General features: G+C 39.3%; 3 protein-coding genes and 1 pseudogene across 3 annotated transcripts; 2 read left to right on the forward strand and 2 right to left on the reverse strand.

Annotated features, from left to right (window-relative positions):
* The first annotated feature begins 349 nt into the window (after positions 1-349).
* LOC119901398 lies at positions 350-1,721 on the forward strand (annotated as a pseudogene).
* Positions 1,722-4,982: 3,261 nt separating this feature from the next.
* On the forward strand, positions 4,983-13,000 carry mpnd (MPN domain containing). The gene is made up of 13 exons (XM_038716115.1): positions 4,983-5,194; positions 5,749-5,951; positions 6,150-6,371; positions 7,903-8,002; positions 8,250-8,328; positions 8,429-8,525; positions 8,610-8,682; positions 8,798-8,874; positions 9,700-9,868; positions 10,430-10,500; positions 10,653-10,742; positions 10,846-10,938; positions 11,975-13,000. Exons 1-13 carry the CDS (start codon positions 5,191-5,193, stop codon positions 12,059-12,061), a joined length of 1,365 nt encoding a protein of 454 aa, XP_038572043.1. The 5' UTR covers positions 4,983-5,190; the 3' UTR covers positions 12,062-13,000.
* Positions 13,001-14,027: 1,027 nt separating this feature from the next.
* Positions 14,028-30,218, reverse strand: sh3gl1b (SH3-domain GRB2-like 1b). The gene is made up of 9 exons (XM_038716116.1): positions 30,174-30,218; positions 24,435-24,503; positions 23,380-23,452; positions 23,154-23,297; positions 22,565-22,698; positions 22,210-22,368; positions 21,024-21,127; positions 20,790-20,923; positions 14,028-16,710 (listed from the first exon to the last, which is right to left on the reverse strand). The coding sequence occupies exons 1-9, from the start codon at positions 30,216-30,218 to the stop codon at positions 16,517-16,519; spliced, it is 1,056 nt and encodes a 351-aa protein (XP_038572044.1). The 3' UTR covers positions 14,028-16,516.
* A 4,323-nt stretch (positions 30,219-34,541) lies between these two features.
* On the reverse strand, positions 34,542-46,440 carry rorca (RAR-related orphan receptor C a). The gene is made up of 10 exons (XM_038716117.1): positions 46,088-46,440; positions 39,836-39,921; positions 39,537-39,678; positions 38,943-39,383; positions 38,679-38,800; positions 38,031-38,163; positions 36,842-36,949; positions 36,568-36,678; positions 35,501-35,613; positions 34,542-35,356 (listed from the first exon to the last, which is right to left on the reverse strand). Exons 1-10 carry the CDS (start codon positions 46,092-46,094, stop codon positions 35,195-35,197), a joined length of 1,425 nt encoding a protein of 474 aa, XP_038572045.1. The 5' UTR covers positions 46,095-46,440; the 3' UTR covers positions 34,542-35,194.
* Positions 46,441-63,375: the final 16,935 nt, after the last annotated feature.

Below are 63,375 nucleotides of genomic sequence, written 5' to 3' on the forward strand. Positions count from 1 at the left end.
CATCTTCCATGGAGAAATAATGGATAAAAATTCAGACGCCTGTTTCCCATTACAACAAATTCACTCACTGGGCCCTTTTTGATATCATCTACCAGAACCTACCAACAGGAATCTAAACCTCAAGTTTGATTTGGACCACAATGCAAGCCTCTCTCATCAGCTGGGGGAGCTGTTTGACAGTGGACGTGACTGTGACTTGAACATTACAGTGGTGGTGGACACCAACACCATTGAAACAATCTGTGCTCACAAGATCATCCTTTCTCTGAACTCAAACCTCCAAACCTCACAGCCAGACTTCAGCAGCCTCAGCATCAATGTCTCTTCTGACTGCAGTCAACACGCCAACAACTTTGTCAGGTAAAAGCAAACTTGTGACTTCAAACTGTACCACTGTACCAGCTGATTTTCACTTTCTGTCTATATTGTATGCACTGAGTTGGAAATAGTTGAACCTTGCTAATGAAGCTGCTGATTTTTCAGATACTTCTACACAAGAAAGATGAAAGTCACGCTATCTTCTGCCTACTGCATTCTTAACATGGCATCCAAGTGGGGTCTGACAGAGCTTCAGAATGAGGCTGCAAATATTTTCAGACTGTTTCTTCCAGAGGATCCCACTTTCCAGAGTCAGAACTCTTTCTATGAGTATGCAGTTTTTATAGGTGACGAGGCACTACAGGAAGTTTGCCTTCTCTACCTGGCGTGGAACTGTGAGGCGCTGATCCGTTCGCCAGCCTGGACAAATCTTCCATTTGAACTGGTCAAAGCTCTTCTTTCTTGCTCAGACCTTGTGGTACGTAATGAAACCGTCATCCTGAATGGACTGGAGAGATGGGCGGCAGCCCAAGGAACACAACTATTCCCGAGGTCCTTCTGAAGCTCGTCCATTTCCCAATGATACCGGCTGAGGACTTATACAGGCTTGATGGCTCACAGTACCAGGCCAGCAAGTTGCAGGGGTTTCAGTTTAACGCTCTGCCCTTCACAACATTGCTCAATGATCTGAGGGAAGAACAAAATAGCTACACGTCCAGGATTTACACTGGTATGCCATGGAGCTTTACCTTCAGCTACCACATCTTCAAAGCTTACAGAGATTTTGGGTTCTACACTCTTCGTGGCCAACGCATCAATAGTCTGACCTCTGATTTCCAAACACCTGTTCATAACACTGCCTATTTTGCTTTACACAACATGCGCTGGAAAACAAGAGTATATATCAGTGCAGAAGATTGCTCAAGTGGAAGTGTCACTTGCCCTTCTTTGCCAGCTGTTAGTTTGAAGATTGAGGAAAAGAAAAGTGAGTTACCCAGTGAGATGGAGGGACGTATTCGTTACAGCAATAGGCTTGTTGTGATGTGTGAAGGGAGGTATGTGTTCCACGTTGGTGAATTTAATTCTGTTGATGGTGAGAATCTTGTATTTGTCCCAAGCAGCGGAGAACAAGTCTATAAATGCCACTCAAACCTGTTCACCTACCAAGTGGTGGTACGTCCTCAGTACTCAACAGATTAGTTTTTGTTCCCTCAGGGAGTTTCAGCAAAGAGGAAATGGAGAAGGATGATTTCTGAACAGCAAATTATCTTTTATACAAGTGAAATAAACATGACCAATCACGCCCTGTATGTGAGACTGGCTACAGTTTCACAAATGGTATGGGCCAGTCTGTCCATGTTTAACAAATCTTATTCTACCAACTGGTGGTACACCAAAGGAGAATAAAGAAGCCACTGACTGTATTAAAGACATTTTGTAATACCTTTTAACAATAAACATAGCAATTCTGCTACACGACAGAACAGTTGTGTCAGAAAAATAAATTCAGATGTGGGCAGTATACCGATATTCTTATAGTTATTATACTACTACTGTAATGAATTGTGGTTTTCAGACAAACATTATGTCTATAATGCATTATAAACATACTTATAATGTGTAATACTGTGCTTATAGCTATGTATAATAATACGATAATATAAGGACAAATATTCAGAATGTTTATAAAGACCTATAAGGTAAAGTATCATAATACTTTGCTGTTCACTCACTGTAAGTATAGTGTGTACAGAAGAGTAGTAGATAGATAGATAGATAGATAGATAGATAGATAGATAGATTAAGCCATGGCACATGATAGTTGACAGACTGATATGTGCCCATAGTTTGTGTTGCAGCCTGTCTATGCAATAACAAATAACTGGATATAAGGTGTTAACTTGTGCACAAATGTCTCCAATTTGTTTTATCAGTGAGATAGCATTCTACGCGTCACTTCATTTTGAGTTCATTCCCATTTTTAACCAGGCAAATGTATAGGCTACTGATGGCGTCACATATGATTTGTGTAGAGAAAAACTTTTTTTGTTACTTGTTGCTTTCAGGGTGATTTGATGTCTGGCTTCCTGAAACTTATTTTACCTTTAAAGCAACGTTATGTAGTATTTGTATGTTAAAATGACAGCTTCAAAATTATTTTGATGGTACACTGACTTGTAATAGGGAGAAAACGGTGTCTCTGTCAAACTTTTCCAGGTGAGTTGCTGTGTTGTTTATAATAATTGGTCATCAACAGGAGACTGCCTAGCACATCACTACAGCTTTCAGGTATGAGCAAGTTAGCAGCTTAATGCTAATCAATGTTACCAAGCAACTGACTGTTTGTTTTTCACATGTGTACCACAGGTCTATCAGGTTAACCTCCATAGAGCAGCAACAGACACAAATACACCGGCGAACATAAAGGAGCAGAAGGGACTTTTGTGTAACAACAAAGCAAGCTTTATAATCAAACATTAGATATCCATTAGGAACACATGTGACATCATCAAAACACAAAATGTATTTTTTCACTATTGTTGTCAATACCAGTTTTGCCAGAATGCTAAGTGTATCTGTGAAGTCTCTTCTTTCATGGACATGAACGTCCTCACCACTTGGCATAGGCAAAGCCAGCGTATTGTGATCCTGTTCTCCCTGCTTTACCTTTGTGAGAAATCTAAAATGCCATTGCCAGTTCTGAGAGAGATGACTGGGTATCTTGGCTTTATAATCAAACATTAGATATCCATAAAGTACACTTTATGTCACTGACGTCATCAGAACAAACTTCAACAAAGAGGATATGGACAAACTATCTTTTTATATACTACTGCTGCGTTGTGTTAAAAATACAGTCAAACTGATAACATTATAGCCTTGGCCTGATACCCGAGAAGCAAACCAATAACTGTCCAAACATTTTGTTACTGGCTGAAAGACTGTTGAATATGTGCGGTATGAAATATAACTAACATGGATAGTGATACTGATGTTTGGGCTCACCCTCACTGGGGATGTAGACTGGACAGGTCAATCCAGCCATGTTGTTGGATGGTTTAATATAAATATGAATCATGTTTAATGTAATTATTGTTTGTAGCCTACAGTCATAAGGTTCACTACAGGTAAATAAATGTTTGACAGATATGGCTAATTGATCTTTCTCTGAAATGTACTGGAGTAGACGTATAAATTATCGCCAAATGGAAATAGGCTACTCAATAGAAAAAATAGGCCTGCATCAAAATTGGATGGTAGCCTACTTCAGTAAATGTGCATATAGGCCTACTTTGTTTCCAGTATTGCTGAACTGCAGATTCATCTGACCCCATTACAGAGATGCAACAGTACTGTAAAAGCCAGATTACACAGTTTTCACATTAGGAAATACACTTCCTTTACCCAACATGTACAGAATCCATCATTTCAACAATATCTATTATGCAATAAAGATGTCGTCATTGAAGATATCTTGGCCAATCATTGATGCAAAAAACATACTTTTATTGCAACGTATAGATTTGTCTTATCAAATGTAACTCTGAGCCTGTCCTCTCTGACAGATGCCCTGCCCTCTCTCTGCCTGTCCTCAATCTCTCTGATTGATTCTACTTCCTTGCTGTCTATTCTTTTCCATGTTCACACCCATTTTTACATATGGCTACCAACTGAGTTTACCATTACATGAAATTAGCGATACAATTATGGGTAGTAATCATGTTGTTTATTTTAAGGAGTTGTACAAACTGTAGGTTAGTTATTGCAGTGGTCCTTTGTGGCTCTGTTTATTAAAGCACTAAGCTACCAAAACTAAGGTTGCTGGTTTGAATCCCACTGAGGTCACATCTCATAGATAAAATCTCATAGGGTGGTTATTCTGACGTTTTTAATCTTTTAATTTTAGGAACAATGAGCAGTGACAGTAAATGGTATTAGATAGATAAGAAAATCTTACTGAAAGTTAGCGTGTACTTTGTATGAACATAATGTAGGCTATTTCATTGCAAAACATGTCTTTCTACATGTTGCACTCAGTCTACTCAGTCTAGTACTTAAAGTTGCGGGGGGAAACAATTTTTTTTTGATGATCTGTTCTTGTGTGAAAAGTAGGCCTACCACAGCGACAGAAAAAAAAACCCTTGTAAAACAAGCTGCTGGAGGTTTGCTGCCCTCCGCAGGCTGCTTCCCGGTGAATGTGCTTCTCTTCGGAGATAAAGAAGGAACATCTCGGTGTAGTGAAGAAAACCACATTAACATGGTGAAGTGCGGCACAAGCTCGTATTATAACACCACACTAATCACTGACCTTAGCTACTGTGTAGTGTTTGTCATATACAAAGACCCCATAATCTTCAGGATGTACTTTTAATCTCCCTAAATGCCAAATAGCGGTCGGTTCACGCGCACGGGGCGACACTTCATCTTTCCGGAGGAAGCGCAGATTTAGCGCTACATTGTTTACATCTTTAATAATATTTAAGTCAAATTTTCAACCCCAAACGATTGTTTTATCGTTTAAATGCCTATGTGGGATTTTTAGTGTTAATAGTCGTGTGAATAATGGCAGATACCCGGCATGGCACGTCAGACAAACCCGCTCAGAAAAGAACACAGGGAGAGTGACAAGGACGGGGAGAGGGAGAAAGAAAGGGGAGGGGAACTGACATTAAAGCAACACAACAAGGAAACTACACTGCAGAGCCACAGACGCCTTCATTTTATGTTTTTGAATAATAGCCGCAGCTAGTGTGGCGAAGGGTATCTGTGAAATCTGCCCGGAGCTCAAACCCACACAGCGGCAAGTGCCCTGAAAAGGAGCAGCGTTTGACCGAGCTGGATTTAGAGGCGCTCTCCGACGCTTTCAGAGATATGGGTGAGAATAATGAAAGAGGGGTTTAATTGTAATTCTGAGGGAAAGTAACAGAGGGGAACAGGCCTCTTCTAGCGGAGAGAGCCATGCCCTAATGGGAGATGGAAACAAAGGCCAACCGCATAGCTTAGCTGTAATTAATGAAATGCCAATTTAGATTATCATTTGGCTATTTTGCCCCCTTGAGATTCATTTCACCATGATAGGACTGCTATCATTTTAGCATGGTGCAGTTATGGACGATGCTGGCTGCCATTACAGTGGAGCTTTAATTACAAAGTTATTAAAATTAAAGTAATGGGACATTTGCATGGGGTTTGTTCCTGATGTAACTGTGATACAGATGTTTAACTGGTAGTCAGGTGCTTTGGCAAATTTTGAAGCCTCGGAGTAATATGACCTTTAACAAGAGGCTGCTGAATAATGAAAACATTAAAAAATAATGAACAAAATTATGTTTTTTTGTTTTTGACACTGACATTACACCCACATACATCACTCCAGCAGATGGAGCACATTAGGATCCATGATGTGTGAATGTGTGTGTGTGTCCTTAGGCTCAGAGCCACCCAGCTCTCCACAGGTGGTGGAGGATGGAGGAGAGGAGGATGAGGAGGAGCTGAGTGGAGGGGAGGAGGCAGACCTGCGGTCCAGCTCCGGGCGGGGCTCCCTGCTGACCCGGAGAGGCATCACCCTGAGAGTGCTGCTCAAGGACGGCCTTGTGGAGCCGGGGGATGGGGTGCTAGCCATCCACTACCTGGTAATAACATACAGTACATACAATGAGAATGTTTTTATTCATTTTTTATGCAAGTAAGTAAGCAAGTAAGTATGGCACTTATTATTCATGTCAAGCTAACCTGGCCATGATACACTGGCAATGAAATGCACTAAGTAGGAAACCCACATGTATGTCTTGCTTCTTGATTTAAAATGTCTCCCTTCTCCGCTCCATCAGGGTAAGAACTTTGTAGGAGACCTGTTGAATGATGGGAAAATCAGATGGGTGGAGACGGGCCAAATCTTCAACTCCCCCAGCGCCTGGGCAACGCACTGCAAACGTCTGGTCAACCCAGCCAAGAAGTCTGGCTGTGGCTGGGCATCTGTACGCTACCGGGGACAGAAGCTGGTCCAGTACAAAACCACCTGGCTGCACAAGTACCAACCCAGCGCAGACATGGTGAGAGGAGAACAGTGGAATTTGTACTTGTATAACTTTTTAGTCAGAATGTAACCTAAAATATAGCCTAAATATTTGAGGGAACACACAAGCTGTATCAAGTTAAATGTGTGTCGAGGTCAAACATCATGACCCACATTTTGACCTTTACAATGAAATGATCCCAAATGTGCTTCTAAACAGCTTATTTGTATATGATTTAATAGCATGAAAAATGAATTGTTTCAGGTCTACATACAGTTAGTTCATGGATCAGTATGGAGACTGGTCTGTGCATGACTCTTGACACGCAGAGAGAAGAAGGGAAATCTAAGATGGACCAAATTAAGGATTGTTAAAGGGGCATGACAAAATCAGTAAGAGGCAAAAAAAGAACAAGGCCCCATTCATCGTTCATATGTGGAAATGGAGTTATCCAGATTATAATGTTGACGATTTAACACGAGTCTGCATTTTTGAAGTTTATTAACAGTCAGCTGGATCATGACCAAGACGTTGTACTGAGAAGAACAAACATTAATTCATTAAAATGGCTCGCAACTGTTTTACACAATTATATTTTCAAAATGAAGAGTTACCTATACTTCTACACAATCAAGTACACATCAAAATAAGTGTACACTAAAGAAATAACTAAACCAAATGTTTGGTTTATGTTTGCAAATTCACTGGTAATCTCTAACTATGATGAAACAGTGGAAACATTGTGGAGCACACTGTAGAACAAAATTAATCTATCTTTAACAATGCAGGAACACACACAAAATGAGACATATGAATGAACGTGTTGCCCCGGTGCATGCTGGGAGGGTTCCCTACACACCTAGCTCATGTAACTGCAATCACACGATCAGCACTCAGCCAGTTACATGAATGCAGATCATTGTTTTTAACTAGCTACTTATTTTGCCTTTATTTCAAAATAAGTGTGCACTGTTATTAAAGATAACTTAATGGATAGCTGGATGAGAACTAACATGATGATTTGAGCCTGATGACAGTATGTTAGCCTGATTTAGCTATGCCACGTTGGCCTAAAGAGGAGAAAGAAACCCTGATTTTTAAAAAGTCAGATTATTGTCCCACTTCTTTTCTTTTGTATCATCACTGTTGAAAATCTCCATCTTATCTGGTCACTTCTGTTGATAAATAATTCCTGAAAACCTGGAACAAGAGAAAAAATTTGCAGGAGAGTTTCTAATACTGATCAACTTCAGGAATTTTCTCAAAATGAGTGTCTTGAATGGAAAATGTAACTGTATTTTAGAGAATACATGAAAGACATTGATTTATATAGGAAACATGAAATATTCTGGAAATATCCTCACTGCACTGGCAGATTTTGTTTCACTTGTTTTAAGACTTAATTTTTGCAGTGATGTTGTAACCCCTCCGTTTTATCCTTAGAGGCCCCCGGGTTGAGATCACTGCTGTATGGTACCTGTATGTCTAAATATACTGTTGTCCCATCTACATTACTGTATTTACATTATCCTATGTCATATATTGTGTGTATTTCTTGTGATGACAGAGCCTGGTGAGTGAGGAGGATGATGACGAGGATGAAGAGGAAGGGAAGACAGCTGTGCAGGCAGATGAGAAGAACAAGAACAACAAACCTGGATTACATGGTATAATATCTCTTTTTTCAACATTAGCTTTATTAGTTTTAGAACATTACAACCCTTGAGCTGACAAATATAACAATGTACAAAATAATGAAGAAAAGATGTCAGATCAGCACACCTCTCATTCTCACCACCACTCACCCCTCCTGACCCACCTCCCATCTATCTCTTCTCTTGTAACGTTGCATTGTTTTCGCAATTGTGTGGTTCCAACAAACTGGGAAACCAATGTTAACCTTAACTGTTGCAGACGTGATGGTTTCACGGAGAACCGACAGAGAGAGAATTCCTGTCAGATATTGCACCTTGGGCACCAGGGATGCTACCAGGTACTGACTTTTATTCAGAAAGATCAGTGTAGTTTTATGTGACGTACTCTTGTAGCATGGAGTGAATTTGAGTGTGACAGACACTAACTTGTATCCTCAGAGATCCACACACACTGGTGGAGCTGTCAGCTTTCTCAGCCATCAACAGATTCCAGCCTTTCAATGTAGCCGTGTCCAGTAACGTGCTGCTGCTAATGGTCAGTAACAATCACATCTAAAATAGGACAATTGAATATTAATGGACAGTTAAGACAAAGTTACCTGTTTTTTATTCTCATCAGGACTTCCACTGTCACCTGACTACCAGTGAGGTGGTGGGATACCTCGGAGGACGATGGGATACCAATACACAACGTGAGTGTGACCCTAGAGATAAGAAAGTAACTGCAAGAAATAAACGTTAGTAGAAGAGGAGAATGAGGCTGTCTTTAAACCCAGCCCTTTTCTCTCTGTGGCCGATACATTTCAGTGCTCACAGTCTTAAGGGCTTTCCCCTGTCGGACCAGGCTGGCAGACAGAGACTCTGCGTCTGCTGTTGAGGAGGAGGTAACACATGGACAGCTAATCAGTAGTCTGCACTGACAGCATGTGTGCCTTCAGAAAACATGAAGGCGAATGTAACCCGTTTTAAAAATTCACAAGTTCTTCCTGCGCCCCAGGACAGTTCAGCTGCCAGCACTTGTCAACATTCATCTCTCTTGCCAAAAGCCAGAAACCAAAGAACCCACTCTTGAATTATCATTACAGGGAAGTCAACACTGACTGCTTTGCTGAGTGTGTTAACCACCAAAATTTTGTTTAGCTTTTTTACACTTAAATTTCATTTAAATACTAGTTAATTTCTGGTAACAATCTTAGAATACAAACTCCACCAAGATCAACTTTTTTTAACAAAGCTCCAGTTTTACAAAACTGGCTCAAAATCACATGCACTGCCATAACTGTCCTGGGATAAATCTTAATGTGAAATCTTAAATAGTGTCCTTCCCCTTAGGTTCTGTAATATTAGCAAATTTATAGCAACACATAATTTACAATTAATTTTCAGCATGGAAAGTCGACCAGTTAACAGAATAGAAAATGCAATTTCAAACTTTGCAACTGGGACATCCATTTGAATACTTAACTATAGCGGCCAAAACTAAATTCAGCTGCAAGTTACAATTACAATATCACAAAAAGGGGTTTTCCAATTAGCAATTACAATTGTATATCCAGTTATTGCTGAGCTCCGCTGTGAACTGGCAACATCTATAATAATTACTGTGGTAGTACACATTTATTTACTTTCACTCAAGTCAAACAAAATTATTAATTTACATTAAAGTTTTTTTTTTCTAATCAGCACCTGTCATGTTGACTCTGCTCCAGATCTGTCAGAACCTGTTCATGCGCGGGCTGTCGTTGGTGGGCTGGTACCACAGTCACCCGCGAGGCCCAGCTCTGCCGTCACTGCAGGACATCGACTCCCAGATGGACCATCAGCTGAGGCTGCAGGGTTCAAACAATGGCTTCCAGCCCTGTCTGGGCATCATCTGTGGTAAGGGCCTTTATATACAGTGTGGGACTATAATGGTGTGATAGATTATTGATATGTACAGGGAAATTCTTTCAGTACCTCTTCCACAGGGAGCTGTGAAAACAGTTTGATAAAAGACACTTTATTTATGCCATGCAGGGAAATTAAATAGTATTGGTAAATAACAAAGCAGGAGATATAGTGGATCTATCTACAATACATTTATAGTCATTGTGCATCTACTGTAGTTCTGCAATCTCACTACCCAAAAACTGCAGTACAGTTATATAAGAATGGAAAAAGATAATGGGTTAAGTGTCAGCAGAAAGCAACAAATGCATGTGAGATCGTAAAATATAAATATTGCAGTGTTGTGTAGCAGCAGTAGACTGATCGTAATAGAAAACTTAAATGTTTAACAGCTGGATGCCCTCAAGAAGACAAAAATGAAGATAAAAGAAATGTTATTTTTACTGTGTTGTTGTTTTGCAAGAAAAAATAAGGTAAAAAACAGACAATAATGAAGGGTAAGAAGGGTCTTTTGTGGACCCCACTACACTTTTAACTTTTGTTCTCTTTCAGGACCATATTATCACGGCAATCAAGGTGTTGCGTCCACAATAACTCCATTCTGGGTTGTACCACCGCCTGAGGTGAGGACAGGAATAATTAATATAATTTAAACTACTCACCTTCTTATGTCATCGCTTTGTGACTTAGTTTAGTCTTTACTGACACTCCTAATTTAGAAAGACACTTGTGCTCATATTTCTGCTAAACGTATGCATCATCTACCTTCCTGCAGCAACGGCCCAATGACCATGGTATCCCCGTGGCTGTAGAGGTCACCTACGTACAGGACAACTTTCTCACTAGTGATGTTCTTAACGAGATGGTACTTATACTGCAGCTTCAGTCCTATGAAAATACTGCAAAAGAAATCTGTACTGTAAATACTGTAAATCCTTATTAAAAACTTCTGTTTATTTCCTCCACAGATGCTCCTGGTTGACTATTACAGGGCAGCTCCCGACCTCGTCCAGTTCAGCCAGTATTGGTGTCCTGATACGACCATGATGGACAAGATCAAGGTAGGATTTATTGACCAGTTGAAATCTTTATACCTGGGCAGATATTAGGTGACTGATGGTATTCTCATTTATTCAAATTCAAATTCAAATTAGCTTTATTGGCATGAATGTGTAATAACAATATTGCCAAAACAATACTATAATATATATATATATATATATATAATTTCACAGTAGTGGATGAAGTTTTCTGTTTCCTTTACTTAAGCAAAAGGTCTAATACCTCACTGTAAAACCTATTACAAGTAAAAGTACTACATTGAAGATGTTACTTAAGTAAAGGTATGTAAGTGTAATCAGTAACATGTACTTAAAGTATCATATTATATAGTTGTTATACTAGTATATATTATACTAATACTATATTATAACAATACATTATTATACCAATACATTATTATTACTTATGAATTAATGTAAAAGCAGGATTTTACTGTTGTAGTTGGTTGAGGTTGAACTATTTTGTATGACTGCAATTAATGACTTTTTTTATTATGGATTAATCTGCTGATTGTTTTCGCTATTAATCAGTTGTAAAAATTCTGAAAATTGTGAGAAACATTGTCACAATTGCCCAAAGTGACACCTTCACAATGTTTGTTTTGTCAGTCCAAACCTCAAAATGATTAAAGATACATTAAAATAATCAAAAGGAAAAGCAGCACATCTTGACATTTGTGAAGCTGGAACCCTGAAATGTTTTTACATTAAATGACTAGTTGCCAATTAAATTTATGTCAGTCAACTAATGTACTAGTTTTGTTTAGTACTTGTATAAACTGTTAAGTAGTTTAATTTATAACAAAACATCACATTTTTTAAACTGTTCATATGTTTTGTGTGTAAAAACCTTACTTTGTAAAGTAACTGAAGCTGTCAGAGGAATGCAGTGAAATAAAATTACAATATTTCCCTTTGAGATGTAGTGGAGTAGAAGAAGAAAGTGGCATGAAAAGAAAATGCTCAAGTAAAGTACAAATACCTTTATTTGCCAGCAGCTAACCTAACTTGGACAACCTTCTGTCTCCTTCCTCAGGGCTCTCTGAGTTGCCATGCTCCCAAAGACCAGGCCTACTCTCAGATCTTGGAGCATGTCTACAGCCAGCTGAGCAACATGCACTGAGTGGATCTGCCGTGCATGCGCGCATGCGGCTGCTCGCCATCTCAAGTCGTTCCATTTCAAACCCCCTTTTGTGTGGCGCTGACAGGACTGGAGTGACGGATGTACAACGTAGAAACCTGCTTGAAAAACATATCCTGTAGATGCCTTGAATTCTCTCATGCTTGAGTGATACTTAATTTTGACACAGCATTATTGTGAGTTCAGAAACACTTAAGTGACTGAAAGTGCTAAACCTATGATACTAGTAGCCCCAGGAGATGGTATTTATTTTTAAATGGCGAAAAGTGAGAAGTGTACAATTTGACACAGAAAACCAGACAGCACCGGATCAGGGAACACGAGACTAACGAGATGGACACTAAACAGAAGCATCTCGTGGACCAGAAATCAGGTTGCCTGACCGGCCTCTTTACCTTTTACACATGGACCTATGTGCCTATCTGTGCCAGTATCCTGTGGTATGAGCAGATAAGTACAATGTAGACTTTTAATGTGTTGTAATTGCCTTTATAACTAAACCAATGGAGCAAAGGTAAAAATGGGTAGTACAAAATATACTACATTAGCAAAGAATGCAAATGTGTCTTGGTTTGATCTAAACTGTACTCTGCAATAGGTTTCGTGAATGTTTGTGTTCCTCAAGTCAAATTGGACAGTTGCAGTGTGGTGCAAGTAATTCCACTGTGCCATGCCAACTTTTTTTTAATGAACGTGTGTGTGTGTGTGTGTGTGTGTGTGCCCTCTACTGTCTCCATGTAGGGTTATGTGAGACATGAGTCCTGTTGGTTAGGACAGATATTTGCTTCCTCTTTATCTGTACTGTATTTATTACTAACTGCGGATTGTGTGATGTACATGTATGAAGACAGAGCAATGCCTTACGCCTGCTGATGATCCACAGAGCATTAAAATATACACACTGGAATAATTTAAACATGACTTACTTCTTTGTTGACTTTCTTCTAAATCACTACAGGTCCACAATCACGCTAGCAGCTCTGTGAGATGCTCACAGTGACAAAGTTACCATGCTGATATTCAGCAGGTCTAATGTTAATGATGCGTGCAACATTTACTTGACAGGGGAAAGCCTCAGTTTTGTGTTAAGTGAATGTTATTACTTTAAAAGGTATTTGCTCACAAACCAAGGAAAGAGGAAATGTCAGGATCATCAATGTCATTAGGATTCATCTGGAGGCCATGAATGTCTGGACTAAATTTCACAGCTGTCCAGTTAATAGCGGTCAGGATATTTTAGTCTGGTCCAATGCGCTGGACCGACTAACAGACAGCAGGGCCCTACACTTACATTTAAGCTTTGTAGGTACTAGTGCCTAGAAATTAAAATGTTTAGGGTCACAGATAAATATTAATGGGCACAGATGTTTTCTTTTTAAGAAATAACATAAATCTATGGATTATTTTTAGGCTTTTGAAATTAGGGTTGAGGTTTGATAGCATTTTATACAATCTGAATCTGTTTATTTAATCGGAACCCTTTCAAACCTCTTATTGAACCTACTATGTTCAGTGTTCATTCATTTCAATTTTGAAATGTACTAAAGTTATAAATAACTAAAACTCAAAAGATCCGGAGGCATTGAATACCAGTACTATTTGCATTTGGTTGCTTTCAATAAAAAAATATTGGTAGTGGCCTTCAAAACTTGAAATATGGTACTTTATCGCTCGTCTTATCAGGTTCTTTTTCATTCATTGATGTGTGGTCTGGCTACTGAAACTCTGCTAATTAGCTCCACATAAAGTCAATAGTATCTCCCTGTAAACAAATCTAACATTGCTGAGATCAAAACACTAAGTGAAGTTAAAAAATAATGTATAACATTGACATAAGGACGTATTCAGATCTTTATGTAAAATGGCCCACAAGTCCTGTATTGAAAATGTCACTTTAGCAAAAGTTAAATTTTTTTTGTCACAAGACCAAACTATTGAGCAAACACAATAATAACACATTTTTCTTTATTATTTATTGTAAGAAGGGGGAGGTAGGGGACAAGACAGAAGCACGTACAAATACTTTGATAATAAAAGACAAAACATTATGGTTAAATTCTGTACTCATACCAAAAGTAAAAAGGCAACTTATATCTAAGACACATTCACGGGGTGTAATATAGGACTACATGCAAAGATTAATTTAAATGTTTAAAGGTCTTGTATATAAAAAATAATACTATAGGGAGCCAGAATGATTTAATGCTGTTTAAAGGAGCATTTAAGACTGATTAAACAAATATATAGCCCTTTAAAAAAAAGAAATCATTGGGACACTTATTTTAAAACATGGATTAAAATCTACAACAAAAAAACCCCCAACAGTTTCCACTGGTGATCTGCTGACAAACCTCACATTAGTCTAAACAACACATGTCCAGGAAACTGCCTGTAGTGTCAGAAATGTGCAGAAATGTGCACGCATGCATTTCGTCTCTACACAGGAAAGTGCCAATGGCTGGAAATAAAACCAAAAGTAGAAAAGAAATTCTTAACCATGTTCTTAAGTAGCTAGGTTAGGTTTTGGTTGCTGTGTTAGTTGCAGTACTTCCCCTCCTTTCTTTTCCAAAGGCACTAAAACTTATCTAGCAAGGACTTGTTTTGATAACAGTGTGATCCAGACAGCACCTCCTTTAGTCCTTTAACTTTGCCCTGAACTTGATACAAACATTGAAATGTAGTAAGATCAGAGATGTAAACATATTAGACAAGGACCAAACTCAGGAGGGGGGTGTTTGGAAGCATGGAGTGATGAACAGTCCCCCCCGGACTGATGGTAACTGTTTGGTAAAGATTAATGTTTGGTAATCCCAAATTAATCAAAATGGACAGCTTACACTTATTTTTTCCCTTGATGTTTTTCCCTTTCACTCCAGGTCTTTCCCTCAAACTGTACAGTGTGGACTGGAACTAAATCCAGAACAAGGAACCGGCCTTGTCTACACACATTAACTAAACAGGAACGACACCTGTCTACTGATGTACTAACAAATCAATTGAATCAGAGCCGTTGCAAACCATCAGAGTCACAGGGTCAGAATAAGTTGCAAAGCATCAATGACTTTCACATTCTCAAAGACAAAAGGGCCAGTTAGTGATAATTATGAAAGACTGAGTCGCTGCCTGCAGCGTCACCTAATCAGGCACTGCACGGAGTTAACGTGCGCCTGGAACAGGGGTCAAAGGACAGAATAAAAGGCGTAACATGCTAAGACAAACAAGCCCAAAACTAAATGAATATATGGCTGTTACAGAATAGTTATAGATATGTTTCTATTGCATTTTTCAAAGACTTTTTGGCTCTGTCTCCTCTATTGAACAGACTAGCAGACACCCACTAAACAAATAATAATTCTCCATCTCTAGACAACAAACACACGCCTGCCTTAAGTGACAAAAAGGTGCAACGTCTGCATTTAACTTTGGGTCTATGTGTAATGGTGGAGTAAGTCTGTCACACACACACGTCAATCTCTTTTGAAGACCAAGGTGCAATTACAACATTTTCACACATTCGGTAAAGCAGTTCTACTCTTAAAAACTACTGTGGTTGGTTGAGACTAACATAAAATCAAATACTGCGACAATACAAAGGAAACTACTTTATCCGGCCTGTTGTCTCCTGGAGCTATCATCAGTGCACAGCTAAGACCCAGATCTTTAAAAAGAGCATTACAAATGGGCCAAAACCTGAAAAACGGTTCTAATCACAAATCTGAGGCTAATTTCAGCCCACGGTTCTCATTAAAATCTTTTTAACAACTAGGTAAACTACATTTCTAGTCATGTGTAGATCTGTTTGAGTTTAGGTAAAAGTAATTCTCCATCTTGCCAGCAGATGGCATCAAGAGACGGGCTCCAGTTTGTTCGGTGCACAAAAAAAAGCTCTGAGTTTTGAAATGAGAATATGAGAATATTCAGTCAAGTTACACGTGATATTTACTTCAAGGCTCGAGTTGGCGTCTTCAGTCTGAAAAGTGACCGTTAACCAACCTGAGTTTTAAACAGACTGCTGTCACACAAAAAGGATGATATGAATGTGTCACAACAGCCACCATAATCATCAGATTTAATACGAATTGTCTTTTAACCATATAAGTAATTTGTGGTTTAAGAAAAATATTGCTCAGTTAATCCTCAAGAAATGTTTCTGACAGCGGGATAACGGATAATGACATTTTGTGTCCATCTTAGATCCTTTTACCTTTGGGTAGAACAGGTCGATATTCTGGTCTGGACTTTGAAATGTGACCGTCTTCTCCAAAACTCCAGATGACAAAAAGTCTGCGATGATGATGCTGGAGCTGAAGGTGAAAATGAATATTCTGCAGACCATCCCTGGGCTTCACTTTCCTTCCTCTTTACTAACTCTACTTGCTCTCTCCTCCTCTCCGTCAGTCTCCTCCTTGGCTGTCTTGCTCTCTTTATATATACACATTAGTGTGGCAACGGAACGAGGATCTCGACGTAGTTGAGAGGGAAGAATCCCGACTGGCCTTTTAGCATGCCCTCGTACCAGTTCTCGTCGATCTGATTGGTCAGGGTGATGATGTCGCCCTCATGGAAGCCCAGCTCTCCCTCGTTCTCTGGCTCAAAGTCGTACAGCGCCTTACAGCTTGGCTGGTCTGGGGCTGACAAAACCCAAACAAGGAGAGAATGAATGAGGAAGACAAGGAAAACTCAGAGTCCAAGATGCTGTCAGGCACAATGCAACAGCAGAGACAGTTTCAGGAAAAGGTTGTCACACAGCACACCTTAAACATGTAATCTACTGCACACTGTACTTCATACACACAGTTTATATACGTTAGTGTAACAATAGCATGTGGTGCAGTCACATCAACTTCAACACCGCATTGCAAACTAGCTCAAGAGCGCTGTCAAGTTGAATCTTTGACCAAATACCACAACATCCTATGACACCAGGTTTCAGTATGAAAGTCCTCCGCCATCTATCCCTCCCTCTGTGACCTCACGTAGATCAGCAGAGGAGAGTGGGGCTCCACACACAGACAAACTAGGCTTTTTTGTCTCCAAACAATTTTCTCATTGTATCTAGTTCACCCCACAGACTGCAGGGCAGGCTGGAGATGGGGAAAGCTCTGTTCACTCATTCTCTGTGTTTTACTCTATACTGTATCAATTTACAAGGGGCAGAAAAAAATACTGTCAACACTTAGCTGGATAGAACCAACACTAAGGCAACTTAATGACAATTATAGCATTTAACTATAAGGTAGGTTATATTATAAGAAATTTGTGGCAAGTTCTCTCTTTAAAATAAGTCTTACAAGCGTTTTGATAAACTGACAAACGGATAAATACTGATAATTAGTTTACAAGCTATTATGACCCACTTTCCCTTCACTGCTTGTGATACTGATTTAGTTTCTTAGAAGAGAATTGTTAATTCTTGGTAATGTCTTTTTCCTTAACCTGTTATGATAGCAAGGTCAAAACATAGATCAATAAATGAACATGAGCATATGTTGACAGTTGACTATAAACTCCATATTGTAAACCTGCAATGACAACACTTTTTTGGCCACTAAGGTCCAGTGGAAAACAACATTGACATATTATCACAGTTTGATAGATATGATAAACATAAGCAACATTAGCAATAAGGGGTGGGAATCAACAGAGGCCCCACGATACGATATTATCACGATATTTATGTTGCGATTCCATTTTATTGCGTTTTTAAATATATTGAGATATATTGCAATTTATTACCTTTTTCCAACTTCCAATTAGGTCCCTAAAGTCAAACTTTGTCAACATCTGTTTATCTAAAAAGATACATTTCTCTGTTTGTTCATATCACTTTTTCAGTCCTCTATATGGTCCTGTTAAGTTTTCTAGTGGACTAAAAAAGCAATAGATTTTATTATTCTAGCACCAAAAAGTTAAAACTCCCATCTGCTATTTATATAATAAAATATCGATACTTGGCGTCCGTGTATCGATACAGTAATGCCATGGCAAATATCACAAATACTATGCTGGATCGATTTTTTCCCTCACCCCTAGTTATTTATTCATCTAGATTTGTGTTTCCGGCCCCCTGATGAATGTTGACGCCTACATTCGCTCTCTTTTTGATCTCCACCAAAGTCCTGAGGGAAATATCTGTAGCTATCGTAGCTGCTAAACACTCCGTTATGTTTACCAACTGGTCTCTAACTGAGTCTGTCTGCTGTCTGATGCTGAGCAGGTGGTGTAGCTAAATAATGAGCTGAAACTGGCTATAAAGCTCCATATAGCAGGTGATGATTCACTGTAGGGTCATTACTCCTTTCACATTGTTATAACATTTGATACATTATTATAACTATATCATAGCATAAGTACAGTCATTTCAAGAAAAAGCAGTTTCTCTTCATTGTGAAAAATGTGCTAAATGCAGCAAGCTGCTCCGAAGTCAAATCAGTTCTACTCAGTGTGGTCCAACTCTTGGTCACAATTGATTGGGTTCATAATTATCAGTTTACACATGGACAAACAAAAACACAGATAATGTTCTGCCCACTATGCAATATGGTGGTGGGTAGGGCTGGGCAATAAAACAATAATGATAATTATCACAATATAATTTTCCTCAATAACAATTTAGTAAATGTTCAAAATATTGTCAATAAATATTTTGCTTAAATTTATTTGAATCACAAACAAATTAGCACTTAATTTTTCTATTGATATATTTCTTTTGTTGGGGAAAAGGGACTGAAAAAAGATTTACTAATCACATTTGTTAAAAAAAAGATTTTATCATAATAGTTTTAAATCCTCAGATTTGTTAAGTCTTCCACGGTTTGGCACCAAGTGTTTGTCACATTCTGACCATAAAGAAAAGTTTAACCACACAATTAACCATCTGGTTTCTTCAAAATTCACTCAGGAGCAAAAATCACATCTATAAACTTGAAATAATGATTTGACATTTCTCGTGATAATTATCGATATCAAATGATATGAAATGTTTTTATCATGATAACATTTTTAGCCCAGCCCTAGTGGTGGGACATAAAAAAACCCAAACGCAGAAATATGGTTAGAACAAATAGTAGTTAAACATTAGGTCATAAAAACTAAATGTGCTTCATTTTACCCAAATTGAGGCTTTGTGTTGAGCTAAAAAGATAAATATCGCTTCTTTCCAACAGCTTACAGGTTAATGCTACTTCTGAAATACAACTAACAATAATCATTAATAGCTAATTATAATTATAGCACCAGCCGCTTGTTTCCTGCATGTTAGTTAATACTCTTGCCATTGATCAAAGCATTGGCTTCAATGTAGTACTAAAAACAGCAGCGTATTTATAAATAGAGGATTATGTTAACAAATAAAGTCAACCGCAGGGCTGAGCCGGTGGTTGGATAGATGTTAAGATGTTAAGTATGTCAGGATACAGTATCTAGATAACAGGATGTGAGTACAAAAACCCACATACGTGCTGTTAAACATGCACCATAAACCACCAATTATGTACCGAACCTGTGAGAAGCAACTTATTTTCTGCCTGTACACTTCACACCAGAAGCCGTGCAAGCACACGGCACCATTTCAACAGCACCAACATTTAGGCGGAAAAAATGGCCCACGCTGTCTGTGACTCACACAATCCTGGTTTCTGAAAGGGCAATCTGGCCAAGTGAAAAGTTGGCTCTGATGATGTCACAGGGAAGAGGAACAAGGTCAGTTGGACAAAGGCGAGTCAGATAAGAAGAAGAACAAGAAGAAGAGCAATTATTCAGAAAGAAATCAGTTTAGGTTGATTATGTAAAGGTTGATTACACTTACACTTGGTGCTTACTTGCGTAATGCTAAACTTTACACAGAATCGTGCAGTTACTTATACTATATACACCTATCTTACTAACTCTTATTATTTGTTTTAACCATTTACTCTTCATGTGTCATTATGAGTAAAAGAGAACCACTATTTTCTCTTATTTTATTTCACTTTGTTTGGCTGATGTTGTGAACTGTCCATAATGTGATGTTTAAATATGTCTTTCTTTTGTGTGGAGTCCAGGAAGATTAGTTGTTACTACAGTAATAACTAATGAGGATCTTAAATAAAAGTTTAAAAAACAGGGCAGTGCAGGACCAACTCTCACTCACACCCCTCCAAAAAAAAGACATCTATTACTCTCATGGTTAACAACAAACATTCAGTATATGCCACCATTTAGAAAAAACTCAATCTTACTACAGAAAAAACAACAACACTCAATTTGTTTAAAATATTTCTGCTCAGTGGTGCTGATTGGTTGCAGGTCTTGAGCAATCACGCTGGCAATGCGGAGAGTTTTTTCCGTCAGATTTTTAAAGCAGTGTGTCCAGTGCAGGCACGCTACTATGGCTAAGTCTTCTGTGTGTGTAGAAACAGCTGGTTGTTTTGCTGTTGTTGGAACTCTGGTATGGCAGCTCTCTTTTCCACATATTGCTGCCCTTTACTGTGGCTTTGAGAGTAACGTAATGTTAAGGATAAATACAAAATAATGGGAAGAGAGGGTTTCTTTTTTTCTTTGTTTTGTCAAGACATCGTCTATTCCCTGGTGTAAACAGTAGTGTCAGCCACTTCATCAATCATGGTTAGTTCAAATGTTTTACATTCAAGTGTTTGTTGTAAAATTACAAAATACTGATGTCGGTCCCAACAAATGAATTTTAAAAATGTATGTATCAGCTGTTTCTTACGAGAGTTCCTTGAAGGTGGGAGGGCCATTGAGGATGAGTAGCCGCCATTTGAATGGTTGTCGTCTCCAAAGTCAAAGATAGGTTTGGGTTTAGGTGTGTATTCACGTCTTGGTCGAGCCTGAGCCTCATTCATCCTATTCAAAAAAAAAAAAAAAAAAGTAAGTTTTACATTTCTAAACCTCCACAGTAAATACAGAATGATAATGTATTGTGTGTGTGTTTCATTTACTGCACCTGTCTCGGAGTTTGTCAGAAAGCTCCTCCAGCACCTGCACAGCCTGTCTGTGGTACTGCAGCTGGGATTCCACCAGGGAGGAGAGCTGGCTCACCTGCTCTATCTGCACACACGCACGCACGCACACACACACACACACACACACACACACACACACACACACACACACACACACACACACACACAAAATAATCACTGTCACTTTGCTTAAATTGCTGTATTTGTTAACAGTTCTGAATAATAAATAACACAGTTAACATTTATCACACAGCGGGGATTAAACCTAGGTCTCTCACACCAAAGGCATTTGTCTTATCCACTGCCCCATCACCACCCCAACGCCCAGACCAAAGACCCAGTAACAGCATGCAGGCTGTACTGCAGATACAATAATTAATATATTTGTAGCATTCAACCCTTCTCTCAAGCTACTAAGCAGATCTACTATTAAACAACTATATCCAAAGTCAAAAATGATCTTTTACGCTTAAATTTACCTGTATTTAAATAGTCATAGGGAATGACATAAGAGAGGCTGGCACTAGAGGAATAACAGGAAATATGGAACAGACACGTCCCCGAGGTAGCACTGGCCATGTTCACACTCTCAGCCAGTCCTCGATTAAAACTAACCCCTCAACTGCTGTGCTGTTGTATAACAAAAAAAATACAAATCAATTTACTCCTACACGCACTCACATATAGGCTCTTTAGGCTGTTTAGTTGTCCCATGCCTCTTCACCCACAGGTGTACACACCTGCAGTTATGTACAGGGCAAACGGCAAAAAATTCTTAAACCCAAATAGTGATTACATGTTATAACTGGTCACCTGCGTCTCTTTAAGGAGATGTTTATCTCCAGTGTTATTGGACTACTGTGCTGAACAGGTGTGTTTTGTCACTCTTTACAGGTGTAACAATGTTTGTCCTGTGGGCGTTTGTACTGGTCAGCAGCCTTTCAATACAAAAGTGAAACTGATGAAATGTTTCATATATTACAGTGTAATTACCTTAGAATTGTAATTTTAGATTGTATATTTGAGGCATGTAAATGTTTGTTCTTCACTGTAGTATGACTAGCTTTCACCCATCAGAAGCTATGTTTATAGCTGTGGAAAGGGATAACAGAAGAACCCCTGATCAAGCTTATACTATACAGTGAACGGTCATAAATCAGTCCTCACATCGGTCTCCAGCAGGTTGTACATGCTTGTCTCGGCCACTTCCTTTGACTCATGAAACTTCTCTAGGGCCTGTCGAACCTCCTCATCAGGGATCTTGCCCTGACGCTTTTTCTTGTAATCGTAGTCCAGGCGACGGCCTTCAAGCTTCTTCAGGTGGTGCTGAGGTGGTAAGAGCCATGGTTAGTTTAGGAGTGGGCACAGAGGTGATCACTTTTCTTGCATTAAATTAAATTTGACTTGTTTAATGATGATTGGCTGGTTTGACTGGTATCTTCTAGTGTTGCACCATGGGAGAGATTAACCAATGAACTGAGATACAGTTATTCTCCTCTCATTAAACAGCATGTCAGTGTACCTGTATCTCTCTGAGGTCCTTGTCACAGAGCCCTTGCAATGGATCAATGAAGTTCTGTTTGACATCGATATCTAGGGAGTCTTTGACTTCCGCCAATCTCTTCATGGCCTCTCCAACATCTACTAGCGCTCCGCCTTAACCACACAGACAGAGATAAATAGCTCAGTGACATTAGTATACAGCATAGAACCGGAGTTATAGCACCACGAGACCACATTGATTGATTGATTTTTATTTAGAAGGGACCATGTGCAATTAATAACATAAATGTAAACATTTGATGCATTACACCAGAGTTAGCTTTAGGCTAATTTACATCTGCAGTCCCCACACCACATATAAAGAAACAGATAAAATCTAAGAAAACCACACACAGACACAAATAGACAGAAATACAATATTTAAAACAGTCAAAAAGCATTTCATAAACCTGTAAATAGTTTCGTACAGTCTGCCAGTCAGTATTTTAAGTATACCATGCATACACAAGCACAACCATGCACATTCAATAACCCAAAATAACTAATCTAAAACCACAAAACACACACACACACACACACACACAAACACGCTCACGCGCGCATCTTACCGAAGTTAGTCTCCTCTCCGAGTTCCCGTCCAAACTTTCCCATACACTCCCCTAGCAGCCCCTCGGCCTGAGGGTAGCCTGGGTTCTTCACCTGACCACGGATCTTAGACATGGTGTTCAACATGGACAGTTTGGCCCGTGATGCTGCGGAAGGGCATTGAAACTAATTTCATCAAAGAGCTCAAGCCGTTTAAATGAAACACATGAAGGAAGGCTTTCTTCTCACCTGGGTTGGGCTGGAGGTACTCTGATGTTTTGGAGATTACCTCCACTACTGCTTTACTCGTCACATCTACTTTCTACATAACACACCAAGCAGACAGACATCACATGTGTACAGCAGAGCTACCATGAGCACAGAACTAAAATTCAACAGTGACAAAGGAGGTATGATGTTTAACCTTTGTTAACCATTGTTTGACCTCGCTCGTTCAAAGGTTCGTGCACATAGTTAAAGTATTTTAAAAATACAATAAGTTATTGTCACTCCCATTACATTTGGGTACAGTACATGTATATTACCTCTTTATATTGGATTTATTCATATTGTTGAAAACTATGGCTGCAACTAAGGTTGGGCCGATGGCTGACAGACATCACAATGTTGAGCCGGCATTGTGATTGATTGTACCCCCCCCAAACTAAATATCTTTCACATTATATTGCCCCATGAAAGCAGGTTTTGATCCCCACGGACATTAATATTATTATAATTTTTAAATATACCTGCTTTGCACCTTTTTATTAATCAGCTATTCTGCTGATTATTTTCTGGATTAATAGATTGAATGATTGGTCAATAACATGTCAGAAAATAGTGAAACAAGTTTTCCCAGAGCCCAATGTGACAAATAGCTTGTTTTGCCTGCCCAACAGTCCAAAACCCAAAAATATTCAAATTACTATCACATTATAACAATTTTGGCATTGGTGCTTAAAAAAATAACTTTAAAATTACCAAGCAATTCAAATTCAATTATCAAAATGTTCCTGATCGATTCAGCTAAACGATTAACCGACTGATTGTTTTGGCTCTAAGGTAAACCTTTCACTACGCGACCTAATGGCCGTGAGTTTTTGATGTCTTTAGAGGTTTCATAAACTTTGAGGTCAGAACATTTTCTAAACCAACAGAGCATGATGTAATGCTTGAAATGAGGTGTAAACATAAGCAACGGAAACCGAAGAAACAGCAATATGTTTGTGTACTGTGTGTAAAACCAACCAGGCCTGAAGCCAAACATGTTGCTCTTTTAAGCCACAGGGAGATGCCTCTCTTACCCGTTCCAGGTCTCTGAAGTCATCATCTAGTTTAGTTCCTTCAGCACCTCCGACTTTCTCACTCACCATCTAGAGGGAGAGAGAGACAGAAAGAGAGGAGGAGAGAGGAGAAAGGGGGGAAGAAAGACAGAAAGAGGAGAATGAATTAATGCAGCTCATAAGGTTTTGATTTGAGTGGGGAACAAGCCCAAACTCATCTCTAATTTACACATTCACACGCCTGCTGTGTAGAAAATGCAATGGCAAATATTTCTTTTAAAAAAGAGCATGTGTGGAGCACAGCGTGTTTAGAATAACACACAGAGGTGAAGCAGAACCCTAGAAATCACAAAAAGAACAGCAAATAGTGTTAAGCAACCACCTTTGTTTACACATGAAAAAATGTAAAAATGCTGGATCAGCTAACCCCATTACTTTTACCTTAATGAAGACAATATGTTACAACTTGAGTAGACTATAACATGTTGACTGAACGCATATGTCTTCCCAAGTCCAATCTCTCAGCATGTTTTTAGGCCACATACAAAAGTCTAAGAAATGGAAAACAGTCCCCTTTCCTGTGCATGTACAGTACAAGTATTTTTGTCAAGGGTCAGTCCCAGAGAACTGACTTTGGAGTGAGTCTGCACTGCTGTGACTTCTAGATTCTTAAAACCTTGACTGCTGTGTGCCGATGAGCTACATGGTTCCCTATCTGAGTTTCTCCAAGTGGAATGGGCAGACAAAACAACTCCCATGACCACCAGTAAGATAATGAACATGGCACGCAACAGCAGTGTTTGGTTGCAGACTAGAGCTGTTCTGCAAAGACAAACGTGAACCACAAGGCCTGCTTTGTGTTTCTGCCACGATTCCAGTTAAAATGTTTCACAATCTTTTGTACTGTAGTAATAAAACTTGTTTCACACCAGGCAGGAATGAATCTGCCTTGCTCTAGCGTGCGTTTAAGTTTTGAAGGAAGTTGTAACAGCCCCTGTTGTTAATCTTTAATTATTTCGCTGTACTCTATTAACAGAGGGAGCATTTTACACCGTCTGGACAGTTAATGAAACACTGCAAGAGAGGCCTGGAAACAGGGAAACAACATTTAGGATCGCATTTGTACGATTTGAATTGTATTCTTCTATAGTAGATGTTCCTGAAGACTTTGAGGTAATGTTATTACTTTCCTAAAATAATAATATGCGTGTAAAATATACAACTGAACTTTTTCACTGTTTTAGACAACTATATATTTGTAGGACCTGGCCCATACTATAGAGGCATATATAATTTAACGCAACACTCCTGACACCTTTACAGATTGACCACAACGTCCTTTCAGGCGGTGTGCCACTCTCTGCTGGTTTGGACATATTCAATTGAGTCATTTCCTACATGAATCAAAATACTGTTGGAACTGTTTCGTGATTACTGGAATTACCAAGACATTTCTGGGTCTGAGGGAACTTCTTATTTAAAGAATATTATGATGAGTGAGTAATACAGTTCAATGTGACATCAGAGCTTTAACTATGCAGGATTAAAAATTAAAGTAGTGGTAGGTAACGTTGGATAAACTAGCCAGACACAGCTAGATTTTGAAAGTATCCCAAAAAAAAAAAACAAAAAAAAAACCCCTCCCTTCAGGCCTCCTGCCAAAGCTACTCCCCCAAACACATCTCCATGCGCAGTGACTACACGGGCAGAGTGCACGTAGGTAGGCCAGCCAATCATTACATTCAGTCCGAATGAAATGATTGGGACTGTTCTTGTTACAGTCCTGCGACAGCCACAGATACTGGACTGTCAGAGCATTTCATTTGTTTAGCGCTAACGGGATGTAAAAATTATTTCAACAAAGCTTCCAAGTTATACTGCTGAATCTCTGCAGTATGCAGAAAACACAGGACAGGGGGCCTTGGGGGATTCAGGTCACAAATAAAGATACAGCCTCAACTCTCAGCCTACTCAGCATTTGGTGCTCTACCTTGGAGGAAAGATTGCAGTCTGCAGTACTAAATCTTTGCTATCTTATTTTTATCTCTGCACCCTCGTCTGCCTTACAAGAATGACAACTTTTTGGACAGGCAAGAAGAATTTAATTCAAATCAATATTTTTGTCACTAAACTTGAGATGTTGGTCTTAAGTGAATTGTTTGAATAATTTGTCAGCCACTGAGTACTGTTGCAGTTCTTATGTCAGTGTAACATCACTGTTTACATGCACACAAGCTCAAAGTAATGGAGCTCAAAAACATCCACAAAAAGGTTATCATCGGGAAGTTTTGATATAAACACGCACAGGACTACAAAAAGGGATCAGTCTAGGTATCCTTTTTATCATAATGACTGGGTGTTTAAGCTACTGGTATTTTGTTAAATGTTGGTGCATTATAACAATGCCAAGCTTAAGATCTTGTTTGGCTTCAGATGACTTGACGATTGTGGGGCCCAGAAAGCTGACTTATACAGAGGCCAAAATGCCAAACATGTAGAAAGAGGTAAAGTGGCAGCCTAATGTAGATTCATATGGTTTCTTAACGTAGCATGGGGTGGTTATGGCGCAATGGATAAGATGCCTGTGCCTGTGAGAGACCTGGGTTCAATCCCCCACTGTGACCCATCCACCATTGTGTCCCTGAATAAGACACTTTACCCCTCGTTGCTCCAGAGGCGTGTGAACTCTGACATATATAGCAATTGTAAGTCGCTTTGGATAAAAGTGTCAGCTAAAATGTAATGTAAAATAAAAAACAGCAGCTGGTAAACATCACTTGGTGAGTTATTTCTCACACAACAAACCTGTCTATTTGCTGTAGCAACATGTTAAAGCCATCACATGTAATAAAAACATTTTAAGAGCAGAATTAAAAGAGAAAAAAGAAACGTTGTGTGGCTCAAAATATAAAAAGAGAGCTCTCCCACATTTGAAGAGGGATTTATGTTACTATAATCAGATATAAAAAGTGAAGGTGTGACAGCGATTTAGCAGTGTGATAGAGCATTCTCAATACACCAATAGAGTGTAGCGAGTGTTCAATCAGTATTTGACTCTTTTTAAAATCTCTTTTTTTATTCTTACTTGGATGCATCTTGGCATTTAAATAAGTGCAACTGTTTCCTGGTTGTTTCCAGTAAACAGTAAGCCTTAACTAACATTTTCGCCTTCATATGCACAGACCGAGTCAAGACCAAGACCAGTTCTCCACATTACATGACACACAATAAAATGTAGAACGAGATCATAGGTACATCTCAAACTAATCTGAAAGATCCACATTCCTATTAAAACACCCAAATGCAGTCGAGTCCGAGACAAGACCAAGACCATCAAAAAGTGGTCTTAAAACCGGTCTCGCGTACTACAACTTGTTCCACCAAAGCAGCCCCCTGAGCTGGGTAACGCAGGACTGATTTTGGTCTGAATCTCTGGAAACTTTGATACTTACAAAATATGTGTGTTGTGAAGAGGTTTATGCACTGGCTGGCAATGTTTTGTAAATTACTTCTTCCAATGAATTATATATTTGATGCTTCTTCAAGTTAATGTTAAAAATTTAAGAAGAAAGATAAAAAAGATCCCACTTGATATCACAATTTATACTATGGCCACTCTTCTTGAAACCGTTTGGCTGGCAGGAATTATTTTAACTGAACATTATAACCGGACACCTCTGCAGTGGTCTTTGCTGTTGTATGTAGTACTCTTCGTACAGACAGCAACCGTGAGGTTTTTATACAGAGCTTGGAGCCAGTTTTATTTATTTTTTTGAATTTGAAAAAATATCTAACAGTGATTATTTTGACTGATATTGCATTTGCAGTATGATTTGCAATATTGGAGGGAATGATCATTTTTACATCATTATTCTCATTTTCATTGAAAAACACTGATTATGGTGTGATATCTGCCAGGGTCTGTACCAAACAAAAATGCTTTCTTTAGTGTCTAGAATATGATATGTAGGCCAGGACATCTCTGCCGCACAACATTTTTTAATTAAAATGGTATTTTGACCTACATTTTGCCTTTAACAAATATTGCACCTCCTGCAATTTGAAAAAACCCACTAGGCCATACTTGGATTTCAATAAGATTTCGATTAATTGTTCACCCCTACAGTGTAACCAATAAAGATTTGTTAAATATAAACATAATTTCTTCTATGTCTGACATTTGCTTTCCATTTAAGCATAACTGTATTAATCTTCAGTTGTAAATTGAAGCATTTGAAACCAGAAGACATTTGACTACATCAGTGCATAAATTCACTTGATAAACTGCACAAATAATCTTAAAAAGCCTACTGGATACTGTCTAAATCTGTCATCTCCATTTAAGGCTAACCCCACTGTCACACATAAAATGCGCATGAGTGTGATTTATTTGTGCTCCAAATGAGTCTGACATTTCAGGTTTTACCATTTGCTTTAAGAGTAATTCTCCGAAAACCAAATAACAAGGGAAGAGAGAAAGTAAAAGCTAGTAAAACACAAGGACGTGTTAGCTACAGGGTACATTTATCACTTCCACAGCAGACTTCCTGCATGCCTCCAGTGTAGAAAATCTGAGCTATGTCTAGTGTTATTGACTCTCATGGAGTTTTGGCAAGACAAGCAGCTGCATTGCAGTGAAATAATGGGAAAGCACTCTTTCTCCACCTCCTTCTCTGCATCATCCCCTGGGTCTCATACACTAATCCCCTTACTCAAACGCCTTTACTCCTCATTTTCATTACACTCAGAACCAACAGTCCTAACATGACAGCTTCTGAATTGTATTATTTTTCCTCACAGCCAAACCAACAGGGATCTGAGTCCGTTCCTGTCAGGAAGCTGGGGAAACCAAATGTCTTTCCTGCTTAGATCAGCAGCAGTAAAAAGAAAAAAAGGGACGCAAAAAAATCTTTCGTACCATCCCCGCCCATGACTGGGCGAGCTGGCCAAAATTAAAACCATTCACACCAAGGTTCAGACATCAAAAGACAGCATGAGTTAATAAGTCCATGGCCGGTAGTGGCATTTCTAACGCAGTAACATTCTACGTTTGTCCCATCAGCTGCCCTAAATACTGATCCGGCTTGCTGAACAAAAGACTAACAAAAACACAGCTGGGAAAAAAGTAACTGGGTCTTCACTCCAAATAAGCACAAAAAACGTGATGTTACACAGTCTCACACATGAAAATGGTCTTCCAGTAAATATTAAAAACTAAAATGTGTCGATAGTTGTTTTATATTGCATTACTTTTTGGTGTAAGTTAGTGTTTAAAAACTCTAAAGAGCTCTGATTCACCCGGAGAGCCCCTGAGGCAAACACAGCTAGTTAATGTTTACCACAGGATGTATACTCACTGAAACTGACTCACTGCTGGATATGTTAACTTAGAAAACAAAACAAAATGTAAAATAACGTTACCTATACACCGTTAACAACACAGTAATGCTAGTTAGCATTGGCTAAAGTTCGTTAAAGCTATTTCAACTAACGTTAACGTCCGAAAGGTGCTTATTAACTTTGCCGCTAAGTTAGCTGTAAAAAGAAGATAAGAGTGCCAACTAAAAATAACAAATGACATTTTACACACTGACACAAATCGTTTCTAGCGTCCTGCTGTCACCACACAGCGAGCAAACCGCTGCATTAACACAGCGTTATTAACATTACCACAGTATAACCGCTAGCTAATAATGCTAAGCGGGGCTAGCTGCTAACGATACATTACAGTTGTTGGCTAAAAAGAAAAGTTTTGCAAACCTGGCTGGCTTTGTAAAACTGTTTCTTCAAGCCCGCTACAGACATCTTGAACCCCGGCTGTCTTCAACTTCCAACGGAGGTGTTCAGAGTCGACGATATAACTTAAGTTAGCGATATAGTTTGTAAGAAAAGGGGCCAGTGCAAAAATGTTTAGGAGGAATCATAGGACCGCACAGCCGTCACTCCACGTCGAGACACGCCAACTGACCACGTCCACGTCGAGGGTGACTCTTCCCCACTGTCACAGCAGATAACGCAGAGAAATGTGCTAAAAAAATCCACCAAAACCAACAATATTGTCTCCTGACCTGAAAACACAAAGAAGCACCAAATCTCACCAGGGAACTTTGAAGAAATCAGTTTCCCGAGACGCTGATAAAGTCTTACTTTAGTGCACACTGCCCCCTGCTGGATGTGGCAGGCGCACACCCGTCTGTCTGCTGCAGGATTTACAGGCCAGATAGATGTTCCCGCTCTCAGATAACTACTTCTGTTTCAGTAAACTGTGGACAGCCCGTAGGTGGGTTTTAATGTCCATATCCAGTAAATATGTATTTAGTATAATATAATAGCAGTTCTACTAAATTGAAATACACAACTATAATATCAAGAATTGGGGAAGGCCTTTATGATAATCCTGCTGTCCTAATATAAAGTATCATCTCTTTCTCCTGTAGAGGAGTAGACTACAACATCAGATGGAGGGAAAGAGAAAGTGCAGCAGCAGCATTACAGATGCCGGTCACTCAGTACCTTAATGGTATCTACCATCCAGGTAGTTTTCATATTTATGTGACGTATATGATGTTGTGTCATGAAGGCTCTGAGATAAACATATTTGAGATTCCTGCCACCTTCCCAGTACAACAGATGATTAAATTTCATCTGTGGTGCTCAAAATAGTCAAAAGAAAATCATCAGCAACATTTCTTCTGGTTCTGGTTACTCTGGATTTTCCATCTAGCTGTGAACAGGTTTGTTTTGGCACTTCTTTCTATTAAAGAGTGAAACAGTACAACACAGCAAGGTACAGGAATTGTAGTGGAATTGCAGCATGCAGATGTTTCAGAGGTGGATTAATACTTAACACTGAAACAACCTACATGACTTCATACCATGGATGACATGATGAAAATATCTTACCAGTGATGAAAACACACCCAAGCACCCAGTTTGGTTTCTATTATGCACCATGTGGTGGTAACAATGCACTACATGTTCCCAATACAGACTATCCTTACACCTGCTTTTATGTAGATGATCTGGAATGACAAAAACAGGTAGACAAAGTGCCAAAATATAGTGCAATACAAGATGGTCTCTTTGAGTCTAATTAAACTGACATCAGAGGACAGTAATAATTATAGTGCATATACTGTATAATCTAAGTATGTCTGAATGGTTGTAAAGTATGCATTATAAAATCCACCATGTGAATGGAGTAAGCTAAAAGAGATTTATTGTTTAGCAAAACACAACTGTTCCCATCTAAATGGCAGAAAACACAATTTACATTTATCTTTCTTAATCACCTTTCTCCCTTTGGTGTGAAATAGCAAATTAAATTTTTTTCCAATTATAATGTCTGTATGGACTGTTATCTGACCAAATAACAAATGTCTCAAAGGTAATAAAGGTTAACTGAACTAATAGTTTATTTAAAGAAATTAATGCGTTAAATGAAACTGTGATAAATGTGTTATTTTAGGTGGGTATGGAATATACGGTTTATTTATAGACAATGAAATTGGTTCATCTGCGCTAATCATTTTGGGTACAATCAGTATAAAAAAAATAAGGTAAAACCACAAGTTTCTTCTTATTGTAAAAAGACTTTTATTACATTCTTAAATCCACATATTGTCACCATTGTGCAATAACACTTTACTGTGTTAAAACCTCTTGGGCTTTATATCATAACATATCATAAATTATTTCTTATTAAAATCTATATTGATTTAATAACAATAATCTTACAATAGCGTGAACATATAAACAGAAGGATCATGACAAAAGAGAAACTTTTAGGGAGACATCTTTAAAAACGGTCTTTAAAAAAATAGAATTACATCTCTCCAAGACAAAAAGGACACTAAACTGATGAGAAAAAAAACAAACAAACAGTACGTGTAAGGATAAAAATTAAGAAACAAAAGATCACAACAAAACCAACACAAGATTCAGAGATAATATATTTTTTTATATTTATTTTACTATAATTACTTTTTTTATAATGTCCTATTTCATCTATGACTCAAACTCCAACAAAAAAGTCTCGCAATAATATTAGTCAGGGGTAAAATTTTTGATACTTCTGAAATCAAACATTCACAAGAACGTGTACTGTACACAGTGATCAAGGTTTTAAGGTCTTCTATGTTGGTGCAAGGTGTCTTGCTAGCTCAACTAACTGCAGACACTGCAGGACAGAGAGCCCAGCTATCTCCCTGAGTAACTCTAAACGGAAACGTAAGTGCAGATCTTCAGTACTGCCTCCCGGACAGCTTTTAGGCCTACAAAAACTCTGCTGAATTCAGCATACTTAACATTCTAGGACTTAACACACAAAGTATTACACTTTGTTACAATCTGTAAGTGTCATCTGGTCATATCAGCAGATGGCTGACCTGTGTAGTGGCTGGCTGTGCATTTGGTACATTATCTTCCAAATAACATAATTTGTTGTGCTGCCACATTTTGCTGGAGTGCTCATGAAAATATTAACTGTAATACATGGCAACAAAGGCCCAACATACTGAGAACAACGGGAAAGACTTTATTGCACAATCCCACCATGCCACTGTCTCGTGTACCCAGAAAAGGGTAATACAGGTAATATAGTATGTGTCTGGCGAACAGCACCGTCCCAGCAGTGCAAAGCAAATCTGGCTGACATATTAAATAGAGCTAGACATCAACGACATGTGATCGTCTTAAAATGCAGCAATGTTGCATTTTAAAAGCAGCAATGTTTTCTCTGACTTTTCTTTTCTGGCAGCTTCTCTAGGATATGGGTAGAAAGATACTTTGTTTTTGTTGTTTTTACAGAAATCCAATATGTCCCCCTGCTGCCATACGGACACACCCAGATCTTACTTCAGATAGATCTGTATCTAAGCAGGGCTTCCTGAACCTACAGATTAACTGCTCTCAAATGACAGAAAAGCACTCATTGAGGATAGGTAGCATAAGTAGATCCAGCATTTCAGTTTGCTTTTGTCTTCTGTCCAGTTGAAAGACCATAAGAATATATTTTAGGATAGTTTAGTCTAATTGTTATATTTTCAAGCTCTTTACTATGAATGCAGAAATACTAACTCAGGGGGGTAGCTGATGGCTCTGTCAACCCTTTGCTGTGCCATGTAGTGTTTGAAGAGTGTGAGGTAGTAAGGGAGTGGGGAAAAAGGAACAGATGATTTAATTGTCCAATCAGAACACCTTGGCTGACTGTGACAGCGCTGACTGTGACAGCGCAGTCTGCCTGGCCCCGAAGCAGTCAGAGTTGGCGCAGACAGTATATCCTCTCTGATGTCTACACACAACTGTCCACTTTCTATTCTTTGCCCCCCATCCTACCATGTTGGTGGTAATGTGATTACTGTCACATGTCAACATCAGACTTATCAGTTCATTTCTTCTTTATGCCCAAAGTCTTTTGAACCTGCTGGCTGAGACGCTGCTGGATGGTTTGTGCAATGGCACTCTTCTGCGGAAAGGGGAGCTGAGGTGCGACTAGTTCCAGATGCTCCTCCATGAGAGCACATAACCCCACAGTGGTCGGCTGCCTAGCACCTTGTTCATACAGCTTATCTACAGTGGGAGGGTGTATCTTGCATTTCCGACTGTTTTAACATAACTTTCACAGATGGCAGTCTGAGTGCGAACCCGTAAAATCTTGTGCCAAGAGTTCATTTTGGATTCTAACAAGGACTCATAAGTGCTAATTATCAGCAACAGCAATCTTTCCATCCCAGAACCCCAAGTTTGGGCAGTAGGCAGTATCTGTTCGAGAGACCTGAGCACATGCGCATTAGTTCCCCTCCTCCTCACTCACTGCTCTTATCTTACATGATTATATAGGTATTATTATATTTTTTTTTCATGTATATATATGAAAAAGAAGAAGCATCAGAAAATACTTTCACAACACTGCTGTGATTATCACACTCTCTAAGTGGCATTTGCAAGGGGAAAAGGTATCAGGACTGAGGTCATTGATTGCATTAAAAAACAAAGAGCTCACTAACATCAGTGTCTGAGGGTGTGCTAGTAAAAACACCTACAAAGATCAGAATAAGTGCTATGTTTTGTGCTCTGTGTGCAAGAGTTTGTAAGTGCATGGTGGCAGACACTCTGAGAGTTTGCCCATGATTCACACAGTAAAAAAAAAAACCCCTGTCTGTTTGTGAGTTTGATCATGGTCCCTTTAAACAGTTTGTTCATACATTACAAAACTGCAAACTGTGGGCGCAACCAAAAATATTGAATAAAACAAAATTTTTTTACTAGACTGACAACTGAAACAGGCATCATTACTGCAAATCTCCAAAAAGTGGCTGAAGATTTTAAATATGTACATTCTATATCAAGCCTAGGGGCTGTGCTGAACGGTTAAAAGGAAAAAGGGGTACATTCAACAATAGCTTACAGGAACTGTGAGAATGGTGAGAGTCAAATTTATATTAGAAAGGAATTCAACATGATGAGAGGTTTAAGGTCTTCTCATAGAAAAATATTTTTTAGAATACAAATTATGTGAGCTACTCCTCAATAATTTCTTTAACTGTAAAAAAAGAGGTAACATGCATTGAGTACCCAGCAGCAGTTCCTGTAGTGTTACGTTGAAGCTGAACGGACTAGCTTGCAGGGCGGGAGGTGAGAGAAGTGTGTCCTAAAGTGTAGCGTGCAGGATTGTCATTGAGCTGCTGGTTGGTTTTTCCTCAGCTGGTTGCCACATTTTTATCTCCTCCTCCCTACACCTCAATGTCTCTATTTGAATCACGCTCTTTAGCTAAACGTTGCTAGCCCTCTGTGGAGTCTGGGAAGGTGATTTCACTGCCAAAAACCTCCCTATACAGAGGAGGAAAGGTATACGCTGTCTCAGGGTGAACCAGGCGGAAAAACTCCAGTTTGTCGATGTGAAGGTTGCAAATGGACTTCATTATGGGAAGCTTAGACACCATCTAGAGGGGAAATACATTAGAGCAGGAAAGGTTAGAAGAAGAAATAAGCACCACTAAAACAGCAACATTAATACAGCAGTTGAAAAAAGCATCATGTCAGTTTCCTTTCACCAAACAGGCATAGTGATGCAGCAGGCTTTATACCTTAGCTAGTTTCTCTTCTGATGCTCCCTCTCTTTGTAGGCAGCGCTGCAGAGCCACGTAGACTTTCTCCTGCAACTTCTGTATCTTCTGAACATCTGTCAGCCAGGGGCGGTCTGAGGGAAATTATAGTGACAAGATGTTGCCATTAGTGTTGTCAGGTTGCCAATTTGAAACTATGTCTGGTGTACAATGTGCAATCATGTAGGACAAGAATACAAAAAGCACAGAACATTACATGCTTTGTGTTGTATACCTTTGGCAGATTGCTTTATATAACTGCTGAACATTTGTATAACATATTGTAACTTTTTATGGTGATTTCCGTTCCTACATGAAACCTGTCTGAGATAAGTGATCCATCATAGGGCCTTTTTTAAGTGTCAAATTATATTAACATTGCATGGTAATGCAGTTGTCAGCAGGGACCATTTTGAAACCCCTTATTGTTGGGAGTTTTTATGACTCTTCAACATCCAAGATTGAACAGCCTGCCAATTGCTACTGCCTTTTCAGTGACAAACTCACCTCTTTGTATGCGGATTTTTATCCACGACAGTAAGTAACTAAAATCAATGTGTGACTGTAAAGGAGGAATGTAAAAATGTATGTTATACTTTGGAAAATGACCATCAGTAAAGTAAATTACACTAACGTTTGCCTTATAACATGCAAATGCATGGGTACAATCCTTTAGGGAGTTTCACACAGTCTCTAAACCATTATCTTGTCAGCGCCAGTACTGTCGTTATGGGTGCAGCAATGCTCATATAGATGTATTATACATTGTCTTCTGACAATATGTGCATTAATATGTCACATATTAATATGTGACAGAAGAATCAGCAAACACGTTTCTTCTCCTTTACTTCTCTGAATCTGATCTCTGAATAGGATGTGTGAAACGTATGAAATACTGTACAGTGGCCTCTATGGGTTTATTTCACCAATGTAGTATGAGTGGCAATTCTACGGTGAGCAGGTATGAAGCACTTTGCAAATCTGATACAGAAATCTACATGTCTCCCTGCTAAAGATAAATTAATTTGGTTAAAGAAATATAATCTCACCTGGTGAGAGCAGCACAGCAGCACTGAAGAGAGCCATCTCTTCCTCAGACATCTGGATACGGCTCAGGCTTTTAGCTAAGTCAAACACTGCATTCACAAGGTCGTCACAGCCTAGGTGGAAGGAGAAAAAGAAAGTTAACATCAAAACAAACTACTGACTGATGACTTTGACACAGATGAAACAGATAAGAAAAAGTTGACCTACAATTCCCTCTCTTCCCTTCTTTAAGTGTATGCGTTTTCCATTAGAGAGAGAGACAATGTGTTTACTCACCAAGAGCTTTGAACAGCTGAGCAGTGGCAAACTTTCCGTCAAAGAATAATGTGTTATTGATGGGGTTGTAGGCCCGACACATACGGATCAGAAGAACATCCATGCAGCCTGTGGACACACGCACAAAAAAGAAAAAGGCTTAATAAAATATACAAATAGTTGCTGTGCTGAACAAGATAGAATAGAGGAAAAAGAGCACGCTTTAAAATCTTTGTAAATGATCTAAATAGGCCGTGTTTAGTGTATTTCAGAATTGGATAAAATGAAGAACAGTAAAATATAACCTCTCCCTTTACATAGTCTACTAAGGTTTTTGTTTTGTCCTGAATGATGCAGGCATGTAAAGAAAAACCCGCTGAACTAAATTAAGAAGAACACCTTTCACTAACAGGAAACATATTCCTTTGACTTCTTTCAATATTCAGCACATTTTCACTGACATGATCAGTGAACAACAACAACAATTTGTACTGCTGCAGGTTGTAATAACAATGTCTCCTACATCCCAAACAAATGTTAGATAAATCTGCCCTGTCTCAAATATATAAAGCAAAACATTCCTCAGTGACAAGGTCATTTTATATAATTTCCTGGAAATTCTTTGAATGATAGGGAAGTTGTTACCTGTACAACCAAGGATGTGATAAATCTATCAAGGTAGACAATGCACATTGTCATTAAGTCACTGGCTCATACCTGACATTGAAAATGTTTATATGAATAATGGCTGTTCACTGTTGATTATATATCGTGTTGTGGATTTCACACGTCAAATAGTGATGATACTTACAGGAATGCATTTAGTCTAATTACATTCCTTCTGAGAAGACCTTTTTGTGCATGCTCATGTTTCTATCATCACATGAGGACAGAAAGAACCTTGGCTGCCACCCAAAGCCATGGCTCTTCTGTTTTGACGGTTTTATTGTTCTAATGCCACAGACCTTTTCATATCCCTCTGCTTGCATGTGATATTGAATTGTGAATTCAGCTAGCACTTAAGAGTTGTTCATATGACAACAGAATCTGTATCGCAGCTAAATGTTTACAACATACACACAGCAGTCTAGATGTCTTGCTGGAGGCAAATTTGTTGTAAAAACAGCTGCTGGCTGTTGTGTGGCTGAACACAATGTGTAGAACTCATTTTAGACTGCAGGGTGTGTGGAGGCGGGTGTCATGCACTGACCTGCTTTGAGGAGGATAATCTGATCGTTCTGACAGAGGTCCATGAAGCCAGAAATGCGCTTGGCAAACTCTACCACATACTGGATTGCATTGGTGATGTGAATGGCACATTGTTGCCACATCACCTCAGCTGACTGGAAGAGAAAGCAAGAAACAGAAAGGCTTTTATGAGAAATGCAATACCTGGGAGGCATCATTAAGCCTGTGCTTATTTAGGTTTCAAGGATTGTTTGGTTGTGTGATTTCTACTAAAGACGTGACCTGTAGTTAGATTATATCTGCTGCATCTCTGTTAAAGCTATGGCCTACATAGCCTTGACCAGTGAGGCAAAAAGCCCAGTAGGAAAAGTGTGATAAAAATGTTCAGATTTACGAACATTAAAGAATGAACTATGGTGATAAGAAGGGGGCACTTCTATTTGTTTTAGAAAACATCCCAAGTTTTACAGTTGCTGAAGGTTACAAACTTAAAACATTCCTCTGTGAGACCTTGTACAAGAGAGCAACATAGCATGATGAGCCAAACAGTGGTGATATGAAAAAATGTTTTATGTGGGACTTCTACTGTATTTTTTCATAGATTTGACAGTACATAGTATATCAATCATCTACATATAAATGTACTTTCATATACTTGTGTTACATATACCTTGGTCTGGTATGAGCGTGTCTCTTCTGGGCTATACAAGGTCCACGCCATTCTCTTCAGCTCCTCAGTACCGTACTGGCTCGTCTCAATATGGGACTTCACCACGCTCTGAGTTAAACGCTCTGAACAGAGGGAAAGCTTTGTTTTACTTCTTTTTCTTGACAGTTTGCAATGAGATGCATTTTTAGGATAGATTTAAGGTTAAAAACACAAAACAGCAGTGGTCATTATATGATAGCTATGCATTACAGGGTTTATACTGACCTATCTCATGCAGGGAGCAGCCCTCAGGCAGCGGGTTGAAGATAGCATGTGAGAAGAGTCCAGAGTCATGCAACAGCTGGTACTCATGCTTGATGCTGTGGCTGACGTCTACAAAGTCCAAGCTGGTCTGTTCTGGTGAGCTCTGCGAGGATGAGCTGCTGCCTGCACTGCCTCCCAGCATGTCCAGGTTACAGTAGTCTCCCCCTGCATCCTCTGGGGTCAGCGGCAGGTCGAAAAGCAGGCCTTCGGGCAGCGTGGTAATGTCCTCCAGATCGCTGAGCGTGGCGCTGGAGCCTCTTCTGTAGGTGCGGCCGTGGTCAGTCGCGTCACTATTCTCCTCGCGGACACCCAGGCCCGCACACTCCTGGGATCGCTGGTGTTTCTGGACTTCTGCATACAGGCTGTCACGTTGCTTTTTGGACATCCGACCAAACTTGACCGCTGCAACAGGAGGATGTAGAGACGAAAATTAAACATTGAAGGCGGTATGGTCTACGTCAAACAAGGATTACATGACTTATTCAGTGTGATAAGGAAAAAGTGGGAGGTGGAAACTCTGAATTAATTAAATATAGATCGAGTAGAGGAACTCACCATCACGGCTCATGCCCAGAGCAAGACATTTCTGCAGTCTGCAGTGCTGACAGCGGTTACGGTTGGTCCGGTCAATAAGACAGTTCCTCTGTCGTGAGCAGGAGTACATAGCATTGTTCTGCTGGCTGCGTCGAAAGAAACCCTACAGACAAAAAGACACACACACATACACAAAATGTTAATCAGTGGGAAACCATGTGAGCATCTGGTGGTGCTAATGTGATAACACCACCTTACAGTTTTTACCTACTTTTACCTGTAATTAACAAGTGATGAGGGAGGAGAAGATGATAGCTCACCTTGCAGCCTTCACATGTGATGACACCATAGTGAATCCCGGAGGATTTGTCCCCACAGATTTTACAGGGAATCACCTCTATTTGAGCTGGAGAGAGAGATGAATGAGGAAAAAGTCAGTGAAACAGTAAAAAACATTGTAACATGTTAATTAGGCACCTCAAAACATAGAACATTTCTATTATGTAGTTAGTCACCTAGCAACAAATACATACATGGATTAATTTAGAAAGAATATGATTAAATCATTGCATAATGACATAATAACACTGTGTGTTTCTTTCACTTGGCATCATGATCAAGATTAGCCAGAAAGGATTAGCCAATTAATCAATAAGTCAATCAACAGACATCAGTTAATCATTTCAGTCATTTTTCTAGCCATCTTGTTTCTATTGTGCAACGACTGTCTGATTTTCTCTCTTTTTTATCACATCACCTTTGGCTCTGGGAAACTGTGATGGACATTTTTCTTTATTTCCTGACATTCACAGACAAGACAACAAAGCGATTAATTGAGAAAATCCATGGCAGGTAAATACACAGTAGCCCTATGATCATACACAGCATGGGAAGCGATATTATCCATTTCAGTTGCTACACAACTTCCATCTCCATAAACCTATATAGAAAACCAGTGCCCGTTATAGGAACAACATTTGCTTTTTAGGCCTATCATGCCTGCAATCTTGATCTGCATATATTTTAATAAAGCACCTCAGTCATATCAATGAAATGGTCAGCCTATGATAAATCAATATTTGCTCTAGACAACCCTGATTTTTCACTCAAACAAGGCGACCACCACCTTGCATGAGATATTTCCTGGTGCAGACAGAATTTTCTCTCAATAAATACAGATTATTTCATGACAGTCAAATGTTACCCGTGCATTACAAGGTTTGAAATGTAGCTAATGATATTTTGATTATACAGGACTGTGAAGAAACAAGAGAAGTGTCAAGAACACAATGGATCCTATGATTGACAAAGCAAACAGCGTATACATCATACACCTTGTGTTCATTTTGGAAGCCGGAGGCTTCTAACTCAGGAACAGCCTGTTCTTTTCATTATGTTGTTTATCCAAGTAGCTGGGCCTCCTCAAGCCCAGAATAGCAGGTCAATTGCATTAGCTGAGGCCCGGGGTTATAAAGTTTCACGGCTCTCTCTCTCGCTCTATCTATGTTGCTCCTTCTCTAGGATGAACAAAATGTTAGCAGGTTAACAAAGGCATACTACTGTGCTGAACCCTCCAAGTCCTACAATTGTAACCCACAAAACAACTGCTACTGACTGTTACTGTGTAGACTGTGTGCAAGATTTGATTTGGCTCGGGCTGCAGTGTGTGCCAAACAATCCCTAAACCACTTTTGTTGGGTCACAGAGGGTATTAGGTAACCTGTAAATCGCAGTGACAGCTTTAATTGGCCATCACAGCACTTCAGAAAATTGTTGTTTTCTAAAGGGTCTTTTATAAACTACTCACAACCAACCAATCACATGAGTCACTCTGTGTGGGGACAGACATGCGTCACACACTGGGGCAAAGCTAAAGAGGTTAGTTACAGACATTGCCCTGAATATTCCTTCAATGTTTTCCTTCCACAAAGACTTTCTGAGCAGGCCAGGTGACATATTTGAGTGTTTTGGTTGGGTAGAATTCCTACTGACCAACGCAACTTAGGGATATAAATAAATAAAGGGCAATGGGGGGAGAGAAAAAAAAAATCCCTTTCTCCATTGCTCCCTTTATCGCTCCCCCTCCAGAGCCTCAACCCCGCCCTTCAGCCTGTTATATAACTGCAGTCTGGCTGCATTCCATGAACAAACTCATTCAAAGGTGGTTGTCTTGGCAACAGTGTGACAATCCATCCCACCTCCCCGCGCTCCTATTGGCTGCTGAGAGAGCGACTTTGTCTATGACTCGCCGCCTCACCTGCCAGTCAGCTGAGCAGCAGCCTCAGGCCAGAGAGAGCAGGAGCTGCTCCACTGACACAGTTTCTCATTCAGTAAAAGGGGGAGGCGCTTGTGGCAGCAGCCTCACAAGGAGCACAACCTGGTTCGTTGCATGTTTTAAGGTGGAGCCTTTTTATATACAGTCTATGGGTGGGACCAAATCTGACTTCAGTAAAGGTAGGGTGGAGCCCTCCTTCTGTTTGGGAGGAAAACAATGTAAGGTTTGATTACTGAAACATAGGGGCCAAATTGCCCCACTGGAAGTTTTACAACCTTGGGAACATCTGGCAATGCTTCCAAAAACATCTAGTACAGTAAGCTGCAGCAGGGGGAACAGACGTGGCTAATAGTAGCTCTCAACTTGTTGCAGCATGTCAAGTATTGAGTGAAATTTCAGCTGTGTTTGAGCTAGACCATTAATCTATTTTTACTGTGGTACAGTTGGCTGCCCAGAGATTCCCTCTGCCGTTCTGGTCTACTGGCAAATAAATGTTGCGCAAATCACAACACAGCACACAATTGTACAGTGTTTGGGGTAAATGACTCTGGTCTCTGTTAGCTAAAACAGTCAACTCTGCAAACTTTCATTTTTTGGTACGTTGCATTGCAGCATGAGTTTATTTAGAGCATTTCCATGAAATCTTTGTTCTAAGACAAAATGTACTTTCGCAAACATGAAAAACACCAATTCTGTGTGTTTAAATGCTACTAGCATTTGTTAATTGTGACTTGTTTAAATACAATCTCTATTTTGTAGATAGAATGTAATAACAGTGAGAAATGTTGAATTTTATAACTTAACTTGGCTAGGTGAATACTAGCTTTGAACTTACATGAAGCTTAAACAACATTCAGTATACATGTTAATGGAAAAAAAAACTGTGATTCAGTGCATGGAGCTTTGTTGTGTAGGACCATCCATCCATCGTCAACCGCTTATCCTGCGTACAGGGTTTTGTGCAGGACCAGCTTTGGAAATTTATTGAATTTGCTCAACCACCATGGTGTAAAAAGTAGTGTAAAAGAGCAATTTGTGACATTCCACAACAGACTGAATCGAGTCTGCTTGTTTCACTTGGACATTTTAATAAGGAGAGACAGGAAAACAATGTGGCGTTTAATCGCTGGGGTTACTACAATGTGTGTGTATGAGAAAGTAAGAGAATGTCAGTATTCTGATTAGCCACACTGGCAGGTGGACAAAAAAAGTTCATTTCCAGTACCTATGCCATCTGTGGATAATATGAATTAACCTAACGTACATAGGAGGTAACACTAAGAACATTTTAACTCAAACATGTGGTGATTTAAAAGTAATTTCTGTGCTTGTCAGTCTGTGCATTGATGTGTCAGTCTCCATTGGTCAGCACTTTTCTTCATTACTGCTGTAAGCCTTCTGCTCGGGAGACTTTGCCCTCTCCTCCCAGCTAATCAAACAGAGTCCAAGGTCCTATTTACTTTGCACTTTACATTTACCTGCCATACTGTATACTTAACCTATTCTAAGGGGCTTCTGGCACCCCTTTGGGAGGGATCGCATATATGGTGTACTGTGCAACATACTATAAAGTTAAATATCCAGTAATGTCCACTGTCTTTCATCCTCTCTTTCTTCATATCTCCTAATTCGGGGCCTCAACCACCACATGTTTTCTATAAAGCTACTATGTGAACTATGCATGTGCCGTAATGACTGCGTTTGCTCTTCCTCTGCTTCTACCGACCTAACTAGAGAATGGAGATAGTAAAATATAGCTTGAAAATATTATAGCAAAATATATATATATATATATATATTAGTAGAATGAGGAAAACCATGTCAATCTGCATGATGCATCACTTTTAATTGTGGCCATTGCTGTAAGTGTTTTTAGAGCAGTAGAGTGGCACTGAATTGCACAAAATTGTGCTTTTTAAGAAACGTTTCAGCCATAAAACACGGTAGCAGTAAAGAACTGGGACATTTACACTGCCTATAACTGTCAGGCAGCAGTGTCATATATATATTATGTAAAAAGTGACAAATAAGAGACACACATCGCTACAGAAAATATAATAGAAGTTTGTAACGTATAAATTGGATGACCTGATAGAAAACTATACCTTGCAAACACATTTCTCATCTGATGAATAAGCTTTACTATTCTACACACACCTCTTCCAACTTTTCATATAATGAACATTCAACAACGCTAGCCCTGCAGAGAGAAACCACGCTCTACACTCTGTTCCTCTGTAATCCCTCACCATTGATCAGAGGAGATAAAGTGCACCCACTTGATCGTGCTGTTTATGCAGCTCCATGCCCAAACCCAAGTAGGCCTCTGCAACACATGCAAAACCAGACTGAGGAATTCAGTTCACAGCATGTAATTTAGCATGCTGCTCCAAACCGCAGGAACAAATTTAGGACTACACTGCAGCAATCACAGTCGCCTTGAATTAAAATCTCTTTACGTCTGTTCAGATGTCACTTAGCCTTATGCATACTTGGAAAATAGATACAGCTATCAAAATTACTTTGCCTTAAGATACTGCAAAGCCTAAAGAAAAATATTATTTTTTTATGTAATCATTGTTACAGTTGTGCTGCAAAATGAGTTGTGTTTCTTGTAGTCAAAGTAGGCAAAAGGGCACAGATCCCTGCTAACATTTTGCTTGCAAACTACCATGCAGGCTGGGTGTAGAGTTAAAGCTTCAGATAAGGGGAAGGGAATCTTAGCGTGAAGTTGTCAGAGAGAAAGGGCACCTTGACACATACTGTAGCTCGGTGGGAACCTTCCCAAGGCTGCACACACAGAGATAGCGGTTTTGAGCCTGGGCTCAGCACAGTAGTGGTCTTGAGAACAGAGAGCAGCGTTTCTTCTTTACTGCTACCACCATACCTTTGATTCTGATCTCCTATAGTAAATTCAGTAGAAGACTGGGGAAGACTGTAAATAATGTCATAGCGTTGGGTTTTTTGTTGTTTTTTTTACAAAACCAGGTTGACAAGCTTCACTTGATTGGATTGACACACACTCTGATTGATGTTAAGTAACATTAGCTGACAGAGGAAACTGAGCTTGCTGTGCCCACATCCTGCTTGTCACAGTGTGCATGACATCATAACCAAACACATACTTTTTAACTGTTAAATCGTAATCATTATAGTAATCGTATACTATGAGTAAAATTAGATATAAACATCATTTTATCTTTCAGAAATGAAATCGTCACAGAATTTCACATAAAAATAATGATTTTATTTTGTAAGAAAAAGTAATAAAAAGCAGCATGCATCTTGCATGGTGCATTCAAATATGGCTCTTCCAGTGCAGCTCATATAGCTATTTTAAAGAGGAGAATTTTGCCTTGACAACTGATTTCAGTTTATGATCAACAATGTCTCATCAGTTATGAGGACAATCCATGCCTCCCCACCTCCAAGCACACACACACTTGCTGTAATCCTCAATGACAGAACTAGGTCAATGGAGCGCCTCCTCTCTCTCTCTCTCGCACCCTCTGACACTGGTCGCCACACTGCTAACGTTGAAAACAAAAACACGCTGGCTGATGAACAAACTGTCGTAAAACACAGTAAGACACACGAATCTGTGCAGGCATGAAGACATAATGCTTATTAAAAGAATAGCCTAACTCAAAGATCTCAGCACTAAAATTGTAATGCTAATGGTTAGATCATACAAAAGTGATTCGAAAGTGTAATAAAATACAGCAAACAGAAAGGGAGGGACTACAAAAGGGACTATTTATTCATTGTAAACAATCCCTGCCCACAGATCGTCGTGTGGGTTGACAGCCTCTGAATCACTCCGCTCACCCCCTCCCTGCCCCCTCTTACATAACCGGAGTCGCTTACCGGTGAAATAAAGTAACCACAGCTACAACACAGGCAAAACTAAATCAGTGCACAAAACCCATACAATTTCTCCAAACAGACAAAACACACCCATGTTCGAACCTTTGCGCACAGAAATGTATATATGCATTAATTAAAATCATCCACTTTTTAAAATCCTAACATACGCATATTAAGCTTACACAGTGTCTAAACAATTTTCAGTGTCCTTAAGGTGATCATTTTACAAACAACCTACAAATAGGTTTTTATTTCCCTTCCCGGTGCAGGCTAGAGTTTATTCCAGTGCGCGCCAGCAGCCTACGCACTTCGGACTCTCACTCAAAGCAGTGCCTTCGTCACTCTAAATGCAACTCAGTTAAGTTATTTGCAAACACCAGATATGTCCGGCTGTCAAAAAATAAGTTCTAACGAATTTCCACAAACTCACCTCTCATGTCGGCGGTGAAGTGTAGCCAACTCTTCAAGTCATACAACTCCAGGTGGAAATGAAGACAAGAAACACTGAGAGCGACGCGCACTTATTAGCTCCAAACCGGAGCAGCTGAAAACTGTCACAACAGCAAATCCTCATATGGATTTTCTACCTATTCTTCACGCGCGGGCCTTATAATAATAAATACAAGCTACGGCGTTTTTCAGTAATTTACTTTCTGTCCGCTCCGCACAGTCTCAGAATTGCTCATGGGATAAAACGCCTACAGAATATTAAAGCAGCGGCTCCTCGTCTCTCAGCTGTGTCTCGCTCTGCGGCTCGCTGCAACCTACCTAGTTTCGGCGCGTGGACTACAACACATGTTCCTCACCCCGCTGTCCGCCCGCCTCGTGCCCCGTGAGCTGACGCGCGCGCGACACCCTGCGCGCGCTTTAAGCAGGCTCTCGCGTGCGTGGGAAAGTGAGGCAGTGTGTCAGCTCCGACCGACAGTTAACCAGCGTGGGAAATATTTAATAACAAGCACAACATTTTATTTCCTGGAAGATCCCCGTCCTTTAATAAGAAGCAGCAAAGTTTTATTTTACTTTCCGGCTATTCCCCAATGAAAAGCAACTAGGCCTATGGTAGGCCTCCATGTTATACATTAATATTACAAGGACGAGGTCCCCATGAAAACATTGGCCTATAGACTATAAATGACTGGATTGGAGATTTATAAACACGTTTTATGTGACGTTTTCCCGTTTTCATAGGCTATGCCATAAATCACATAAAAATCAATAGCAGAGACCAGCTCACAGCTTAAATCAAGCTTTTTTGTGTTTTCTGTTAGTTATGTCACTAAATTGTGATAAGTGAAAGTACAAAAGTAGCCTAATTGTGGCAAAAACTGCTGCAGTTTTTGAAAACAGATTTTTTCTTACACATTGAAATTAATTTCAACATGTAACCACAGAGAGGAACCAAAAGCTATATAGTAGCCTATACATTTATAGGTGTAATGGAAAGTATAATAATGGGCTAAGACCTCCACTAGAATGATCCTTTATGGTACCATAACACTGTAAAATGTGTACTTTAACATCACTTTTAGTTTCATGGATATACACTACTGTTAATATTTCATTAAAGAGCACAGATAATTAATTTGCTATTTTCTTATTTATTCCATATGGTGCTTGTAGTGTTTTCATAGCTTGCTCTAAAAAAAGGTTAGACCTGCTATAGTGCATTAGACATTAAACATGGAATAAGAATGACTACAAACATCCATACAACAATGGCCCAGTTGATATATTACAAATAGGGATTCAACATTTGAAATAATGGCAAAATGGGTTGTGGTACTAATTTTTTGCTGAATTAAATACCCATATATACTAGAAGAGAAGCTATTGTGTCCTCAGTTTTCCTAGATGCAACGGTGCAACAACTCTGCATTATATCACTGGATTAACACTAATCTTGGTAAAGGAATTACATGTGCTGCATTTTCTTGTTTTCCATTTCATGAAATGTTGAAATTCAGGTTACATTAAGATAGCAGCAAGGGTAAAGCTTAATCAACCACTATGTTTGATCTATCTTTAGTATATTTCAGTTCATCGGGTACATCTTCATTCCTTTGAAATGTGGGTGTGTGCAGTAGAAAGAGAGCAGGCACACACTCTGACTCTGCCTATGACACAAACCAAAACCATTAATAACAGTGCCAATGAAAACAATTGATTTGCAAGCGTGGGTAAGATGACGAGCGTATCATGTAACTTGGGCACAGTTATGAAATCAGGAGAAGAGGGAGATTATGGAAAGTAGGTTAGTGGAACAACACAGAGCTTTCACACCCCTCCCTCCCTCGTCTTTCTGGCGTGCATGCGTGGTGAGTCTCCCATCCGTCTTTTTTCAGTCTGAATGCTTTTATCCTGAATCATGTCTAAATCAAAGGTCATACATTTACCTGCAGTCTCCCAGCACCACCAGCAGTGTTCATGCTTTATGTTCTTATCTCTCTCTTATTTGTTCCTCTATGCTCTCATGCTTGTGTACATATGCCCTTTATCTATACTTTTCTATAGGTCCTGCATCTCCCACTTCTGCTCTCCTGCAATTGCTTAAATTGAAACAAAAAAAGCATTGCAACATGAATACAAAGCAATTGTGTATTGCTTCTTCCTGAATGCACAATTTAAAAATACAATGCTGGGAAAATAAAGACTGCTTTGCTTTACTATATTCTCTGTAAACTTCCTCTTCCTCCCATTTAGATGGTTTTGTCACTCTGGTGGTTTCCTTCCTGAACCTCATCTGCCGCCTTTCTCTGGTTATATTATGTCCCTCAGTGTGTCCCTCTGTCGCCATGAAGCAGCCACACATCCATCCGGTGTTCGGCTGCAACGTCACTGACCTCCTGACCCTGAATCTTATGTAACCATGGAAATAACCAAATTAGAACATGGAGCATGGAAAGAAGGAGGCGCTTAGAGCTTAACATACGGGCATGTAGCTCCCAACCAGCTTTCCAGATTAAGGCAGATGGAATGAACGCGCCTGTCACTGTGTGTGTGTTTGTGCACTCTGCGTGTGCGTGTTGGGCCAGAGAGAGAGAAACTAAAGGAGAAATCAAACACCTCTTCTAAAACAGAGGTGGTGATGGAGATGATCACAAGTGTTTTCTGCACATTCAAACTGCATGCAACAGCATGCAAAGATAATTTAATATCTCAAACTGGCCTCTGCCCCACAGCGCATAAAGCCCAGTATACTGAGAGGATTATTTTGGGATCCAGGCTCTGTCTTCCATAATCCTCCGTCCTCTCTTCTCCCTCATCCTTCTAAATCCTCTCCCTTCTCCCCTTTCAAAATGCCCACTAATCTCTCTCACTCCAGCTCGCTGTGTGGCTGTAATCTGGTTTGCACATATCTTTCACCTGCACCAGGTTCACATCAGTAGGTCAGTATGCCAAACTACAGGGCACATCTTCCTTTTCCTCCAAGTTGTGATGGTGAAAACAGTTACCGTACTCAAGGTGCACTCACATGCTTGTTCCAAAGCTTTCAGCTTTGTCATCACATGGTCCTGTAGTATCCAATATTTGTGCATTTGACTCATAACAGTTCAAAATAGCACTGTAGCAGCAGGACAGAGGGTCAGTGACCTTCTACGGGGAGAGCAGTGATTGGTGGTTATGTAGGGACTGAACCCTTCTATAGAATTTGAACCCCAACACCTTGTTTTGTTACCTCAGAATAGTACTGTACCCTTCTATGGGTTTGACCTTTTATTTTGCAGACTCAAACCACTCTATGGTACCTAACAAATACCTACACATATCCTATATAAGCTATGTTTGATGTACAGAGAGACAGAGTGGCCATCGGGCTGGGTCACACTCCAAGCTGCTGCAGAGCTTGTAATTGATGCTGAACTCCTTGATTTAATAAACTTTTATGATCAAGAACAGTGTCAAGTGGATTTCTTCTCAACACATCATCGCAGCATTATTGTTCGGACACCACAGTCCTCATCAGCAGACTAAGTTTGCTTGGTCGACAAAAACAGTGCAAACTTCTACAGCTGAATGGAAAACTGAGCAAACTCAATCTGCTGATGAGGACTGTGTAAAACAGCTGAAAGCTCCAGAACAAGTCAGAAAGTGGACTTTGAGCAGAGATTGTTTTGTTGGCCGCCATTGCAAAGGTTAAGAAAGAACTGCCAGGGTACTGTTTTTGTATCGGTGGAGGATCCCGCTGCTGCTACTGTCTGTCTTATTCATCCACTGAAAGCTGATGACAACAAAGGACCAACAAGAGTTTCATAGACTGTCGAGATGCTAATGTGAGCATGCTAACATGCTCACAATGACAACACTAACATGCTGATGTTAGAGAGGAGAACATTAGTTTTGCAGGTTTTCGGTCAGAAACCAAAGCATTGGGCAAATAGAAAAATGTTCCTGATGCTCGCGCAAGATGAAAAGTCAGAGGATTCATCTTGTCATTTCTGTGAACATGAATGTCTGTTCCAAATTTAATTTCAATTCATCCAATAGTTTGTGGAGACGTTTTATTAAAAATAATTATTATATATTAAAAAGATGTCAACCCTGTCGTTTCGCAAGGAAAAGTCAGGGGATCACAAAAATCAGCAGGATTCATCCTCTGGGGATAGTGTGTGTTTAACATTTAATTGTCATCCGTACCATACTTGTTGGAATACTTCAGTCTGGACTACAGTGATGGACAGACATGAAGCCATGTGGCCGTAGCATTGCTAATAGTTGCAGAGATAGAGGCGCTTTTTTTTTGCTAATCCTTAAGTGGTTTTGTAGACAAATTCTCTCACTCAGAATAACCTTTAAACTGAAACTGCACTAATGCTGCTTCTTCAGTATTCCACTGCTTACCCAAATCCTCATCAACTGCAGTGTTATGCTTGTGGCAAGGTGAACTAGATGTGACATCTGTAACGTGAGCTAATGAGCTAAACAAACAAATAAGAAGCAAACTGGAATGCCCTTCAGTTCACTTTGGACTTGGTATTTGTCCTCCCTTAGCAGCTGTTAATACCAGAGATGGCTGAATTTATTACCCTCAGGTGCATATTAGCTTCACATCCTGTCATCAGGGGTCATGCTGTTTATTTGGTCTTGATGGGCAATATTTAAACGATTCAAGCTTTAAAGCATCCAATTAAAGCTGACATTTACCATGGTGTATCTGTCCGCGCTGCTTCCGCACAGTGCTTGTGCTGTTGTCTGTCGATATTGCTCTGCCTCCATCCAGATAATATCGTATCTGACAGTTATGACAGGAAGAGGCGACCACAGGCATTTGCAGAGTTGTGACAGAGGTTTGACAAAAGGATAGAGGAATAAACATCCATTTAGACCACCTAATAGATAATACTGGGACCCAGAAGAGATTACGGCAGACATTATATCTGTGTGATATAAATTGAATCTTAGAAGAATATTAAATAAGAATGAATCTGAACCAGGGATAGCAACCTACTGGGACTCGGATATTTATCTTCTCAGGATGATATTGTGATCCAGGCTCAGATGAGATTGTATATTCAGTGTGTTACACAGGCAAAACCACTGCTAAATTAGTGTTTTCCACCTTTAAACACAATCATTGTTCTCCAACCACAATGTGACTCTAAACTCGATTATCAGTAAGTCCCTTCATTTCATGTCGTCTTTGAATAATCAGTCAGCTGCAAAGCTCCAAAGGCATTTGTGTTTTGCTTCTGTCTGTAAAGCCTGAAAGTATATTACCTCATATCTCATTCCTCCCATCTGTCATTTTCCCCACCCTTCCCTTCACTGCTGATTAAGTGCTAATCCTGGAATTTGATTGGCCACCCCTGGTGCCCCCCTACCAGAGTCAGTGGCTGACTGGAAGTTGGCTTTTAAGTGTCAGAAGAACCTCTGTATGAGTTGATCATTAACATTTTTTGTTGAAAGTCAAATAAAAGACACATAGCGACTGTAAAGTGACCACAAATGACTACTAAGAGACACAAAATGGCCACAAAGTTAAAAAATTGAGGCAAAATTACTTCAAAGAGACCAAAAATGATTACAACACGACACAAAGAAGCACAAAACGACTACAAACATGAGTATAAAGTGATGCAACGACTGTACAAAGTATTTCAATATAGTCGTTTTGTGTCTCTTTCAGTCTGGGTGTCTTGCTCCTCTGTAAGAGTGGTAGGTGGCCCTTTACATGTCTGTGTCAAAGGGCCCATTGTCTCATACTCTGCCCATAGTTGTGGGCTATTTGGAGTTACAAATAGCTTGTATTTGTTGATATTATTTCACATCTGAATATTTAAAGTTGTCCCATTGACACTGAAAAGTGACACTGAAAAGTGAAAAAACAGTGTCAATAAACTGTTAAATAATGTAGAGTTTGGATTGCCAAGAACCAGAGCTTTAAATCTGTCTTAAAATAGTTTTACTCATTTTACAGATGCAAGTAGCATTTTAGCATATTTTAGCATTGTAAATAGTGGTCTGTACATAGATTAAGGACACAAAATGATTTGTTTTTATGAACCATTGTTTATTCATATGTAATGAAAAGATGAAATCATCTCAGTGAAACAAAAAAGCGTGAGTAGGAGAGACAAGATGGAGAGACAGCAGTACACAGAGAGACACAGAGAGGAGACACAGAGTGAAACAGAGAGAGAAAGCCAACTCGATGTCCCAACAATCTGAAGATGATACTGAAAGGAGATCTGCTGTTTCCAACAGTCGCTTCCATGACAACAGCCGTTGACAAGGCCCCCGACCCCATGCCTTGTCTGTAATGAATCATCTGCCCTGAAGGTGAGGTAACACCCACAAATGTACACACATGTGCATGCAAAGACTCACACGCAGCCGTGTTCTTCTCTCATGGCAGATTGCTTTCATAGAAGGCCTGTTTACATCCGGCACAAGAGAAGTCAGGAAAAAAACACACATACTTGTTTACATCAAGAGGATTGTTTTTCAACCGCAGCCTGCTGAATAAAGAGAGAGGTGGATTGTATGTTCAACCATAAGAGCAGTTAACACACCACCGCTGATAAATGTCCAACTCTGATTACTAGTTTTGAGCCACACCTGATTGTGTGCACATATATGTATGTCTGTGTTTGCATTTGTGCTATACTGTATGTCAAGCTATAATCCTGCAACAACACAAAAAATGTGTGATTCATTTGCTCCTGGCAGCTGGTCTGGAGAAAGAGATTTAGCTGGTATGACGACAGTCAGTCACATCTTTCAAGAAGAAGCTGAAGAAGTGCCTACATGTTGGCCTTTGAATTTATAATGGCTGACATGTGTTGTGGTCCAAGCCATCAAACGGAGGAAAGTTTCAAAGTTCACACATGCTTGAAAGATCTTAAATTATACCCATGGCTGCTTAGCCCGTGGCAATCAGAGTGTTTGACAAACCATCTATCACTCAAGTGCTGTTAAGGGCCGACCTGAGGCCCCATCTTTCTCCATTTCTCTCGTACACCCTCTATCTATCTACCTTTGTGCAGATTCCTGCCCATTTTTCTTCCTTTCTGCTTAATATGAATACAATCATACAATCACACCTTGCTACTTTAAGTGCTGATAATATTTGTATACCTTGAAGTTGTAATCTTTAAGAGTTCAGTCTTGGTTGATTTGGCGACACCTATAATTATTGGTGGTAACAGCAAGTGCAGTTTAATACCACAGCTATCAATCCCTGAGGGGCTGCTTTGTCTGAAATACAACAGAAGGGCAACTGGTGTATCTGTTTACAGTGTAGCTAAACAAACTCACATGGTTTCAATAGAGAAGTTGAACACAAATAACTGCTAATCTGATTTCATGCTGCACACAGTGCGGGTAGTCTTCCACACAGGTGTGGCTTGTTTTGAAGACTTTTGAAGAACAGTAGCAGTTAGTGACAAATATTTCACATTAAAAGCTACTCCATGCTTTGCTGGTTGAAAGCTTTTAATGTGAAATACCAATAGTAGGAAATGTATGGTTAGCATTAGCAAAGCGCTTAATACACCTTTGATACGGCTGTGGGAGCACACAATAAAGAGTGAGGCTGATATCAGTTAGATAAAATTACAATGGGAAACGCTGGATTACATGCTGCACTATTTCCTGTGATTCCCTCATGCATATGGAGGCAATTAGAATCCAGTGTTAGGGTGGCGGCTCTGCCACTAACAACTAAAACTGCTATACAAGAAATATAATTGCAGAACATAAATGGCTGGTGATGAGAAAAAATATAAAATATATTAAAATATCAAAAACTGAATGTGAATTCATGAAAATCTTGAGGATTATAACATAACATATTCAATGTGTGAACCTCCTGAAAACATCACCTGTTCACCAACATTGGGTGAAAACACCATTTTACTAAAGCTTTTCTATCTTAAATGACTACCATGACTAGACTAAAAAAAAACAAATCCCTTTCATGAAATGCATCAACAACAATGAAATAATATGTGCACCTTTAGACATTGCAAATAATCTTTTAACTGCACATGCTTGGGGGGTGCAGCAATTGTCATTCAGTCCTCAACACACACAGAAGGCTGTGTCCCAAATTTCTAAAAGGTGAATTAAGATGAGTGTGGTGGGCTGTAAATGGGACACCGCCATGCTGTTGAGGATTTACTTATCCCTGATGAATCAGCATGATATGCCATGTGTTTCTGACCTACTTACCAAAGCATGACCCATGTACACATGTACCCAAAAAGCAGGTATGAACTGCATGCACACAATAATGAGACCAGAACACTCTCACACTCTTGCTGCTGCCTTACAACAGTCTAAAATCTCAGTCCAGCTTTAGTTGTTGACACATGTTTCCTGCTCTCCGCCCTTCTGTTTTAACTGTCTCTTTCCATCTGTCCTTGTCCTGCACAAACATTAAAAAAAATGTAAAACACTTAACCGCCAATGCCAGATATAAGAAATGAAATCTAGAATGAGCTCCCCCCCCCTTTTTTAAAAAACTCTTTCCCAGATTCTTTTTCTCTGTCTTGTACTGCAATGTCCACTCTCTTTTTCCGTCTCTGTCCTGGTGGCCTACTTTTTTGAACCCAAATCATCTCCATCTATTCCTCCTTCTCCTCCATCTTCGAGCCTTTGGGCACTCAACCATTCAACTCAACCACCTGTCTTTGTTAGAAATCACTCTCCATTGTTGAGCTCAGTTTTAAAATCTTCCTTTCACTTTCAAAAACACAGCTTCTCTTTACTGGCCTGTGTGACCTCAATGGATATTTAAGTGAGCAAAATAATTAGCCTTAAAGGTTGTGTATGAACTCAAATTACTTATTTTATTTATCTATACTACACAAGTCTATTTACACATGTGTCAATGTTTCAGTAGTTTTTACAATAAACTGCATTAGTTAAACCACCATACACTCTCTTTCGTGACTCAATGCTTTTCTACTTTTCTCCCAAAAAAAGACAAACATGTAGTCTCTCTAGGCTTGCTGCAATAGATCATTCCATTATTTTGTTTGGTTACTCATTTCATTTTAAAACAGTCTTTCCTCTCAGCAGGAGAGACATGTCTGTGTTTATGCAACAGACCTCAAAAGGGCGCACCTGCAAAATACGCTCGTATCTATCTAACATTAGGTATATTCATAATAGTTAATGTTTAGTATGCCACCCTAAGATTTTTAATGGCCCCATCTGGCCCCTATGAAATATTTCTCAGGGAGCACTACACCCCCCCTCTTCCTCTCTGGTTTTATTAGAGTCATGTGGTGAGGATTGTTTTGAATAATAACACACTGTAACGAAACAACTCCCCCTGGTGTTAAGAAGTGTGGAGGCACCTTGGGTTCCTTATATAATAGACAGCAGCTCAGCCCTTTTGGCACAGCTGCTCTCTGCATCAGATGTAAATGAGAGCTCATAGAGCTCAGTGATTATAATGAGAACATTATGATTCTGTTCATGTGTGTTTGGGAAGCCGGACATTAATTTTCTCTCTAAGCCAGATTAATCGGTGGAACATACACAATTAAAGTAGCTCCCATTATGCAACTGCTCTGGAGGAGGGGGCTCGGTGAAGGGCTTTACAGGTTGTTTTTGTTTTTAAGGCTAATTAGTTTGTTCACTGAAATATCCATGGAGGTCTTGCCCATAGTCCAGTTAAGAGAAGCTGTGTTTTTCAAAGTGGAAAGAGGATTTTAAAACTGAGCACAACAACAGAGAATCACTCGATTTGATGTCATTTTCAGTGAAACAGGTCTTACTTCCATACAAAACAGTAAATCAGGCCTATATTGATCAATTTAGGAACAAAGTCTGTTCTCTTAAATGTCAGTATACATATAATCCATCAGGCTTTTAATGTGGTGGCCATTCATGTTTGCACAAAGAAGAAAAGTTGGTGCAGTCCTGCACAGTTAACATGGTATTATATCACCGACAGCTATCACATACCAAAGAGGCTAAGAAATCAAATGTGGGAGAAAAGGGAGGAAAAAGGAGACAGGAAGTTAAAGATGAGGAAAGGTTGAGGTGGGAACAGAAGTAGGAAGGGGGAGAGGTAAAAAGAGAGGGGGAACAGGGAGGGAGGGGAACCTACTTTAAGCTCAGGGCTAGGAGGAAAATTACTGCATAGCTCCGACATCCAGTCACCCCCCTCACCCGCTATATCCTGCACAGCTAGATTTCGTTTACATTCATACAAAAACGGCATCAGATTTTACAGCAGCCTGTTATACCTACCTTGTCAATATATTTTTTTGTTTAAGTAGCAGATGGAGAGCAGCAGCTGTGTACATCATTAGTTTGTAGAAATAATTTCAGATATTTGGAGCTTGCTGGTATGTGACGGATCTGTGGTTGATACTCATTATTGTATAAATGATGCCATCCTTCTTTCAATACACAGCTGTGAGTAGAGCAACGAAATTTTTTTATCCATAGCTGCTTGAAAAAGAAAATGAGATATAGCAAATACAGTACAGTACAAGATTGTCACTTGCATAAATTGGATTGCTGGAGGAATTTAGCCACGGATTTATTATTTCCTGCTCAGTAATATTCAGAGACATCCCCGGGAGCTTTAATGTAATCTCTGGCCAGATTCAATATAGAGAGACATTAGATGAGATCAGAGCAACATTGTTTTTCTCATGAGAGTTTCTAGGTTACCTGAGAAAAAGGAAAGGTCTTTTAATGCCGTCGCCTGAACAAAAAATACTCTGTAAAGTGTTCATATATTAATAAACACTAGTCACTGGTTTCTTATACCGTGTTCTGAATTCAAAAGAGAAGCTCGCTGTACTTCCAGTTTTTAAATGAAGTGAGACTAGTGTTCAAGGTTTAAAGATTAAATTGAAGTGAATACTAAATTGTAAAAAGTTCACATTTAAATACTATAATTGAATCACAGCACTCTCTTTACTGCTATTTGAAAAGATTTATCCAACTGAGTTACTTTAAATTGCTGCCTGCTATTACTATTATTATTGTAATGTATTACTACTCTTAGTAGGATTTCTCATCACATAACAAAGTATCAGTAAACAATCCCTAATTAGTCTGACCTAATGCAAATTGTGCCAGAAGTTGTGAATAATAGATCAAATCTTGCCCCAGGACTTCAACTGGCCCAGATCTAGGTTTTATTAATTTAACAAATTTTTTTTGTTTAGTTTCCAAGTGGTAAATAGAGTCTATGCGCACCTGAAAAAAATGGTACATATAATTAAACCGTTTCTGTGAATAAACTGAATTTGTAAAAATGTGGCGCAGCATGCCGGCCTCAGAAATGAGGACACAAACAAGACAACAAAGATATTCCTGTTTTTTTTCCCGTCCTGTTTCACAGACTTTGTGATTGTTCCACATCTTGTGATTGCAACTTGGGATCAGTTGTGCAATCTGCGGAGAAAAGCAGTAAATGGATCATGGACAGTCACAGAAAGAGAGACACAGAGAGAGGTGAATAATTTAAAACTATAAACAGTATCAAGTCAGAAACCACCTTATTTATCCACTTTCCACATGTATACACATACTCAACAAGAAAAACAAGGATGAATACTTTACCGTAATACTGCTTTTAATTTTTAATGTGTTAATTTTTAAACATGGCAGTTGGATGGGAGAATGACTTGTATTCAGCATAACACTTTTCAACAAAAAAATATTTCTCTGTACATAAATTAATTAGACATGTTAGGTTCCTTTCAAGAAACTTGACGACCATCACAGATGAAAATCAGGATGAAATTCTTCATTTCTCGTTGGATTATTAGTGAAGCAAGAGTCTGTTATCATTGAACACAACGTTCCCGGAAGAAACATACACCCACACATGCACACAGACACACATAGCTGCTAATCTATGGTCATGGAGACCGGGTGTTCTCATGCAATGTGATGTGGGTGTGGTTACAGGAGAAAGTGGGTCTTTTTCAGCGTATTTGAACAAAAGCTGCTGACATGAGGTGATGTATTGGTTACTCATCTGCTTTAACTGGATGTGCATCAACAGAGGCAATTAGGGATAAATTGTAAAATCACATTACCTAATAACTAGTCAAATTACCAGTGGCTGTAATGAAGTAATTTAATATCTTTAAATAAGCACATCAACAGATATCTCTTACCCTAATTTTGCAGGAAAATGTTCTTAATATTCTGCAGGGAAATTAATTTGCTGCATTCTGCCTTTGGAGACGGTGGCTGTTAACAATGATGGTCCTAAAGTGAATTCATCGTCATTATCTGATCACAACCAATTACCTACTAAAAAACGTTTGGTTTTACATTACCTCTCATGCCACTACAGCATGAGAGACGAGAAGAATACACTGATGTTAGAAACAGGCATATCATGCAGGATGTGAACAAGGAGAGGGGAAGTCTGCTTCAACCTGTTTTGTATTAGTCTGAAGGTGAGAGAATATTTCCCTCTTCATCTTACATACGGTGCAAGGTCTTTCTCATCCTGTTGGTTGTAGCACAGAGCGGTGATGAATGGTGGACACACGATAATGGAGACGCACAAATTTGTACCTACATATTGTGCACATATGGAAGTGCACTGCCGGAGAACTACACACTATATTACTAATACTTGTGAGGACATACATGTAATGCATTCCCTAGTGGTTCTCAACTTGTGAGTTTTGAGCCAAAGAGTGGGTTTCCTGTCTCAGATTGTTTTTTCCTCCACACAGATATATCTTGGCACCCTACTTGCCTAACATGAACCTGAACCCCAACCTCATCCTCCTTCATATTAAAAGAAAAGTTTGACATTTTGGGCTCATTTGCTTTCTAACAGAGACTTAAAATGTTTCTTACCTTTGAACAGAGCCAGGCTAGCTGTTTCCCCCTGTCTTCCAGTCTTTGTGCTAAGCTAATCTAACTGGCTGCTGGCAGTACCTTCACTATTATTGTTCTGACATGAATCAATTCTCAAGTGATTCTCGACAAGAAAGCAAATTAGTCAATGTGTAAAACTCAAGAGAGCACACAGACACACGCAAACCACATGCACTGTGTTCACATACAGACTTAAAGAGTGCATCTTTGCTCACATGCATTCAAATGTCTGGCTACACAGGTTAATGACATTAAGTCTTAACAACTATATAGTTTCTTAGCATCACAACGCACACTGTTAAGTACAGAATAAAAATAGTGTGAAACAGACTTTTATATCCAAAGCAACAGTCTATGGTGACACTACGTCTGGTATTTTATTTATTAAAGCCTGAATTGAACCAAGGACTCACAGTGGCTCTGTCCTTAAACAAATGCTGATCTAGAATTGATTCTTTGACTTTCAGGTGAGCAATGAAGCTGAGCTGACCAGGTCAGAGGCAGAGAGTGCCACGTGTACCAGCCTGTTGGTCTCACTTTCAGTCTTGCTGCGGTCAGTAGACTGTGGTAAGACAAGGCACAAGATAAGACCTATCACAGCAAATGATCTATAATGGCTCAGGGGAGGCTCAGTTTTCAATTAATCCAGCCCGCATTGTGTTACAGCGTATCAGTACCACAGCTAATCACCAGAACTGGGCCTGACATACTGACACAAATTTATTGCCACAACACACACACTCATCCACTAACCCCTGACTGAACGCACAGAGCAAAGATGTGAGTGTGTTTGTGGTTTGGTTTGTACAAAGGCAGGTGACCTGAGAAAGGTATCTGCAATAATTTTAAGCTCATCATGTAGATTTGAGTTTGTCAAGAAATCAGAAATGTAACTCAAAGATGCTATTTCTTTATGCTCAAATAATAAACATAATAACTTCATTTATAAGACTTTATTTCACATGAAAACAAAAACAATAAGTCTAGGATTTAATATATACAAATAAAATAAAATAAAATTTTAACACATGAAACTGAATGCAATGAAAGCTCAGACACACACAGAGTCAAAAGTATTTTCAAAACGTAGAAATGTGTTTTATCCTCCGTGTGGCAAAATAGTTGTTATTTGCTGAGAGGAAGTACGCTTCAGGGAATATAGTGTATATGTTTTAACACGAAGAGGAAACATCACAGCATGAACACCCAGAATTCACTCAAAGTTCAGTCATGATGCATCAATTTACCCCGTTTTACTGACCCCTGAACCAGGTTTCCATGGAGACGCCTGGTTGCCTCACCAACCCACTCAGTTGGACAATGGCAGAGGTAATCTCGGCATCACATAAAGCAGGTAAACACCTTTGTGTGCAGAAGCAAAGAAAAAATGAGCACAGTTTACTGGAAAATTGGGAAACAGATTGAGGCAAAAATGAAAGTTGCATTGAAGAGGGTATAGAAACGGGACAAAAGACCTCACTGATGAAACACTGTTCCGCCCTACTGCCCCAATAAACTCTGACATTTACAAATTGACCACCATTTATGTGTTCTGCAGCTTTGTCACACAGGCAGCTCATATAACAGAGAGAACCTGAATTAAAAAAGCATCGCCCTACATATAGAAGTTTGGTAAAAACTAACTGAATGAATTATAGCAGTTAATGATATTTTGTTTTAGTGTCAGTGACAACAAGTATGTAATGGCCTATTTTGGACAGTTTTGTCTTTTCATCACCAACAAAACTATAAAGAAGAAATAGTGAAACTTCATCAACTTATCAAGACTTTGTTATTATGACCCTTTTTTTAAACCCTGAACACTGCAGTGTACTAATGATATAATATCAGACTGCAGAATAATTGGCCAATTTTGCACTATGTCTGTCAAATTGGAGTCGCTGTGACTGTGTTCTTTCCACCGTTTCTTTGATATGTAAAACCTTCTGTTCTCTCAAATATCATGAATATGATCATTTTATTCTTTTGTATGTGCACATCTGCAACGTATGAGAAAATGATCAAACTACTGTAAATAGTGGGCTATCACACAGTTGGAAACAAAGGAAGGTGCAGATCATTTAGTTAGAAAGAAAATGGATTCACGATCATGTATTAACAATTGTATGTATTTCAACGTCTGTTGAAAGGACCCTCTTGAAAATGAGATGATTTATCTCAAGAGGCTATCCTTTAATAATAAATTCAAAATTGTTCCAAATTACAACATCAACTTCATGGTGGCACTAGAGGAAAAGGTCATAGGACCATCAACATCAGTAGGATTCCTCCTCTGGGGAACATCACTTTGGTACAAACTGTTGTTGTCTAGATCAAAGTTATGAACCAACTAACAGACCAACAGTCTGCTTTTATTCATGGGGCCATGATGCTAGCGTTGCTAAAAAGTGACCATTACCAAGAAGCATGTGCAGTTGGCTCTTATTATCATTACTGTAATAATGTCAGGGCAGACGTCCAGATGTGTTCAATATTGATTATTATCATCTATACAGTATCTTTTCTTTTTGCTAGGTCTAAATGTTTTGGGAGAGAGAGGGGGAGGGTCTCGTGTGAAAATTATCTCTTCAAGGAGCACATAATTGTCACCATCCTACAGCCGATCCCTCCTTCATTTAAGGTAAAATTTGTATTAAAAAACAAGGAAAAAAAACAATTATAATATAAAATAACTTATGAAGTGATTTGATTGAAATACAAGGAATTGCTTGAATAGTCAGTAAATATTATGAATCATTTGTTTATGTTTGATACAGTTATTACCATTAACATAACAAGGTTTAAGTTCAAGTACACCACCTTAATTTCTTTGTGCATGATGAATAGTAACAAATGCAATTCTATTATATTACATTGAGGGAGGGTGTTGCAATTCTACGCTTTAAGCGACAGTGGACAGGAAAAGAGAGAGGGGGAATGACTTGCAAAAATAATGCACTGCTTGAATTCAACTGGGGATATTGCAATCACAATATGTGGTAGGCTGGAAGGATAAAGCGATATACTTACAGCTCTCACACTCTATCTACCCCTGCAGAAATAAACAATATATTTTTCATGCATGTCTTTGCAGTGTTCAAGATCTGCAGAGACATAACCACAAATAATCAAGACCTCAGTGGTGTTTCTTGTTCATGAAGATGTGTTATGCTGTGCCTGCACTGTTTGTAGAGGGTGCAGCTGTACACCCTGCTGACTTGCCAATTAGGTCTACACATTTACTTATAAACCCTGCTGATTTTCCAATTACACCTACACAGCCACACATGCTGCTGACTGTAATTAGGCCTATGCACTCTCTGCGACTAACAGATGTGGATATCATGTGCAACTGCGGAGGTTATTGCTCGTAATGTACAGCTATCAAACTCCAGTTAGAAATCAGTCAAAATAAAGGTGGAAAGACATGTTTTGATGAAAAAATGAAGCGAAATAGTGGTCGGCTCTCCTGACAGCTATACTGCAGAGCTTCCTGTCTTCTAAGGAAGCAGTGGTAGTTCATACATAGCCGAGTAGTTCCAATAAAGTGAATTAAATATGGGGTCAGCTGAGGGTAACTCCAGAGCTTGTCTTACTGCAGTAAACTGAACTGACCTACTAAATTACGTGTTGTGCCTCTAAATGCAAGGTTGTTGCACAGAAAATGAACAAAAATAAACAAGAATGCGGAGTTGGCATTGATCAACACACAAAGAAATGTGAGATGTGAAGACAATGGACCAGGGCCATTACATCAGCTCCCAGAGACATCTCTATATTGTGTGACCGTCCGTTAGCTGTTTGGTAGTTGTCTTTGTCATTGTGGCCTCCATGTGGACATGTGGAATTTGCCCCACAAATAAGAATCACTACTTACATTAGGAAAACTTATATAAAACCTCAACACATGTTAAGATAACGTGCCACCAGCTCATCTGTGACATGCTGACGTACAGTATGTCTTCCTAACAAAGGCTCTGACTGGTATCAGCTTTCATCCATACAGCTCAAAATTTCCACATGCCTGCCTTTATGCCTGTTTTCCAAAGAAGGAGTCACCCCTTTTTAATCTGAGCAATAATGAGTCATAAACTCCTTCTGCTCTGTGGCTCTCACTATACAGTATGTCCACCTGGGGGCTCTCTGCTCCCACTCCAACTGCCAAATTAGATTTTATGAACCTGTCTGTCAGCCCAACTCCACTGAATGTTCCCTTCATCTCTCCATTTCTCATACATTTTATCCCTCATGGTTCTTATTTCATTATCTGCCTCGCTGTGTGCTTTTCTATTGTCACTTGCCCACATAATTCTCAATGAGTTTTTACATTCCAGGCATCAAGTGTAAAATATTTAAAACATTTCAGTGTAAAAGCTGGAATACTCTCTTGAAAAATACGTA

The sequence above is a fragment of the Micropterus salmoides genome, unplaced genomic scaffold, assembly GCF_014851395.1.
Source record: "Micropterus salmoides isolate LMB-PRFRI ecotype aquatic unplaced genomic scaffold, ASM1485139v1 Ms_hic_scaffold_13, whole genome shotgun sequence".
Lineage (NCBI taxonomy): Eukaryota > Metazoa > Chordata > Actinopteri > Centrarchiformes > Centrarchidae > Micropterus > Micropterus salmoides.

Coding starts and splice junctions, on each gene's coding strand:
- mpnd (XM_038716115.1), top strand. Junction 8,329..8,428: donor GGCACCAGGGATGCTACCAG/GTACTGACTTTT, acceptor TTGTATCCTCAG/AGATCCACACACACTGGTGG. Junction 10,939..11,974: donor CCATGATGGACAAGATCAAG/GTAGGATTTATT, acceptor CTCCTTCCTCAG/GGCTCTCTGAGTTGCCATGC.
- rorca (XM_038716117.1), bottom strand. Junction 38,164..38,678: donor CACGCTCATACCAGACCAAG/GTATATGTAACA, acceptor TTTCTCTTCCAG/TCAGCTGAGGTGATGTGGCA. Junction 36,950..38,030: donor GATTATCCTCCTCAAAGCAG/GTCAGTGCATGA, acceptor GTGTGTCCACAG/GCTGCATGGATGTTCTTCTG.
- sh3gl1b (XM_038716116.1), bottom strand. CDS start 30,218: ATGTCTGTAGCGGGCTTGAAGAAACAGTTTTACAAAGCCAGCCAG. Junction 22,699..23,153: donor CGGAGAGGAGACTAACTTCG/GTAAGATGCGCG, acceptor TGTGTGGTTAAG/GCGGAGCGCTAGTAGATGTT. Junction 20,924..21,023: donor TCTGACAAACTCCGAGACAG/GTGCAGTAAATG, acceptor TTTTTTGAATAG/GATGAATGAGGCTCAGGCTC.